The sequence below is a fragment of the Pagrus pagrus genome (genome assembly GCF_965226575.1).
Source record: "Pagrus pagrus genome assembly, chromosome: 18".
Classification (NCBI taxonomy): domain Eukaryota; kingdom Metazoa; phylum Chordata; class Actinopteri; order Spariformes; family Sparidae; genus Pagrus; species Pagrus pagrus.
The window spans coordinates 11993081-12063328 of record NC_140202.1 but is presented as its reverse complement, the minus strand read 5'-3'; the positions used below and the strand labels follow the sequence as shown (position 1 = coordinate 12063328).

The following is a 70248-nucleotide window of genomic DNA, read 5'->3' as shown; positions in this document are numbered from 1 at the left end:
AGGGATCCTCGAATAGGGAGATGTGGGGCTTTGGCCTCTTTAATATCCAACAAAACATTGCTGTAGAAGCAAAAATGATGTCTTTCACATCCTGGCCTTCTGGGAAAAGCCCTCTGATTGCAACAGATTTCCCATTAAAACAAAAAAGGGGCCACAGGACTGGTAAGAATGCAGTCTGAACCTTGGAGATGTCAGAAAGAGCTGAGGCGTTATGAGGGGAGAACACAATGAAAATCAAATCAAGGCTCTGTGCATGTACAGTACATACTGTACATGTTCCCATATCAACACGGTTCCTTATCTCTTTAATGTGCAGAACAAACACACTGTTTACCTCATATCTCCAGTCTTCAAAGTTATCTAAATATCCCAACCATGATCCTATAATTACAAATGATTCAGCGCCAGGAGACACAGCAGTACATTCCTAGCCTACACTGACCGCCCACATTTACTGGAAAGAAATAGCATGCTATGAGTTATGCATATGGACTTTACATTTGAACTTAATTCACCTTCAACTAAATGGAGAGCTCAACGTGTTTTATAAGTCTATTGGCGCGAGAAAAAGATCAAAAATAAGTACAGGATTTCTCTCTATAATAACACAAAATTACCATTATATAAGATGTATATAATGTAGGGGGTAATTTTGCTTGTATTGGACAGGCTCTGGATGAGAGCAGAGGTTCAAATGCAGGATACTGCAGTTCCATGATATGTATTTTACGTCCGTAGCCCACTAGAATTCCTCTAAAAAAATCAGAATGTGTCTGATAGAAAAACAGATGATGCAGGTTTCTGTGTTAAGTCCTAAATTCAAAATGTTTAACATTATAGAATGGTGCTGGAAGGCAAAAAAACACTACGACACATTTCTCTACAAATTAACATGTACATAATTAAGCCGTTTTATATTCTTATAATATTTGGCATCAATAAACATGACCTCATCAGACATCTCTCTTATATCGCTCTATTCATTACCCAGCCTATTCATCTCCTTATTTGGTCAGACCTGACGTGATTTTATGTAGTTGATTAGAGGCTACTGTAAGCTTTGTCATGTGTTAATGAGTCTGCGCTCGGTATAGATAACGTAACACCTGGAGTGTGGCTGGTGTCAGATCTCTGTCATGTGGCAGTCATGCAACTGTCCTCACTTCCTCTGAGCAACCAGCCTGCCAAGTTTCTGTTGGATCGCTTTCAAAACGCTCATCACTGAGTCATAACTTTGGAGACAAACAGTGACGACAATGGTTAGGATGATGACAAATTCTAATTTGGATGCACTCACCACAAAGGGCACTAGAAAGCTGCTAGAAACTTTCTCAGTGACAGATACAGATAGAGTAGTCCGGCCCAATTTTAAGCAAGGAATTCACTGTCTAGGCCTGTGCTTTTCATACTCTGGTTATCCAGTGGAGTACAATGTGTCCTATGTCTCTCATAATCGAAAAATGTTTTTCATATGAAAGAATCAGACAGTTCTTGCTGTAAATCTATTCTAAATGCTGGCTGTCTAAGGGCCTTGATACAGCGGAAGCTGGAGAACACACAACAAAGGGCCAGAAGAATATCCAACAAAGCCTCAGTTTGGGCTTCTAGCGCCAGTCAAAGCAATATCTGGAAACACTTTTTATCCTGCAACAACAAAAACACGCAGCATCCCAGATTTCAGGCCCAGCATAGCAGCATCAAACCACACTGCCCGCTATGGTCAGGCCTTAGAAGAGAGGCTTAGACAGAAATCCAGCTAGGGCTAAACGCATCAGCCCAGAGGCTACATAGCATGACAGCACAACTAACAGAGTGAGCCGAACCTTGGTCAGACGGCAGGTCTTGTGAGGTCATTCCCAAATACCACAGATAACACAAGCTCTTCTCCCTGATTGTCTCGTTGCATGAAAGCAGTTTTGTGGTTGTAGGTGGAAGGAGGAGGGGCTTTCTCAGAAGAGAAATGTTCAGAAATGTTCTGTTTCAGTCTTGAGTAAATGTTATGATAATTTCATTTGCGTGAGTAATTGTGTCTGGTCTTCCAGACGGTCTCTGGCACTGGAGAGCTGAGCAGGAGAACAAGAGAGGATCAGGCGGCATGCCTGTTGTTTATTGGATCAATTTGAAAGGACTGGAGGAGCAGTGACAGATACCATTTGTCCACTTCCTTCACACCCTGCATTTTTAAGTTTAGTGAACCAGGAGAGGCATTGAGACTCTGGACAAAGGGATCCACAGCCGTGTCCTGTTTTCTGCTGGTCATTATCAGATTAGTCTTAATCTTGTGAATTCCTTTTAAAACACAGGAACACAGGTTGTAGAAGATTAAATAGTTCCATACCAAGAGACCCGGCCAGTTTTCACACAAACAAATTAAACAGAGTGGAAAAAAGTTTGCTCTCTGACACAATTTTCATTACTATATTGCAGTGGCATTCCAGAGGCAAAGACAACAAGCCGTAAGCGTGAGAAGTGGAAATGCAACAAGCTATTTCTCTTGTGCAACCCGGCGGGCCTGTACATACATGTCTGTGTGCGATAGTGTGCTTTGATTACATAGAGAAACTATAGGCCTCCAGTCAGGCAGAAGGGCCTGTGGAGTAGGCTGGACTCCGGGGCTTTAGACAAGCCAACAGTAAGCAGGAAATCAGGAAATCAGCAGAGCAGAGGGACAATGACATGGAGATTAGAGATCAGTTAACCCCCTCCTCTGGGTGACTGACCTGTTTGCTCACTGACTACGACTTCCTTTTAGACACAAGCACGCATTCTATGAAACACACACACACTCTTAAACACAACCTGCTGCACGCTCATCCACATTTCGGTCTTTCTCAATAACACAGGAATTAAATCAGCGGCTCCTGCTTTGCATCCACTGTCTCGCAGGTAATGGGTGCAGCCAACCAAACATCAGGACTTAGTTTAACACGTATGACTAAAAGGTCGACTCACACCACAACCAGGATGATATCATCTGATGGCTGGCAACCGTTTTAAGTGGGACGACTGCAAATAAAGGCTAGGAAAAGCTTTAAGGAAACAAGATTGGAGGCTCCACCTGGATGCCTTTATGTTCTTGTACTCTGACCTCACCTGGCTTATCTCAGAAGAAGACTTTCACCCTGGCAACACACCTGGAGAGCTCTACAATGCAAGAGGGAGTTTGAACTGGGAAGGATTAGCAAAGAACAAGGCTCAATTGTCCAACAAGCGTCTGACAGCACTCACCTAAGCAACAGCAAAGACAAAGGTAAGAAACTCTCACAGTTACATGCTACAATTTCATGTAAAAGGTGACTTGGTTGTGTTTCATTAGAAAACACCATTTTAACTGACTGTGTCTCTCCTTTAAGGCTGTACAACGAGGTCTCCTCTGTAACTGTTGAACAAGTCCAATCATGTCAAGGAAGAGTTTGGCAGGGTGTGCAGGTAGAGCTGCCTAGTTTCCTGACAGAGACGTGTGTGCATGTGTGGGACTCAAACATCCTGCGTTTGCTCAGCAAAACAGGTAAGAATGAACTAATCAACCTTGATCTTTTCTATCGTTATTTATCCTACTAAACAAACAACTGCATGAGAAGAATAATCTGAAGATCAGTTACTTTTAACTTGTGGTTAAAGTTCATCAGACCGACTCCTAGTCTGTCTCAAAGCTGGTTCATTTCTGGCAGCACTGACGAAGATAATTTAAAGAAAGCTTCTTGGCCAATCTGTTTTAATGGGCTTCTTTAATTTTTACTTGGCCATGAGGACTTTCCTAAGCATGATGCTCATGGCTGAGATCCTACGACTCCTCCTTGGCCAAACTGACATATTTGGAAAGGAATGCTGTTGTGTCCACGCTCTCCAATCTCCCGCTGCTACTAAAGTGCCGGTAAAACCTTTACAGGGCAACAAAACCTGTTTGCTGTAGTGGCTTACAAATTTACAGAGTGAGTGTTTCAAGTCACGAACACAGATCTAATGTGGGCAAAGCTGTTTGGGAGACCGTTAAATCACAGACACTGAGGTGATTATCTAATCGACGTGCCAGTGTTGATGAACCGAGCTCTGTTTTACTCAATAAAATGATTGCAGGTCACGGAACACAAATTGGTTTTCTTTTTTTGACAAAGTCCGACGTTCATTTTAAGTGTTACAGTATGGTTTTCATTTTGACTAAGATGTTCCCTTTTAAGTTTTGTTGGTGGAAGGGAAATTTTAATAATATAAAATCCCCAAAAACATTACAAAACAAAACAAATATTTTGAAATATAATGCCAACAGTGTGGTGTTTTATGGAACAAAAATATTTAATTTTATGAACTTCAACATCCAGAGATGCTGCATAAATCCACTACAGCAGAATAAACTGACTGCTTTCAGCTATTTGTATTTTGCACAAAATCCTAAACATGTGTTCCAAAGTGAACTTCATCATCATCTTGATTTCTGACAGAAGTTACGGTAAAAACCATTTGGGACTCTGCATTTTGTTGCTTTTGTTACTGGAAGTCTTAGGTAGGCTAATAGACTTCCTTTGAGAGGATAGGCGGCAGACCGCACCTGCGTTTATGGGAGTAACTGGGATTTGGAAAGTAAATATTTAGAAATGAGAGCTTCAAAGCGTTGTTGGAACAAGCTGCCAAATAATGCTGAATTTCATTAAATCAAAACTGAGGGGAGCAGGTGCAATCTCTAAACAACGGCTGCCGAGTCACATCCAGCCGACTGATACAGTCCAATACTTACATCTGGAGCTGAATTTCATGACAAGCACAAGCACGGACTTGCATTATACTCTAGCGAGAAGAGAGGGAATGATAACAGACTGATTTATAATGTAGTGCTGATGAAAGATTACCTTCACAGGACGATTGGTAGCATTTGTTAAATTAGATTTCTCTTTTCTTGTGTTCTGTTGCAGATGACATTATGCCTTTAAGCTTCACCGTTTCCTAAGGATTCATCATCAAAGGAAAGGATACAAAGACACTTGAGGATATATAGAAACATTGAATTATATTTTAGATCTGCCAAGATGCCACTGAGAACATCACTGTACAGAAAGCCCTCCTCTGGTCGTTGGCCCAGCAGGAAGCGCAGGGAGGTGCTGTCTGTCAACATGATCAGCCTACCGCTGGCTGATTTCCGCCACATCTCACATATTGGCAACGATGCCCATTCAGACAGCTTTGGAGACCTTTCCTTCTTAAAAATGGGCCACGGTCTGCTTCTACAAAGCTCCCAGAGCGAGCAGAATCTCTTCCTAGCCTGCTCGCCACCACCTAAGCCGCCACGTCTGAACCTGGATGAGGCGGAGGGTTCGGAGAGCCCCGATTGGAACGCGAGCCACCTGCACAACGCGTCACAGAAGAGAAAAAAATGCAGCTCTTTGCCACTTCTGGACAGCGATGGAGGAGATGAAGAGATGGAAAAGGAGGATGGGTACCAAAGAGTGAATAATGTTGCTTCCAGTCAGACTCACAGAACCGGATGGGGCAGTCTGAGTTCAGACAAGGATAGAGACGCCTGTGACACAACTGTTGGACAGCAAAAAGAAGAGGACAGTGGCTTTTCCTTTAGCCTCGACCTGGGCCCTTCAATCCTGGATGATGTTCTCCAGGTGATGGACAAACTCCACAACTAGACAAGATAGTGTCTAGATAGAGTCTAACACAAACTGTTCTGTGTGACTTATCTCTTCTTTACAGACAAACTAATGTCCTCTAGTGTACAAAGAAACTGAAGATATCTGATTTTATGACCCCTGGGTACCAGGTATAGGCATTCAACCTCTGGACAGAACCTTTAATGGAGGTAAACTACTACATTGAAAAGACTGAAACACAGGATGGAAATTTCTGTCTTTTTTCAGTATTTCAATAAAAAACATGGTCATTTTTATAACCAGACATTTCCAGGATAAGAAGCTTATTTTTTTAAAGAGCACCAGATATTTTGCAGTCCACGACATTTGTTAAAAAGTAAATATAATCTTGTTTAAAAGGAAAAAAGACAAGTACACAAAGTTAATGTTCACCTTAGATTCACCCCTTGCAGAGGTGGATATGATGTTCAAGTAAATAATTGATTTCTGCCTGATGTCAAACTCAAAGGTGGACATTTTCACCTTTTTGTACTTCGCTCCTTTGCTATTGTAATCCCCCAAACCACACGGCACAGCACTGTAGACGGCTGTTAAGACTTAAGAGTGTTGTGTTTAAGAAAAGAAAAGCTGCGGCTGGAATCCAAGGTCCTCGAGCTGCGATGTCTTGGCTCTTGGCGTGCTTGCCAATCTATTGTGTGCAGAGGGCAATTTTTCCTCCGCACGCATCTCAGAGGCCCCACTCAAAGGTAGACCAAGGTACCCCCCATCTCTCATTCTCAACAATGCAGTGAAAACAAACACTTAGCTCTGCTTCCAATAAAAGCCAGCCAGTAGTGGCAGCTTGGGCTGCAGACCAAGCCAGGCCACAGGTCCAAGACCTCAGGAGAAAAAAAAAAAAAAGCCAGAGCGGGCTGTTTTCTTAGCTGCAAATCAGAGTCCGATGCTCTGGTGAGTGGCACACGAGAAGGGAAAGTGGTAAAGGGTAACGTGATACTTCCACATATGCAGGGGGTGTCGAGGGAGGAGGAACAGAGACAGCCATTACTGCAGCAGAAGTCCTGATGAGGGTTTAAACACTACCTTCTGACCAAACAGACCCCCCAGACACGTGAAAAATCCGTGCTTGCATCTCATATATACTGGCACACAAGTACAGGGAGACACGCACGCATGTACGTGTAAGCACGCATAGTCAATCTGAGAAGCGTGCAGACAATTGAGGTGCACTTTCCTCAGGTCTGGAGAGGAGAGAGTCAGAACAGAGCCTCAGACTGTACCTTTGTTGGGGGGTTGCCAGGAAGAGCTGTCGGGCAAAACGAGAAACAGTCGAATTCCTAAGTTCCCCCGCGGGTCACGCTGCAAAATATAAGAACCACAAGTGTCTCGCTTCTAGCAATAGATTTTGAATTCTATGTTATGTCCAAACAAAAACAGCAATGTTTGTGGGTATGTCTGCACTGTGCATCTATTTCAGCATATCTAATTTTAAACTGGATATCACTGCCACTCCTTCTTGTGTATGTTTTGACAACAACTTATTGTGAAAGATTTTTTTGCATTGAAAAATGTACTGTTTTGTATTTTTGTGAAGCAAAGTAAAATAACTTTCAAAAAGTTCCACGCTTGGTGGTTTTGTGGATACAACTGCTCATGTTAACATTTTAGGAGAGCTCAAATTAGATTTTTTTTTTCACACACCATGATGGACAGACGTTTGGCTTTCAAACCGTCAGCCGCCACTGAGGAGGCAATAAGCCTTGTCAGTCATGTATATCTGACAGTTTCTTGAGAAATTGTAGCCTTGGATTATCCAACCCAACAAGCAGCACAATATCATTTCAAGGTGGAGAGGATTTCATGTAAAGACACAAATACTGTGTTACAGTGAACTGGACTTTGAGTTGTTAGGCACGACCTGTTCTGAGGCACACCTGTGTCACAAAGAGGTGACATTCAATGACTAACAGGGGTGTGTCTGCAAATTGTCAGACTTTTCTATAGAGGCTACTTTTTCCAGATAAGCAGGAGGAAGAGCCTTTCAGTTACAAAGACTTTACATTGGGCTGCGTTCGCCTTTCTGCTACAACATTCAAAGCCTAATTAATTCACAGGAGCAAAGAAGAATTTCGCAATGTCGAGAGATACTGAGGAAACAAATTATTTAGCTACTGAGGGTGAAAAACTTTAACATATAAAAACAATATTAGAAAAGCAAACGCCAACCAATCTGGGTATTTTTATGAAAACTCATCCTTATTCATTATTATAACCATACTTTTTTTTTTTTTTTCTGGAAAAAAGCCTTCTTGCAAACAAGAGTCCTTGGCCGCTCTGATCTCTCAGTGTAAAGAATCACATTAAGTTAAACTCAACAAGTGTTCAGCTGCATGACTGATGTGAGAAGAAAGAGCCTGTAATTGAGGACAAATTATCTTGTCTCCACTGCGCAAACTGGCCAAGCTGTGAAGTATCCCAATCACATCTGGTACCACTTCTCTCCCTCAAAAAATCTAAACTTGCTGTCATAAAGAATACCAAGAAACCCTGTCATCTCACTAAAGAGTAGCTCTTATGACTTATTTATTTTGTCAGGTACCAACTAAAAAACTAATATTGTTTTGGCAAATAAGAGATGTGTCCTTCTACTCTAACTGCATCCCCCAGTACAACCTGATGCTGCTGAAAATTTGCTGCATGGTTTGCCGACATCGGTTCTCACACAAAAGGGGATTGTTTGAAACCGATATTGTTTAGACTGTCTGTATCATGTCAGAATGTATTACCAACGTATAGACAGTTAGGGTCAAGCCACTCCACACAGCTAAGCTTTCTCATGATACGCATAATTTGGGCACAAAACACAATCATGTTGAAATTCTGACCACACCTTAATCACACCGGGCAATTCATGAAAAAACTGCAAAAAACAAGGGTATATGTTTCAACCTATCTTAAACCAGTATGTTCTGTGGTCTTTTGTTCTTTAACGGTCCATTTAGAGGTAGACAATACATCAGCAACAGCACCAACTTCATATATTATGAGACATACTGGCAGTCTCTAGTATATTCATAATTTGAATATCAGGTGAAAAACAATAATAACAATAACAATACTAATAATTCCTCTTTTTGGGTCTGATTATAACAATATAAAGAAGCCTGATGGTCTCCCTCCCAGAGGACCGGCCCGCTATCTCCATTCAGAGAGCGGGGTCAGGCCAGGGTTGATTATGCCAACTGCATGGCCACATACAGTACATCTCTTCCAGACTCGTGGGCTATTTTAGGTGAGAGTGCACCTTTTCGAGCACTGGCAAACCTGCAAGCTGGAAAAACAATCCCAGAATAGCTGATCTGCAGCATCTGGTTTGTGTCGTGACAAGCCTGTGATAACCTCTCTAGATGGAAGAAGCAGGCGTAGAAAGCTCAAATTTAAATCCTTTACAATGGATTCACTTTAAATAATATGAGAAGCTAAGCTACGCAATAAACCATGAATCACGACACAGTGATTAACGATGCTGTTACAACAACGAAGACTCCAACATTATGTCCGGCAGATGGTTAGATAGTGATTCCATGTCCGGGACAGTCTGGGAGGTGAGATATGAATCATAAATCAGACTGAGGAATCCATAAAGCCAGCCACACATGAAATCATATTTCAATACAGCGACTATTTACAGCTCCCATTAAACACTGCATTTACATGTACAGTGTCTGAGCTGAGCACTGTTTCTGTTACCACACAGGCCACAATTAATAAAAAACACCTGTTTATTATCTTTACTTTGGTTCATTTGTGCGCCATGACTCATTATAGATTCATTGAGATTTGCAACTGCAGCAAAGTTTCCCAATCTTTCACTCTGACAGTTTATTATGTCAAAGGGTAAAGTATCAACAAAGAAACAGTCTGCAGATGAAACTAGATCCTTTCCCAAAGGAGGGCTCTGAATTAAGTCAGGGGCATGGGGAGCAATTCCACACAGTGTGGAAGATGCAGCCCTTTGCTATTTTGAAATTTTAATATCCATGGTGAGAAAAACTGGGTGAATGCAGACAGTGGGGTTTTAAATCATGTCATATCAGCTTTCTGGACATTAAGAACAAAAACAGAGCCAACAGCTCAACAGGTCTTCTCAGTGTCTGTCTGTGAGAGCAGTGAAAATCTAACACACCGTGGCATAGTTAGTAATGTTTAAGGTCTCTGGACACTAAGGGGGGGTCTCCAAGGGAATCTGTCCATTAGGCCCTTCGCAAAGGATCGGCACATTGTACTGACAGCTTGCAGAAAATGTAATTTCTTATCCAGTCTGAGAGCAGATTGATCACTCACAACCACCTGAGTGATGAATGTGTTTGTGTCTAATATATATAATGCTCTGCTTTGTAATGGTTATCTGACAATGCCTGGCTGAAATCTGTTATCTCAACATGTGCATTTGTTAAATTTGCTGGCAGCTGTCAGTGCGGTGTACAAATACTTTGTCTGCTTTTTGTCATCAGTTTGTGTTTTGAGCCCTTAACATTGGCCCCAGATTAATTTATTAGCACGGCAGGGCTGAAACTTAAATCTGAAGTCATCTGTGTGTCTTTGAGCTCCCTGTAGTGAGACCCTGACCCCCTGAGCAGAATGTTTGGATTGATAAAGAAGCCAGTGCTCACCCAAACGGCTCCTATTTAATTGCAGCTGGCCAGTGTGGGGAAGGAATTGTGCTCCGACGACAGGAGAGGGATAAGATTTTTAGATGTCGGATAAGAATCTGATGACAAGGACCTCCAAGACTCCAGCTTCTTATTACCTCTATCTCTCTTTCTCCAATGCCCCCCATGTCCACTGACCCCAGGCCAGATGTGGAACAACATTACCAATATCTACACTGGTTGAACCATTATGTCATGTGGGGCCTCCTCAGAGAATAGTATTCTCACTGAGAACTTATGTGAAAATCACCCAGGCATAGTATTGTTTTCATTCTCGGGGGCAGGACATAAAAAAAGATGGAGCAATCAGCTTTGTAAGGCAAACTGGGTTACCATAATAACATTTAAAGAGATTAGTATGACAAGTCCCAGCATGCAGGCTGAGTCTCACATAGCCTTGACGAGGGGGTCTGAGACACCGCACTGGGCTGAAGGGGTGAAACCCAGTTCAGCAGCAGCTCTGGAGACACATAAGTGGACAGAAACAGTGGACTGATCTGCAATCTCTCATAGGTAAAGATCCCCATGTAGGAGAAGAAAAATGGACACTGTGGGGGGAAAAAAGCATTACTTCATACTAATCGAATCATAAAGAAAAACTCTGTAGATTCTCAGTGGATATAGGCTGAAATGAGATTATCCTTGGACAGGAAAGGAGTTAATGGGCCTTTGGTGTCTGCATGTGTGCTGGCGAAATACGAAATATTAGGCGTGCAGAATCAATTAAAAAAAGAGACTGCAATACAACTACTGTGATTTCAAAAATCACAAGAGGTAACACCTCTGGGAAAATGTTTCAAGATAATTTTTCACAATAAAGCCGTCTTTCAGCTGCAGCAAACTTGCAGACAGTACATTTTCTAAATTCAAAAAGAGAAACTAAATACCCCCAAAAAACTACCAGAGATATTAAACTCACAATAATCAAAATGAAAAGGTTTTAGTCAGTCTCACGTGCCAGGCTACCATTATTGCACACAGCTTCTTCTGGGTTGCTATGTGAAACTCAGCATTCCTGGGGTCTCCCAGGTCAGGCCTGTTAATGAGCGTCCCGACCAGAGGCTGTGGGCCAGTGCCGGTCCAGCGCCTCACCACTCCAAAGCAAATAAACCAAGGTCCATTTAACCAAACACATTGTTCTGGGCCAGATGAGGGGAGTGCAAGCACTGGAGGTTTGCACCATTGATACCAAAATAAAACCTCACGAGGTTTACATACCTCTCTCTCTGGGACGGTGTTTAGGCAATGGTATTTGTGTTGGAAGCTGTGTACTTGGGAAGATTTTGTAACATAGGGCGGACATGCTTAATGAGAGAGGGAGAAAATTACGACAATGCATTCTCGGGTTATACCTGTGAAGACATGAACAGGCCTGGTTGAGTTGCGGGAGCAATAACCTCGGGCTGTCCTTCAATCCACGAAATCTTCAAGGGGTTTTCACTCAGGCCACTTTCATTCTTGACTGCCAGCTCCTAAAAACACAAAATAAAATGTGAGGGCAGGGATCTTCTGATGCCAGTATTTTATGAGAACAAAAAAACTTTCTCCTTGACCTGAATTATTTAAATTTGTTGTTGTATGCATCTTAAGCCTGGTTATTTGTGCAGGTGACAGTTGGTATAAAACACAGAGTTGGGACAGATCGAATATCGGACTGACTGACGTCACTGATGCACATACCGATCCAGATTTCATTGTCCTTGTAACTGATTGACCATTTCAAATTGCACTCTTTAAAATTCTGTTATTACATTTGAACTTGGATACAGAAACCTACTTACTAACAGTTCATGATAACGGATTGTTATGCACTTGATTTGTTCAAGTTTTAAAAAAATGTAAAGGGGTTGGAGTAGCAATTTGCTCTCCTATACCTGTTATATGTGAAGAAGGCTTAAACTTACAACAGGGAACTTTTAACTGGCTATGAAACAGTCTCAATTTAATGTTGATGCCTCTATATGATCTATATAAGCAAATGAGACAATCAGCACGAGGACTGGGTATTTCTGTATAGTTATTATCTGTATCCTTAATGCCTGTCACCTGGTCAGATTCATATCTGGGTTGCAAATCATAAAATTAGAATTTTGGGGGGGGGGGGGACTGCTGAGGATGTTCGGCATATATTTGAGTGAATGTATTTTTGTGTTGTATTTTTTGGGGGGGTGCTTTTTTTAAAGCAATATTTAGTAACTTTTTCACCTACAATAACAGCTTCAAAACCATTTTGATGGTACAGTGTCTTGTAATAGGGTGAATGGTGTCTCTGTCCCAGCCACCCTTTCAGTTTTTTCTGCACTAATGTAACTGAGCACCTACACAATCTCTGATAAATTGTTACAGACATGGGATTTGTATTTACCACAGAGATGTTGCATTCAGCAACTGTGGGGGTGCCAAATTGCACAATTTCTACATAATGTTGCTTGAAACTGGAGTGCTGTGTGGTTTAAAATGTAACCTTACAAATAATACCAGCATTAACAACAATAATAATAATAATAATAATGAAAAATAAATTATTCAAGAAGAGCTCCGGTATCATCAGCAGATATCCACGTTCAGGAATGGGAACCAGTTTGGAACTGAAATAAAAAGTGGATTGGTGCCTCTCTAATAATAAACATATGAAAACCACATGTAGACAAGGACAAAGGTGGATTGTAACTGGGCCAACTCCCAGAGCAAGACTGGGACCTGGAGATGGGCACGCACAAACCACAGAACTTGTGCCCAGATCCCTGTCGACCGGCAGACATGTTCTCTGGGAGGAAACCACACGTCATGGTGAGGAAGCTACAACAAAAAAGTACACCATCGCGACGAAGGGCCTGAGGATCCAGACAGTGTGGAACAATGAGTGGGCTTGAGTTCTTCCGTTCAATGGTAACCATCAGCAAACAGCTCTCCACACGACAGATGACTCAAACATCAGTTTGGGTTGTAGGAACTGTCCTGAGGCTGGGAAGTCTATGACAGGTGTCATTCTAAGTAATAGTCAAACTCAGCAGGTGACCTGAGACTTCCAGGCAAATGAGTGGTAAACAAATGTGGTCCTATGTAAATGTCTGCTTCAGAAAAGATACTCATTATTGAACAAACAGAATGAGGACACTGACTCGAGAAGAGTTAGGTACTTACAGCTGCTCTCACAGTTGCAAATTCAACCACAGCGCTTCCTTTCTTCTTGCTCGATACAATCACATTCAAAACATCCCCATACTAGAGGTAAGAAATGGGAGAATAAAACAAAAGTCAAATGGAGGAAGAGGAGAAATGCAGAACATTCAAATTAGTATTTCCTTTCACACACAACCCATAACTATGAAAACACAAAGCATATGCAGACTGAAAAACTCAAAACATGAGTGAATATAACAGACTCCTGGAATAAAAGTTAGGATACAATATGTGTTTGGTTATTAAACCTAATCTGTAATGATCGGGTTCGTATGTTTGGCACCGAGCCAGTAATACTGCAAAGAACATTCAAGTAACATCATGTACAAAAGTGAGACCTCTCTTAGTTCTCAAGAGTTAAGAGGCAATGCTGGATGTCCGATTTTTAGCTACTCCTTGTGCAGTGACAACATCTGATCAACAATATTCTTGGCATGGAAACTGAAATTAGATGTGGCTTTTATCCAACTGCCACAAATCACAATCGGGAGGAAAGGTTGGCCTAACAGGGAAGCAGGGAGAAGAGTGTCTCAGTCATTCCCTGATCTCTGTCCAAGAGAGAGACTGAGAGGGGCTAGAAACATGTCTTAGCAGCTCTTAGCAGAGCAATGGGTTTTCTGAATTCTTCAGGGTTTGTAGCACCTATAACTGAGGCCTTCTCCATTAACCCCTCCCCACCTAAAGCAGGGGCTTGGAAGCAAAGAGCAGGAGGGACGTGGCCTTTGACAATCTCATTCTGTGAAAATGTAGCTTTCTGGGAACGGGAAAGTCCAGGAATGCTAGTACTTACTAAGGACACTCTGGAGCATGCCAACAGTGACAAAGGAGACTCTCAAAAGGCCTCCGTTTCATAAAATATAAATATCTTAATTTTTTTTTTCCCCTTAAAAGAAGACGTATTATTTTGAGCAGCCAAAGTAGACAAGTCCGCACACGTACGCATCAGAAGCACACTTGCTTTCCCACACAGCGGTGGCTATTTCTACTTGCCCAAACTATAAACGGTCAGTCATTGGCGCTTGCCATCTCAAATGTTTTCCTATAATGTACTCCCTTTGGTTAAGAATCAAAAAACACTTTTTTTTCCCACAGTCGTCATTTGGACGCAGCCCTCCAACCTCTCCTTACACAGTGATCGAGTTCGTGCAGAGGAGAAATTCAACTGCCCTTTTTCCACCCAGCTTGACGTCAGCGACACTTGCCCTATCCTTGTTTCAGGCTAACGTATGCCCCACCAAAAAGCCCTAGTGACGGATCATAGCATAAGGTGGTACTGGGTTGCATGAGAAGAGCACATTTCCTAATGCCTCCCTTGGTACTGCTTAATCACCTGGTAAGAGGGGCACAAACAATGGCGTGCATGGCTTTAAAAGGGCACTACAACATTGCCCTCAGCACTTTCACTGCAACAAAACTTAATGGGCCTTGTTTAAGGGGAAGAATAAAACAATCTACAGTGCTGATGTCATGCAGACCTCAAATATGGCCGGACTCTGCAGGCAGAGTGGAGCTCTGCTTTGGGGCAGCAAGGATCAAATTCATCAGTATATAAACTAATTATGAAACAATATATACAATTTCATGTTGCATAGCAATATGTATATCCTGATATAATACGTTTCCTGAAAATGTAATTCAGAACAATTCATTGATTAAATACCCAGGAGGGAATGTCTGTTTTTGGTTTATCCAGTCAATTAAAGACTGTATATCATCACATTGATGCAAAATTCCTGTAAAAATTGCAGCTGATTTCCAGCATGTGTACCTTTTGTAGAAGTCTGAGAAGAACGTCCTGAGAGTAGCCTCCATTCATCTCGTCATCTTTTTTACATTTCCACTTTAACTGCAATGAGAAAAGAGACAGAGAGGAGACGCCTGTGTCAGTTGTGAGGGCTGTCAACAATTAAAAAAGTGCATGATAACGTCTAATCGGCAGAGCACAAGTGATTAAACTCAGCTGACCAGGAGGCAAAGCATGCCGGGCAGACTTGGCAATGATGACACGATGATTACCATAACCACGAAGACAAACTGGAGGAATTCGATTGTTAAGCTTTTGGAAGATCACCCAGGCACCACCTGTGAAATCTGCAGTCAATTTCCATTCTTGCAGAGGGTGCCGGACAGCTAAAAAGGGTGAAAGCTACAGAATAAAACCCCAGACACAATAATGACAAAGTAATCCAAAGCAGGTCCATGCCCAAGGTACTCCGTGGGCAGAATGAGAGGAAGTCGTCCTCTGGATGAGTTGTATCTTTGTTGGAGCTGTGGTTAACTTACTCGCTTGTGTAACAATGTTTCTGTGTCTTTACTTAAGTCTTGATTTTTGCCATATTTCTCTGTGTAAATGCGGTTTTAGAAACTGCCATACAACTGTTCTCTGCATAAGAGCTGAACAGCTTTCACAAAAGACAACAAGACAATTTATCAATTTTTGACTAAACGCTGATGTGAGTTCCCGTACTCCTAAAAAGAGATATTGTGCAACTTCTCATATCCAAGTACAAAGTACAAGTAGTCTAGCCAATATCACACTGACTCCTTAAAGTAGGATTATAAATGGCAAGCACTAAGTGTTGATCCAGTTCCAGCATTCTGTTCACTGTCAGAGAAGCAAGATTTCTGGGAATTTCTGTGTCTACATAGCCTCTTTTACCAACAATTACGGTTGAAAAGGTACATTCCCCTTCCAAGAGCAGTGTCACGTCTAACGATAACCTTCCTAGCCATTAATCTTCTAATAATATGTTTTCTGCATGATGTGTTGTCTATAGTTTTAGCTCACAACACACTGCATTCTTCTCCTGTCCCCAGTTTCATTAAATGTAAAGACAGGAAAGATGATAGTGGGGTCAAACTAAATGGCTTTTTCTGCTTTTGATGTCCTCAAAAACGAGAGAGTCGAGAGCTGTCATAATTTCAGAGATTTATCTGATTTCGCCAAATATCACTTGTTTGTTGAATCTACAAATCGAGTTTTATCTTAAATACAAGGATCATTTTTTAACAGATTAAAAATATAATATTACTTTGACTAGACAGAAACATCTAACAAAAACGCTGTTGCCGATCTGAGACAACACAAAAAAAAACAGATAAAAATGAATTCTCATAGTAGACACAGCCTTTGGAATAGATCTATGCAGTAATGTTCCCATGTCCTTGAACATGACCCATGATACTGTCAGTCTTATGGCTGCTGTTTGTTTTTCTAACTGAATACATAAATGTTGGGTAATACAATGCTGCACTAGATGGCTATCAAATTTTAAAACCAGATTTAATGTCTAAACACATTAGCTAACATCCCTAGTGTCTGCACGGGCTAGGCCGTTTCCAGGAGGAAATATAATAAGCCCTCTCTTGGCATGGTTACAGGTCTCCTGACGACATCGGGCCCACTCTGGAGGAATGGGCGTTAGAACAGTCTGTGCACTCGGTGGTCAGACAGCGTATGTGGTCTCCAAATAATGAATTACAAATGTCTAAAGTTTTATCAAAATCCTCTGAGGATCTGCCTGCACTTTCACTCAAATTGAGCAGTTCCTTCTGAATATGCTGGGGACCCTCCTCCTCCTCCTCGCCCTCCTATTTTCCATCTTCCAGTGTTATCTGCCAAAAATAATCATCCCAACGTCTCTTCCCAGTCCCATCCGCTGTCTAAAAAACCCCATAGCTGAAACCCTTACCTTCAATTTGGGGGTCACATTGCTCTTGGAACATCTGTCTCCTCCTGAGTCTGAGAAAAAACATGAGGGGAGATATGAGACAAAGATGAGCTCAGTAAAACGACAAAGAAACAATCGTCTTGTTGATGCAAGAAATATGTCACTCAAAGATAGCAGACCAGGGACTCGTGCAGATGGACAGCAATTTTAAATTGGCTGTCACATGGTTAATGTATGGCTCTTGCTACAGTCTGATGATCCACTGCCTTTCGAGACGGAAGAGAGAGTACTGATCCAGGGGAGGGCTGGGGAGGCCCGACTGCGTGCAAATGGAAGAGACTCAAAAGACGTGCTGACTATGCATGAGTAATTGTCCAGCCACAAAAAGGGGTCTAGTCTAGCGCCAGGAATCAGTAGTTCCCTTTAATACCCACACTTCCATCGTCTTATTTCACAAGGCTCTTAATTTCTTCATGTCTCCAGAACGGAGAGCCTGAGGCTTTAATACAGAAATATTTTCAAGAGGTTAAAAGTTTGATGGACAATGTGTGTGCGAGGCAATCCAACGTTACTGCCAAGAAACTAAAATAGTCCTCTTCAAAGTGTTTTAACGCAAAACATAAATGGAAATATACATTCAGTTATTGTTGTCTTTTATGTGAATAATATTTGGTAAACCACAGGGGGCCTGGTGACTGCTGTGGTTGGACTGACAGGATGACGGTTGGGAGGCATAGGAGTTCATTCAGCTGAGGCTTTCGGGGTGGTAAAAGGACTTCACTTGGCAGAACAGCAATGAACTGGTTTGCTTAACCTTGGCTGGAGCAGACTGGACAGGGTTAAATCTTGGAAGTGGACATACATGTGTGAGCGAAGCCTCCTGCTTGCTGCTCTTGTGCTTCTCTTTCTCTCTGGATCTGCTCTTTGATGAGCCTCTGTTCCTCCTCAAGCTGCCTGGATCCCTCCTCTCTCAAACGGGCGATCTGGTGGAAACAGACACGTACAATACAGTGATGTGCACAGAGAGACATAGTGGTTTTGAATAACTGCAAATTATGCATCATTACTCTTCATTAGGCACATATGTAGTTCATCACCTGTATGGCTTTCACATTCTAAAACACCCTTTCTGCTTTTCTGTTTTTCCAGGAGAGTATGCAGGCCGCCTTATTTCTTTAGTTAAGGCAGTGACACCTCAGGATGAGACAGAAAATGAAACAGTGCCACCTACTGGTCACCACCTTTTACAAGCCTTGGTATTTGCATGCATTAAGCCCATTAAGCACATGCCATGACTCACAGAGTAGGCACGCACATCATTTTTATTTATCATTGACTTTCTGAACAAAGTGCATCAAGTCATGCAATATCACCTAATGGGCTTACTGATAATTAGGATATGGCAGGGGAAAAAAGCCTTTTTTCCTGACCAAAGTTTCTGGGAGATTTCAACTCCATCCGAAATGTGAAGAAAAAAAGAATAAATGCACCTGGGCATGCTTCAAAGTTTCCCTGATTCACAGGAACACCTTTCATCTCTTATATGGTTTCTTTAAATTCTCTTACCTCTTCTTCAAGCGTCCTTGTGATCTGCACCTCCTCCTGGCTCTGAGCTTCTGCATGTCGCTCTCTGGCCTCCAAGTCTGTCATAGCAGCACAACACACACACATACACATGAGTCTGTATTTCCCTCATATACTCATATTGAATCTATTTTCCACAATGTAACCAAAACCACACACTAAATGAATTTAAAATTAATTCATTACTTTCTAACAGCTGCTCTTATTTTATTTCATGCTGTACAATACATGCAACTTTAAAAAAATCATCTCAGTCCTTGTGGTAATACTGGAACATGGATGTAAAAAAAAAACAGATTTAAATAAATATATTCACATTCTAATACCAACCATTTTAATAAAGAGTAAATCAAGAGCCTCATAAAGCTTTGAGAACTGCAAAGTGACTCACCAAGCTTAATTTTCTTCCTCTTGTCATCTAGTTTCCTGTTTCTTTCTTCTGCTTGTTTCTTGGCAGCACAAATCTTATCGTAGGCAGCCTGAAAACAGTATTTGACACCAGGAGGACTTGTTTCAGTGTGTGTGTATGTGTGTATATCAGCACTTTCATGACAGGTTTGGCAGCATTAATGGATTTACCTTGGCAGCAGCATCAGTTAACACCTCAAGAGCCTGGGACAACTGGTGGAAGAGCTCCGCTAGAAGAAGAGAGGGACGAGGAAGGTGAGAAAACAGACAATTCTGTTACTGAATGCAAACAGAGAGGCTGTTCCACTTTAGGTTTTTTTTTAATATTTTTGCTTCAGGAAACAATGTCTTGCATGTCGAATACAAGCATTAAAATATGAAATCTGTAAGAATTGGCCACGAATAGGGGGCAGCATATCACCAGCGTAACTACTAAGTGCTGCAAACTGTGGTTGCCCATAGCTAAGATAGGATTGCAGCTAGTGGTCCCGATTTGAGCTCGCCGCACCGGGGGAATGTTGGTATAGTTTACAACATTAGCACAAGAGCTTTGAAACACTGGGAGGAGGTTTTCACACCCTGGATGAAGGGGAATGCTGAAAGGGAGCAGCATTAGAATGGGTACCAGAATCGAAGCCAGGCGAGTGGGCAATGGAACCGGGATCTGTTGCCTCACAATGACCCTTAGCTGTACCTGGACATATATACATATGTACTGTATATATACAATACATCCTCCGCGACCAACAGGGTGGTACAGAATGATGAAAACATAGCAGGTAAGGGCAGAAACAGCGGAGGTGTGAAGCAGGAGAAGGGCGAGAGGCATCAGTCTGTAACAAACTGCAGTTGCCTGAGTTACAATTGGACTATCGCGTTCGAGGTACAAAGCAGTATTAAGAGACTGGACAGGCCGGGGCCAGCTGGTTAGCATGCTAATTTCACTAGATATCTCTGCAATATAATACATAGATGTCTTTGACATACCATCAATAGTGTTATTTATTTACGTTCTGTTGATAGTTCATGTTTGAATGTTTAAACTAAAACTAAAACTCTACATATTGTGCCTTTATAAACAAAAATATGGCTATGATTTCACAAAGATATGACACAGAGAACTTTGTCAGTTTGACACCTGGATTTTAAGAGATAGAAAAGAGAGTAATTTTGATGTGAAGAGAGTAAAGTGAACATGACAGCTACAGGGGGCTAATGCCAAAAGAGTTATTATGAGCTCAGCATGATATCTTCAGACTGAAGCTGGGACACAGGGCTGAGACAAACTTAGACATTTATGCTCTGAAAGCCGTTAGTCTCACGAAACCCGTTTCCTCCAATGACACAGCCGTGCATTCCCTCACAAAACCCTTGGCCTCTCCATCTATCTTCCATTAGAGCACCTCGAGGGGCCGCTGCCGCAATCACCACTACCACGCAAGACTCCACCTCCCCAGTTGTCATCTAACACACGCACACACAAATGTACACAGGGAGACCACAACCCCACTCCCCATCACACAACCACCACAGTACTGCACTATACTAGCCAGGCTTAATCATTCACTTATGGGAGGCCTAACGATCCGATACTGTTACTCCCTGTGGGGACTGGCAGTGCACACTAACAGGAGGCTCTGGAGATCATGCTGCCAGCAGAGGCGGTCAGGTTACCTGCACGCATATAATGTGCTGGAATGAAATCCAACTGGGGGAGACCTGCCATGCCCACTGGGCAGCTCAGAGTGTCACAACATGGGGGGTTGAGGAAAGTGAGGGAATATTGGGGGGGGTGTCTTCAGTCAGTTAGAAATCATGACCCCCAAATCACCTCTTACTTGCACACAACCGTCCCCTGAGGGCCAGCAAGTCCCAAGACTTGCTCCGCTCTCGTGCGATAGAAACCGAGTCTGTCCATGTGAGGGTTCAAGTGTTGAGGCCCTCCAAACCACTTCTTTTCCATTTCTGGGAAACCGACCCCCTGCTTTTGTATTATCCCTCTCAACTCCCCCAACCCCACCAATTTCCCAGTTTTTTTTCCCCTGACATAATCAAGAATTGTCTGAACTATCCAGCAACCACATAAACCTCACTCGAAAACATGCTTCATGACCAGCCTTTTGTCCAAGGTACCTTTTTTTTCTCCCCTATCCTGACAAAAAGCTATACTGAGATTTCCTGGTCTAATTATTGGCATGCTGCTTGGCGACAGGCCGCAGAAGGACTCATAAAACCAAGGAGGGATGGAGTGTGGAAACACTTTTGGTGATGGTGGTGCTGGTGGAGGTTGGCTGGTCCTGTCTGGCTCTGTCTGGCTAGAAAGTTGACAGGAGAGACTTCCTACAAAGGGCTGTGGCTAGGCTGTCTGGCTCGGTATAACTTTCTAAAACGCTACTCTGGAATATTCATTTTTTGGTCATGAAGCTTGAAAGCCACTCGGTCAGGCAATTAACCCTAATTGTTCAAAAAACAATAAAGAAATTGCAGAAACAAATAATAAATCTTGTTCCAGTTATTCTGTGTGACTGACAGAGGTCTGTGGCTCAGAATGGAAAGGAGTTGAAGAGACACACACATTAGCAAGTTCACTCACCTGCTTTTGGGTTGTCTGGGTTCTTGTCTGGATGGCATGTCAAGGCTTTCTGTCGATAAGCTTTCTTGATCTAGGAGAAAAACAGAAGAACCCCTTGAGTTATGCAGAGTGGAAAATGTTGATTATGACACAGAGAGAAGGAATCATCCTCTTAAGCACAGATTACGGCCATGTGAAAGTTAAATTCTCACTCTCCTATTATCTTTATCCTGTCATCCTTGGCCCGGAAAACCAAAGTGAAATAATGGCACAAATGGTAACTGTCTGACATGAAAGCACAGGGGGTGAAATGTGGTCTGCATTTAAAAAAAGGGACTGTATTGTTTGTATCAAATCAACACCTGAGCTGATCCTCTGCCTCATGTCCTTTTGACATGTTGTTAATGTAATCTAACCACTGCAGCACATACTGCACTGTGAATTACCCGCACAAGAATTCCTAACTATCAACTATTCCCATTGCCAGTTTGCAAGATAAATGTGGCCTCGGTTGCAGCCTAGTATTAGTCCAGCTTTATTCAAACTTTAAAAAATGTTAGAATAACATACACAAACAGAGTGCCATTGTCTATAACAAATCTGAGAAGGCCGCCATTAATATCTTAGGCTGCTAGCCAAAACTTTTGGGGGGTTAAGAGAACCAAAGTGGAAAAACTAAACAATACTTTGGAGTATTGTAATGTCATATGAGGTTTTAGTTATAGCTGATTTTTTAACTCTGGGTCAATGCTTGGAATGTTAACCATTCATTGGTCCTTCTAGGGACCAGTTAATGACAAGGTGGTTTTCATTAGATCTCTGCTCCTCTGGAGAGAGAAGGGAAGCAGGAAAACGTTCCTTGGAGACCAGAGGGGGCTGTAGAGTGCAGTGTCGAAGCTTTCTGCACACACGCTTATATATGCATCGCATGCTATGAATTTGGCACATACATCCCTGAGACGCAAACACACTTTCTCACCGGTCTTAATCAGCCATGCCAACATTCTGCGTGTTTTCACATACCCCCCTTCACGTATCCTGCCAGTATGCTACGGGCCACAGAACTTGGGAGCTCCTTTTTTCATGTCTGGGAAACGTTTGCATTGGACGCCTTTGCCTTCTGGCATATGCAGTTTTTCCTTGTGTGTTGTTTTGCACAATTTTATCTCACGAATGCACGCCAAAAGACACAGAGCTGACTTTATTGGGGGGAAACAAATATCTACTCTGAGGGGAACTGAGCAGAGCGGTGTAATCCATCAGTGTCTGAGCCATTTAAACAGCAACTTCAATGAGTCTCCATGACAGTCAACTTAGACACATTAGGCTGGATGCCCTTTGTCCAAGGTACAAGAGCTGAGCCTCTATATAATTATATAAAGCAACAAACCACCAGTGAGATTAGAGAGCCCCAAATGTCACATCTCCTTTCTTCTATCTCTTGTTCAACATCAGATTTTTTCTCGTTATAGTTCCAATAGCAAATGAGCACTTGGTTCATTGAGAGGCCTTTGAGAGACTAGAGTTCATTAAGAGATATATAGTCTGGCTGCCTGGCACACAGAGCCTTCCTACTGATAAAGACTGACACACAGCTGTGGACGGGCTCCAAACACATATGCTTAATGTTGGCCTGAGTCTAGTCCTCTTTTTTAGCCTTCTACTGACTGTTTCGCCAAATTCTCTATGAAGAAGATGAAAACTCAAGCTCAACTTAAAGTGACAACAATTGGGGAACTCCCTGCCTTGCACAGCCCCATCAGTGCTTTGGCACAACACAAATAAAGAGAGTCTGCTTTAAAAAGACTACAAATGTGTTCTTCAAATACAATGTTGTGTATATTTTTGCAGACCATTTCCAAATGCAGGCTGTGTTTTAGATCTTTTTCCTATTGTTCCGAGCAGCTATTTGTTTCCATTGGTCAGTACAGTCCAGTCAATACAGAGCTGGAGCTAGATGGGTGCTATTTCACCCCAAGGACACTGCTGAGGTGTCCTTGAGCAAGGCGCTGAATGCCAAACTGCTCAGGGTGCCTGACTACAGGGCAGCCCCCTCGCTCGACATCTTTCTTTTCATTAATGATGATTATGATAATAGGTCCTGTTTGTGTGTGTGTGTGTATTTCCTGCATGTGTGTGTGTGTGTGTGTGTGTGTGCTCCCTAAAAACATATCAATAAAGTTTGTCTTCTGTCTTCTTAATTTCCATATGACATAAAAATAAATTATAAATATAGCCGCAAGTGGCAATTAGTATGTTCAAGCCAGTTTGCACTCAACAGAAGGAAGAAGCTCAGCATCAGCCAACATTAAAGCTGTGAGCAGGAATAAACGGGTTTCAGGCTTCACAAGGGTGAACAAAGTAAATTCAGCTAGTTTAATTCTATTTAAAGAAGGAATCAGACCAATCACAAACTTTTTTCATAATCACAAAGCCTGCCCTGCAGCGTTTCAATAACTGCACTCTCAAACTTCCACCATTTGTCACCCCTTCATCGGATTTAAAGATATCGCGAAATGTCACCAGTGACTTTAATCAAGATTTCTCATAGGCATCTTGAGTCATGAGCAAATATGTAATAGGCCAAAAACAAACAGAATTCATAAAACTGCTACCGTTACATAATCTTTGTGTGGTGATGCAGACTGAAGGTGATGTGTGATTTGAAATAAAGGGCGCTAAAACCACTGCGATGGTCCTGTAAGAGCTCAGGTCTTGTCCTCGGTTCACACTCAATGTACTTCTCATGTTCTTCATCACCTGCAGCCAGCTGACAAGATAAACAAGTCTCCACATCTGTTGTAAATAAGGCAGACGTTTGACATTGGCAGGACAAAAGTCTGGCCAACTGATCTGCTTCACAAGTACAACCTGTCATCACTGATGCTGTTCTGGTGAACAGCAACCATGTTGCACGTCATCACACATGTCTCGTTGAGTTCAGTCAAAGCCCTAGTTAACACACATACTTCTCCACATTTCAGCTAATTACCTTAGCACTCCCTCTCTGATATTTTTCTCTCCGCCTCCTCCTCCCATCTTCCCCTTTTCACTCTCTTTTGCATCCTTCACGATATCTTGTCTCTACTGCACCTCCAGTGCCGTTTTGTTAAATAATACATGATTACTCCCATCAATGCCCTAACACGCAAGCCTTAATTGATGCTGGAAGATTGTGAAGCCCCTACAAACTAGAAGTCAAACCAGGCCAACTTCTGAAGAGGTTAGCACATGTGTGGATAAGAGCTCTCAGAGAGAGAGTAGCATCTTCTTACAGGACTAATCCAGTCAATTACTGTAGCAATTATCGTTGTGCAGCTCACCGTGACCTTTTAGGATTGGCTCTTCAATCAATTATGAGTAAGACCATGCGAAGAGAAAGCCATAAGAACTCCTGGAGTAAAACTAACTGCTGTCCCTTGTGCTTACACATGAGCAAACGTGTTGGTATTCAATTCTGCTGTGTCTTCTATCTCTTCCAGTTCAAATTATTCTAGATTAACACATGCACATTTTTCTTCTCTCATATGCGAGACAAAGTGAACTGCAGAAACCTCAACTATTTCCCACGATTCAGTTTCATCAACGAAAGACCCTGATCATGCAGCAGCAGGCCAACAGTAGCCTAATGGTTAGTGCCTGGCCAAAACAGCCTATGTGTGCCTCCCCGATCCCCGTCTGCCACAGTCTTAACTACATGCCCACATCTTGTCCTCATTACACCAGACTTTGGTGCCAATTATAGTTGACAAACTGGTGCTGGTGCAGCCGCAGCCGCAACACTGCCCGGGTAGGGCCCCTAGCCTGTGTTGCTGATTAGATGCCTGATCTGCCATGGGCCCATCCTCCTTAATTACAACACTCTCCTATTTAGGGGACATTATCAGCTGGTGGAAAATAATAACAGGCAGAACAGGGAGAAGAAAGGAGGAGCAAAAAGGACATGAACACACAGAGAATAGATGAGATAATAGTACGAAGAAAAGTGGATACCATGAAAAGAAGAGCAAGACATTATCTTATATTAACTTTTAATGTAATGGTGTCAAGATGAAATGGTTTTGATTGATTTGGATCGTCAACTAAACTAATGGTTCCATGCTAACTAATAGGGGTGGGAAGGACAGAGTAACTCACAATACGATGAATTCACGATATGTTCTCCATGAAAACGATAGTATCATGATACAGTGGTTCTGGGATAATCGATTCAATGCACCAATAATCACCGAAAGATACATCACAATGTCTGTCTAACTGAAAAATACAAAATACCAATAAAAAGGCAGGAATTATGTACAAGGTAAAGAGTGCATGAGAGCCTCTTTATCACACACACTGACTGCAACTTATCCATGTCCATGTGTGCCATTTTTCCAATGTAAAAAAGCCATAAACTGGTTGAACTGTCAGAAAGCAGAAAAGTTCTGGAGTTAAAATGTTTAAAGGAAAGATGCAACTGTGGGTAACTAGTAGTTTACACCACACAAAGTTATTAAGTATTGCCTCTGATAAGCCAAACTGTCAGCTTTAATAAAAAATATTGATATTTGGCGCCAGCATATCAAATTGATTGCCTTAAATAGATATTATCCCACCCCTACTAACTAACAACTGTATCATTCAGGTTTTTATTTACATCATATATGAAGAGGTCTGTCTGTTCTAATAGAAAGCTGTAAAACTGTGGAACACAGACCAATCCATTACACATCTGGGTGTTGTTGTCTAATGTTTGCGGATTTAAAACACCCGATGACCACAGGTTGCATCACTCCTTATCCGCCCCGAGCGTATGATGCAATAACAATCTTAATCTACTGGCCCCGATCAAGAAGACACTCAAAATTCATCATTGGGGGCACTGAGCTTTCAATGCAAATTACTCTCCTTGGATGCTCTGTGTGAAAGTACATCACCCAAGCTTGTAGTTGGCACATACATTACAGCACATCAGGTACACTACAATTTAAGTAGCTGAATTAACCACAAGAACTGTTGTGTGGTCTTGGCTGTTGACATAGTTTCACCAAGCAATCTGTGGTAGGTAAAACACACACTGAGTCAATTATTACCTAAGCCCTGCTCATATGCATGAGCATAACTCTTTAAAGCGTGGCTAGCCCTCAGCAACAGCCCCCTTGAGCACTAAAGGGATAAAGCAAACCCAACTCATCCATAGTCATACAGAGCCTGACATGCCAGTTTCTCTAGCATTTATCAGACAGCCAATCTCAGAAGAAGGTCATCAGCACTGATAACAGAAAGAGATGCTAAATAGAACCAGGAGGAGATGCAGGATGCAAATCCTCTACGTCAAGGCAATGTTTTACAAGCTGTGGCTAAGCCCACATAAACAGGCTTTGGGATGAGCTTCTTCCTCTCTGTCTGTGATAAACAACATGCCTGATGGTGGTGGTCGAGCAGCGGAGCGAACAACTGGGAAAAGCACACCATTTGATGACATCTGTCTTCACACACTTGATTGATTTTCGAGTCCCTCCAGACTCAATGCACTACACACACACGCACACACGCACACACACAACCCATCACTATCTCCCTCGACCATCAACAGACCTCATAGACCAGCCTGCTGCATTGTGGGGTCTCAATTCAACCCAAGCCACAACCGCTAATTTCCTCCGGGATAATCCTCTGGGGAGGACAGGACTTTGAAATCCAATTAAGAAATTAACTTCCTCCCTCGTTTTGGCAGAGATCTTAATTTCCCTTCGGGCCTGTGGATTAGAGATGCTGGAAACAGTGAAGAGAGGTGGTGGCAGGGAAAAGGCTGGATTCAGGATATCATGGTGAACCACTCTGGACTGGCAAAAGAAGAAGAGAGCCGAGGGACCATCCCAGAGCCGATTCGAAATCCATGTAGGCACAAAATATCATTCAGGCAAAACTTTGGGTTATTAGGATAGGATATTAAACAGGAGCGCCAGCATTTTCTGCCAAAAAATGATTAACTTTCCAGGCCTCATCACATACTACTACGTGATAATAATATGCATTGAGTTTGCACAATCAAAGATATAGAGTTTTTCTTTTTGTTGTTTTTTTTTAGCTTCTCCATTATGATTATTTACTGCTTTTTCTCTTTTTTACATTATTGTTAGCTGACTGTCCTTGAAAAGCAGGAAATTTGATGACATCTCATTGAGATCTGCAAAATTGTGACAGGCATTTTTCACATATTGACGTTTTTTAAACCAAATGATTAATCACTTATTCGAAGTAATACCAGGCAGACACACTGACAGGTTAACTGACGGTTAAAATAAAAGTTACCTTGAGTTGTGACTCTAGACTTTTATACTCACACATACCAGTACTTAATTGATGCAGCGTCGCCACTCAGTGGTCTTTTGGGTGTATCACACCTTTGTGATTCAGGCATTAGCAGGTTTTTTCTGTCTGTTATACTTATTACACACTGACTCAAATACACGAGTCCTCGCTTTACTTACCTGCCATTTGTCGCTTTCATACACGCACAGTAGGCACAAATACACACACCTCTTCAAGCTTCATGCTGTGGTAGCAAGCTAACATATCCTGCAAGCAATATTGCCCACACACATTTACAGTCTCTCCATATACAAATACAACTGCTCTTTAATACATATATAAGCTAAAAGTAGGATAGACTTTCTGCTAAAGCAACATTATCAAGCCTGGCATGTGCGTAAGAACAAGACCGGCTAACTAAAAGCTATTAGCTTAACAGCTAGCCCATTTACACACCTCTTTCGATGTAGCAGTGCTTTCAATACCGAGTAAACCATACAGGTCCATCTGTAGGAGATCCTTGGCCTTTCCAGACATGTCTGCCGACAACAAGCTACAGTACCAACACAAAAAAATACAACAAGTGAACGCAAAGTTAACGTTTAGCTTATTCAATGGTTTGTTGTTGTTCAGGCAGCATGAGTTTGACGTCTTCGACCTTTCAACTTGCGCACTGCAACCTGGGAAATGTAGTTTTTGTTCCGCTGTTCTCTCAGGGGTCGTTAAGCAGAATGAGTTTGAGCATTTCTACCAAAGCATTTACAGGAATAAAAATAGCTTTTCTAAAAAAAAAAAAAAATTCTGAACCGTTTTGGCTCGTTTAACAACTTTGTAGTGTCTGTGTGGCCTTCCAACAAGTGATAAATCAGGTCATTTTTCACACTACAGGTAGGCTAATTTGATTTTCAAGTTTATTCCACTTGTGAAAAGGTCTTACAGCATGTTTTCTCCCTAGCGTTAAAGGTCAATTCAGCATTTTTTCTTTTTTTTTTACCAAATTCATTTGAGCTAAATCATGCCCATAGTTAAAAAGATATAGAGAATCTACATTTTAATTTACAAACATGTTTTCCTATTCACTTATTGTTTAATGCCAGCAAACAACTTCACACTATTATGATAATGTGAAATTTTGAGGATGTTATCAAATAATCATAATTTAGGTTTAGATTTTTGCCTAAATTATTAATTAACATAAACACATGCACATTAACAGACCTATTTATCAAGGTACCCTCAAATATGTATGTGAAAGAACTGAGATATTTTATATTTGGAAAATAAATGTATTTGCTCAGTTGCAATGCATTTTGCTGAGCTGTTGTAAGTATAGAGTGCTCTCTGGTGGACAAATGAAGCAGTGACTCTAAAATTGCCTCAAGCTCTTTTCCGCATTTACGTATTATAAGTAGGCAATTATGCCAGCACACATACTCCTATATCTGGGATAAGTCAATATTAGCTTTTTATACTAGACACATAACAGTTTACACTGTGTGTTTTTATTTTGGGCAGCCGGGGCTCCACCTTTGTTTACATTTGGATCCTGGTGTAGAGCTTAAAGGTGGGGTGAGCAAGTCTTGATGGTTGAGTCTCTTCCCCGGGATGTCGGTAAGCTATTTGACAGTCTGGGAAATGATACTCCAAAGTCAGCTTTCTTTCTCCAGAATCACTCATTCCACCTTTAAGTCTTTGGTTTTACTTGATCAAACATGAAGATACCTTGTATCATGTAAAGTGTAAAATGCAAACAGAAAAAAACAATGCTACTGTTTGTGCGTTTCACCCGGGGCCATTTCTGTTGTGTTTTTAGTTGAAGATATGTTCTTTTAAAAAGGTATGATTGTGGCTTTTGGCTCGTTTCAGGTTGTAAACCTTGTGGCGCCCAAAACTGGGATCCATGGATTCATGAGGGGTAATTGATAGATGCCTGGGGTTCTCTATTTAGATGAAGAATGTTTTAGATGAATACTAATAAATATCTTTGGTTTGAAGAAAGGATCATAAACAAAATATTAGTGAAACTGCTGTTCTGATAAGCGTTATCACTATACAGCTGTGGTGAACAAACAGCTGGCCAGTCTGGCCCAAAAGCATCTCAACATCTGGTGTCTCACGTAACAGTAGTTGGGACAAAATTTATAGTATTTGTGTAGAATTATTTTTTACGTAATAACCCACTGAAAGCGAGAGGAACTGGTGTTTTTTTCTTTTCCGGATATCGGTCCATGTGTGGCTTAGTGATAACATGGCTTTTTGAGGGTTTTTGTTAACAAAGACAATCCATTGTTGAAGCATTTCAGGAACGTGTCCTGACATGTCTGAGAGCAACTCTCCCGTTACAAAAATCGAGATGGTAAAATAAATGTTACGAAAGAGCTTTGTGGTATTTGCAAACTGTTTGGAAATACCCTGTACGCTCAGGCTGTTCAAAAAGATTAGCTTCTCTCAGGATGTTCATCCTGAGGAGCTGCCTCCTAGAGATCTGAGCATGTTCAGCACATCATGTCACATGTGGTGACCTTTGTTTCCTTCCAGGATGCCGATGACAAACACAAGATACATCATCACAGAAGCCCAAAAGGTAGAAGGCTCTACAGCAGGGCTAGCAGGTTAAAAGTCAGTTTGTTCCTGAAGGGAATAATAGAGGGAAATAGCTTGTTGTGTATACATGTATACAGAACAATAGATGAAAAATGTGACAATGCCACTTTTAAGTATTAGGAGCTCGTTTCGAACTGATGGGTTTCATGATCCTGCTCAACTAGCTCAGCAAGAGAATCATTGGCTACCAGTACTCATTATGAGCACGTAATATTTGCTCAATAGCTTTTGTTGCTCAGTTTAAACAAAGCAGTGTGTCGTGTAACCATTATTTGCATCGGGGCAGGCTATGTTATTTGCTTGTTGAAACTTGAGAACACTTGCTGCTGACTTCTCAGTGGTGTTCCTGATAGAAGCCTCAGTTACCTTTAGACATCTTATGGTGATGACACTCTGCCTAAGGGAACCTAAAGCAGCATGACAATACAATAGCTGTGTAGCTGCCATTCTCTAGCAAACTAAAGGGTGTCTTCAGATTATGTCTGGATCCTGGATTCTGATCTAAATTATTTGAAGTTGTGCCATTGCACTGAGAGAAAGGAGGAGTAGCAAAAGTGTAATGTTGTGTCCAAAAATGTTGGAGCAATGCCCCACAAGATTGCAGGGCATAAACTGGACATTGTGTCTTAGTTATTATATAAAACCACATTAACTCAAGAGTGTATTAAAGTCCACTGCTGTGACAGGCAACCTGTAGATTTGCTTTCAAAAGTCTCTGACTGACTTGAAAGGAAGTTCACTTTCCTCCAGTAGAGACTGTCCGCCTGCCCTGAGGTCGGATCCAGCAGATGGGATGGGGAGTGTGTGAGTGGGAGGAGGGCCCCAACCACTGGCTGCATTCAGCATCACAAACAGCTTCAAGCCAGACAAAGACAGGCACATTCACAGACGGAAATCAGGCCATTCTGCCTTCAAAATAAAACCAAAGAAACCCCCTATTGAGTGTGAACATGAAATGGAAAATATCTGGATAAAATCTGCAATGGTTTAAGTTGTCCCTTCAGCAGTATATTTCCATTTAATGCTCTGTTGGTTGTAGTACATCCATAAGATACATGGCAGTTGTAGCTAGTTTACTGACCTTGACATAATTAACCTTTGTAAGCAAGATATGGACAGGAATCCTTAAGTATTAGTCTATCTACATAGAGTGGTTGGAACATTTTCTGTAAGTACTCTATTTATAATAGCTATTTTGTGTATGTTTACGTAATTTAAGGTGTTAAACTAGTTTTTATTTGGTCAGTTTAGTGCTAAATTAGCCATTAGCTGCTTAACTGCTAATTTCATTTCAATTTCAATTTTGTGTTTGCTTGATTAATTAAAGGGCCACTATGTGGTTTTGGAGGAGAAATTAAAACTCAGAATTGTAAGATTAACTAATGAGGTAATAATATAAACTCAGAGATATGTATTTTTTCCATAAATGAATAAACAAGCAGTTCTCAGAGGGAGATAACATCCTCGGAGCACTTTTGAAGATAGTAAGGTGGCAGGGTCCGCCAAATATAAACAAGAAATTGTGTTGTCCTTTAAAGTCAGTTTGTTTATTTAGTTTACCCAGTCATGAAAATGAAGCAAGGTTGTTTATTTAGTTTGTTTAGGCATAAAAAAAATTCTTTCCCAAAACGACATAGTGCTCCTTTAACATTAGTGTTGTTTTTGTTATATTGGGGGTGTTGTTCTGTCATGAGTGATACCTTGTTTTCCTTTTTTTTCATAATAGAGACACAATGTCGCATAATATAAGTTGTACTTAACTGTATTTATTTAATCTTCACCAGTGTCTGCAGCTCTTTCTTTTCTCGGCTGAATCTTGTTGCCACATGAGAACTGCGCTCCTCCACGCACACGTTTTATTCTGAAAGCACTGACCGGATGTCTTCGCTCTGTAACCTGCCGCATTGACACCGTCAGTCTCACAAGTAAGTGGACGCTGAGGGGCCGTGGCGATTTGAAAGCGGTGCCATCCGCATACCACACGGCGTTTTCCCTGCCGCACAGTGCCGAAATTTCCAGGGGAGCATGTTTGTTTTTTTTGTCCGAGTGAAGGCTGCCTGACTCTGGATGACTGCAGAGCGCTGCCCCCCCGTCTGAGCCACACCGGAGGACGCGATTCTTCAAGTGCACATCTATGGAATAAAACCAGGTGAGGCATCACACTCAGCCCGTGGGTGATCCACAACGATGCAACAGTGCATAGAGCTATGACATGACACGTGATGTAGCCAAAGTAATGTGCGTTATGGTTGTGTTATTCTGGTGTGTTTCACTCGCAACAATGCAGACGACTGGTCCCGTTATGTGCCCTGGTATGTGTGTGGGGGGGTGGTAAACGCAAAGCGCAAAGTACTGATGTTGCACCGTTAAATGCCGCTGTTTGGGTGCGTTTTTATCATAATGTGGCATCTTGCATAATGCAGATTGACAAACTGGCCGTTTTTCTCTTGTGGCACAGTCTTGTCGAGCCATCCTGGTATGTGGTAAGCGGCTGTTCCCTCTAAACCTTCTTGCCTTGGACAGAATGAGGAGGAAGAAGGCTGTGGTGGGGAAAAAAAAAACACAGTGTTGCCAAAAATCCACTTGAACTGAGGATTTCAGTTTCAAGGCTGCGTGTTGGAGCATATGGTTGTTGTTGTTTTTTTAATCAATGTGACAGCTTCTGGTGAATCAGTGAATGAAACTAAACTCCAACTAAAAGATGCTTTTCAACTTCCAGAATGTGCTTGTCGGTCACTCCCTTAAATAGCAGACATGGGTGGAGGAGGGCAGGTTAGGATAACAAGTAGCTAAATGTGATCCAGATGTTTCCAGTGGTAATAATCATCCTGCAAATGCTGTGAAACAGTTCAGATGACGCTTGTATAATCATGCCATCTCCATGCAACATATGTTCCCATGTGTTAACGTGTGTTTCTAATGTGCACCATGAATCCCACCATGCATTTCAGTGCTCGAGAGGTCCAATCTAATTTAAAAGAAGGTAATTATAATACTCATATGGAACTTCAGAGAAAACTGTATTCACTAGTCCAGGAGATTTGATTAAATCCCCCTAAATCAATTACTTTGGTCCACTCATTTGTAATTGCTGACGTGCACAGAGCAGTTGTAGCAACAAAAAAAAAAATTCTCCTGCATAAGCTTTGCATATGTCCAAGAGGAAATAAAGCGGAGGAAATGTTTCTGCGTGCTCACAAGTGTTGATGCTGTACAGTAGCAGTGGGCTGCTGCGTGGGCTGCTTAACCAGAGGACAGATGAGTAGGCTCGTCCTGTGCGCAGTGAATCAGCCTGCTATTAGCGGTACATGTGGGAGCTCTGGCAGACAAGGTCGGCGATTTAAAGTTGGCGATATTTGAGGGGCGCACAAAAGGATATGCAAATGGCTTGTTTTTTCCTCTTTTATTCTGTCGCAGGAGATCTTTTAAGTCGCTCGACGTGTAACCCAGATGTTTGAGCGCGTGAGCAGAATATCTGTCAACTCAGGAGTGGGTCAGCATCCTTTGGAATGGAACTGAAATTTCATAAAGAGGAACATGAGCTGTCACACAAGTTTATCTCGAGCCAAGTTGCTTGTCCCGGGAAACTCCTTTCCTTCCTCTCTGCAAAGTTCCTGAGCAGTGGAGTCAGCACACATGACACACACACACACACACACACACACCCCGTTTCCTTTGAGGTGTCATAGTCATAACCATGGCAATTGCGGGAAGTGAATCAATTTCACAGAAATTCTCAGCGCATTTCAATGAACCCCTAGCAGCGTGTCCCTGCCTGTGAAAAATCACCAGATCACAAGCACCCACTTGCAACTTTGGTTCCCGAAACTCACGCCGAACAAGAAAGCACAATGTACTCCTGAATCAGAACGTGTTTCAGTGTCTGCCTGGCTGACACAACTCTTATTAGCCTGAAAAAACGGGGGCAGGGAGCGTTCCCCCCCGTTTTGTGGCTAATGAACGCAGCCCTTTGAAGGGAATTGAGAAGGCCTATTGTAAAAACACCATTGTCTGCCTGCTTGCTGCCACGGTAACACTCTCACACTGGCAGCAGGACTGAAATGCTGCAGTCAGAGCTGACGAATGTCTTGCCAGAATATGTGAGAAAAGAAAAGCCTCGTTTTACCTTGACTCCGCAGAGCGAATAGAAGTCCGATTTGTCAGATTTTTTCACAAGTCACTACTTCTGTTCTCTTCAGTTTACAGAGCTCTGGGCATGTAGAGCAAGGCAGCAACGAAAAGCAAAATCATGGGAAAACAGAGAGCGATAAGTCCTCCCAGCCTGCCTCCCTGAGTGACCTTTTTTGCAGTGCATTGTGTTTGTTCACGCTCATCACTCGGTGTCTCATCTGTATATATTATCTTTGCCAAGCGTGAAACCAACAGGACAGAACTGGAGACAGAAGAACCAGTCATGCCGTTTGTTTATGCTGGTCCACCTAATATCAGCAGCTCAAAAACAAAGTATTTTTAGACTTTAGTAAAGTTTTAGCCTTTTATGGCCCGAACCATTATCCTGTTGATTTTATTAGAGTGTGGGAACATGTTTATACGGGTTACATGCATTGCGGTAGTTTTTTAGAAGCCCGGGTGAGACAGGTTAGTACAAGAGCAGACTGTGTTCTGGGGTTTGGCCAGAGAAGGGCACTTGCTGGATCAATGTGTGCATTCATGTCAGTGTTTCATGTGTGGGCACTGTGCATATTTCCCAATGTTTATATATCAGTAATTAGCTTGGAAACACATTTATTGATATAGTAATTTGTGTTGTGCACTGTCCAAAGAACACTGAGCCTGGCTGTGCAGAGAGTTTTGACGAGCCAACGTGCGTCTCTTTCTTTCAAGCAGGATTAAGTAGGAATGTTTGGCAGAGCTGGTGATGACTGGACTGCTGACATATCTTTTAGCCATCCATAGAAGTGCAGTGTTGTCATTTCCTATTCTGTTTTCCTTTCTGATAAGGCCTTGTTTTGGCCTGCATCCTCTCGTCTGGATAGCACTGACGACGCTGTGTACTGGACGAAATCATTGGATAGCATACAGACGTCAGTGGTCAAAAAACAGCAGATTTCAGCAGGTCTCTGAAAAATAATAGCTGAAAATTGCCTCCCTTTAACACGGACAAAAATGTGTTTACCTTCTCTCCTCCACAGCCATTATGTCAGGGAAGCCAGATGGAAAAAAGAAGTGGGCGGCAGTTAGGGGTCGGCTGGGCTCCTCGCAGGACTCAGACACCCAGCAGGAGGCGAACCTGGAGAGCGCTGATCCAGAGCTGTGCATCAGGCTGCTGCAAGTCCCCACCGTGGTTAACTACTCGGGGCTGAAGCGCCGCCTGGAGGGCAGCGATCAGACATGGATGGTCCAGTTCCTGGAGCTGAGTGGGCTGGATCTCCTCCTGGAGGCCCTGGACCGGCTCTCGGGGCGGGGATGCTCCCGCATCGCTGACGCCCTTCTGCAGCTCACCTGCGTCAGCTGCGTGCGGGCCGTCATGAACTCCTCAGCAGGGATCCACTTCATTATAGAGAATGAGGGATACATTCGGAAGCTCTCCCAAGGTTAACCACATCCTACATAAAGATAATATTTTAAGTATAGTGAACAGTTGAGCCAGAATATTTACATCCACCTGTTTATTCATTTGTGAAACTTTGTGAAATTGGTTGTAAAGGGAACTTGTTAAAAGCCTTCCTCACCACTTCTGTAAATGATTCTGAATCATGTGGTCTACCATATCCACTTTCTACATGCACTTCTTCTAATAACTACCCTTGATTAGCTGTCAAATGATGCGGCATAGGGGAAAAATTGTTGCACCACATCCTGCTTGGGTTGAAGCTGAAGTTTCATACTGCACTGAGAGGATAAGTCCACCCAAAAATGAAAATTCAGTCATTATCTATTCACCCCCATGCTGATGAGTCAGCATGGGGGGTCAAGTCAGGTGAGGTGTCGTAGTCCACAAAACATTTCTGGAGCTTCACAGCAAAACATCAAAATGGCTCCATACATGTAGTCCTGTGTAATTCAAGTCTCCAGAAGCCCCCAAATTGATTCAAAAGACGTCATTTACACGCAACATGGATTACGTTGAACAAGCTGTACTGAGCCATTTTATGTTTTGTTTTGTTTTTTCCGTTTTTTCTTTTTTTTTTCTCCGTTTGAAACAAGTCCCCATCTACTTTAGTTCTTAAGGAGAATGCTACAACACTGTTTTGTGGTGAGGCTCCAAAAATGTTTTGTGGACAGCGAAACTTCACCAGGCTTTCCATCGGCATGGGGGTGAGTAGATAATGACTGAATTTTTATATTTGGGTGAACATATCCTCTAAGACTCAAGGAACAGACTCAAATTGCCCTATAGCAGGAGAGACTAGTGTAGCATAAATCTTAACAGGGAAAAACACTCATCAGTCAGAAATATTATATACAATAAAATACATTTACACTTAGCACATCTTACATTTACATGGCCTAATTCTAATGTATATATTAAATATTATCAATGGCATAACAGCATTTACTTGTAAATTAAGTACAAAAAACTATTAACATGGCCCTTTACGCTGGTCACAACTAAGCTGATTAGATGGTTCTCTGTGACTCACCTTGCTGTGCTGAATTTCCCAGTCATGGACTCAGCTTTATACACATATGAGTCATCTAGAGCTACTTCGGGAGATCCCTAAAAATTACATGTCGCAGTCTGCTGTGAATATTGGATTTCCCCGCCTTCGCACACACACAAACAACATGTTTATCTTCTGTACAATGCCACATCTTTCACAGGGCAAAGTTCAAGATGAGTTGCCGAAAAGGAAACGAAACAAAGCATTGTGCTCAAGACACAGAGGGGGAATGAGTAGAGACGGGGGGTTTGCTTTAAGAGAAACAGCTCTCGGCCTGTATTGATGTGTGCGATCATAATGCTCCACAGCTTTGGACACTTCCAACACCATGGTGAAGAAGCAAGTGTTTGAGCTGCTCGCCGCCCTCAGCATGTTCTCCACAGACGGCCATCGCCTGGCACTGGATGCCTTGGACCACTACAAGGTAAGTAGATGTGAGATTGTGTCAATTGTCTAACGTCTTGTTTTTGAGCTATTGTGGGATTTACCTCAGATGATCCCCCATCATCACTCTGAGTGATATATACCGTAACAGTGTCCTCTAGTGGTTAGTTACAAGTATAAGCATTATTTAAAAATGCTGTAGAATCGCAGTCTTTCTCAATGTTCACTTGCACTAACTTTGATTTCTCCTTCAGGGCGTGAAGACACGGCAGTATCGCTTCAGTGTGATCATGAACGAGCTGCAGGCCACAGATAATGTCCCGTACATGGTTACACTCCTCAGTGTCATCAACGCCATCATCTTTGGGACAGACGACCTCCGGAAGAGAGATAAGACCAGGAAGGAGTTTATCGGTAGGTTCTGTCATCGGCTGCTGCTGAAAAATTAATAAGGAGTCTGGAGCCTCATCATGAGTAAGGTCAAACTGTGGTAAACAGAGCGCTGGAAGTGTGCAGGGAGGAAAGCAGGCCATCAGCAGGAGCTCTATTACAAACATCTCTGTCACTGGGTCCGTCTAAGAATAGGTCTAACGGCCTCATTCTCACTTTGACAAAATGCCCGAGAACTGAGCGAGCCTCAAGTGGATAAAGCATTGTGTATTCATGCATTTCACACAATAACAAGTGACTTTTACTTTTGGTTTTAGTTTCAGTTTGACGAAAAATGCCGTCACTCTAGCACTGATTGATTCATACTGACCTAATGTGCTTTTGATGATGTGTTTGTGAGGAAGTGAGTGAATGAAACTATCCATGCGTCTGTTTTCTATAGTGCATTGTTCTTTCTTATGGGTTGTGGACATGATTAACCTTGGACTGAGGACCTTCTTGTGCAAATCGCAGAAGCTGCAGTTTTTCTGATAAAGTCAAAACGTGTCACAAAACAGCCTTATGGTAAAGTAGTGCAGTGCTGCAGAGATAGCATCGATAGCAGACGAATAAAATAAGTTTGTTTGGGACAGAAGAGGGACAACAAATGTCACATCATCATGATTTTAATAGTTTTTTCAGTTAAATAAAAAATTGAAATGCAAAAATGGTCATTTGCACTGATTGTGAGTCGTATTGCAAACGTACTATCTGTCAAAATAATCGTAATATGATATTTGTTGTAACAATATCGAACTGTTGCAGCTCTGGTATCCTCTTCAATTCATCATAGTGCCACCCACCACCAATCAGCCATTTGTTTGGCCACTCCTCTTCTGCCTGATTGCTCACCTGTGTCTTCCGGCCATTTCCCCCAAAAAAACTAACATATGGCACAATGGAGAGATGTGTGACACCTATTTAAGATAAACTTTTCTTTAAAAAACTGATAATTGAGTGCTGTGATACTCAGAGCTGTGTTTTATTGTTGTCTTGCAGGGCTTCAGTTACTTGATATTCTGCCAAAGTTAAGGTGAGCCTCCCTTCTGTTTGTTCATGTTTGATTTTGGCAGTCGCTTCAACTCTTAAAGCAGATTTTATGCGACAACTTAAGTTTTAAAGGTTATTTTTAAAGTTCACATTCATTGCAATCTCAGTAATCAAGTAACCTGTGCTTTTAGGAAAAGATGTGCGCAATTTGCATTCATTAATGACAGTAATTTGTGTAAAAGGCCCTTACCGTTGCTTTTTACAAAATTGAGTGTGGCATTTAAATGCGATGAAGTGTCCCCCATCAGTGATGTGTATGTGGGTGGTGTGCAGGGAGCAGGAGGATGAAGACTTGATAATTCAGTGTGAAGCTTTCGAAGAGGCAATGGCTGAAGATGATGAGGAGCTGCTGCGGGTCTACGGGGGCATTGACATGAGTAATCACCTGGAGGTTTTCACTACACTCTTTAACAAGGTGTGATTGGCTTTATCATCTCCTACTAAGAACTAAGATCATCTGTTAGATAGGAGACTGAATGAATCAATGTTACAGATGCCTCTGATTAACACAGTTTAATTCATTTAGTTTTTGTGACCATGACAAGCTCTCCATGCATGTGTTGTGTGCAGGTGAGCAGCTCTCCAGCCTCTCTCCAGCTGCTGTCCATCCTGCAGACGTTGCTGGTGCTCGGGCCAGGCCGCTCTGATATCTGGCTGGCTCTGGAGGCCATCACTAACAGAGCCATAATGCTGGCCCAGGACTGTGAGTCAGCACTGAGGCAACAATATATTCTCGTTAGGCCAACACTCTGAAGAGGCTAATGGCCTGATAATAGCCACCTATGTAATTTGTGCATGAAGGGGTGTGATTATCCAGGAAAACAGATCATAGCGATGAAATGGAGGCAGCTGTTGACAGGACGGCTGAGAGCTTTTGTTTTAGCGAGAGACGTCGTTACAAATGAGGTTCATCTGTGTGTATGTGTGTGTGTGTGCAGCTCAGATGGAGTCGTCTGAGAAGATCATGCAGCGGCTGATGTTCTCCAAAGGCTATGAGGGTCATCATGAAGTGGACGGGCTGCTGGCCAAAAAGGACAAGGCGGTGCAGACTGACCCGGACCATCAGGACAAAGATAAGTCGGACGTCACATCCTCTCCGAAGCCGCTGTGTGCCGCTCCTCCACCCCCACCTCCTCCTCCTCCTCTACCACCTAGTATGTCTAACCAGTGCCCACCTCCACCACCTCCTCCGCCTCCTCCACCGCTACCTGGAGGGTTCGGCGGACCCCCACCGCCCCCTCCCTTGCCTGGAATGCCGCCGCCACCGCCACCACTGCCCTGTGGTCCAGGCATGGTTCCGCCACCGCCACCCTTGCCAGGGATGGGTGGAGGACCTCCGCCACCACCACCACTGCCCTGCGGTCCAGGCATGCCACCTCCACCTCCCCCTCCCCCAGGCATGATAGTGGCTATGAGTAGTCAGACCCTGGGGTGCGGTGCACCCATGAAAGCAAACCGTTGCCCCACCCTGAGGATGAAGAAGCTCAACTGGCAGAAACTCCGCTCTGTTACTGGTGAGTGGATAAAACCTTCCTGTGAAGTAGCAAATTATTTTAATGACGGTCTGTCTTTTATCTTTATGAAGCAAGTCCTGACTGAATCTCATTTTAAGAGCCCACTTTGATGTATACTACAACTTAAAAATTAAAATGTTAGAACGTTTCCATCTGTCAAGATATTACTGACCCCTCAGGCCATTTCATATGTTGAAATGGAACAGGATTATTGGAAATGTGAGTGAAGACATTGGCAGAAGGCACCTGTGAAGATAGTTGATGGAGTTATAACACACATAAACTAAATGGACCATTATTCCAGATTTGGTTATTATTTAAAGATCCCCACTGCCCATGTTTTAGGATGTGTATAAAACACTACTTGCAATAATAATTTGGGTTTGATATTCCCACAGAAAAGTTCTATTGGCTTCATTAAAATTGTTAAAATGACTTCAAAATTCCAAGATTTATGAATACGTAATTATTTTTAGTTCCCAAAGTTTAACAGCTGGATACAAGATGTCTCCTACCTCACTGTAAAGTCTATTCTCAGTGTGTGTGTGTGTGTGTGCGCTGGAGGCTTCAGGTTTCCACAGGTCACTCGTGTATGCTGAATATTGGACCAGGATTGGATTTGTGATGTCACAATAATGCTTGTAGGCCTGCCTCTTAAAATCAGATTTTCAGTCGGCACGGACAAAATGTACACTTAAAGCAACCAATGTGAAAACAGCCTTCACAGTACAGTGAATCTCAAACAATCGACTGCAGGAACGAGATGAAACTGGAGAGGTGTTGCAGAGGATTCCCCTGTGTTTAACTTCAAATGAGTTTCAGCCATGGTGTGATGTTGATACAAAATGGTGCCACATGAGCTCGTGACAGTCTCCTCTCTTCCTCACGCAGATGGTCACTCCATGTGGGCCTCGGTACAGAAAGAGCCTCCTCCTCGGGAGCCGGACTACAGCAGTATCGAGCAGCTGTTCTGTCTCCCGGTGACTGAGCACAAAGACAAGGGGGCAGCTGCTCCTGTCAAGAAGGAGCCTAAAGAGGTGCGCTTGGTCAACACTCGACACAGCTCCTCAGAACAAACACACCTGATTATCATAGCTGAATGATCAATGTACCTCTCTCACTTTCCCCCTTTTTTTTTTCAATATAGATTACTTTCATTGATCCAAAGAAAAACTTGAATTTGAACATATTCCTTAAGCAGTTCAAATGGTAAGATATGACACATTATTTTGATGGTTTTATTTAAATATAGTTTGGTTGAGTTTTCAGCTCAATCTTTCTTTTCTCTGCCCAGCAAAAATGAGGACTTTGTAGCCATGATTCAGAATGGGGACCGCTCGAGGTTTGATGTAGAGGTGCTAAAGCAGCTTTTAAAGCTCCTACCAGAGAAGCATGAGGTTTGTACTATGCTCCAGACTCTTTGCGCACATATCTATCATTAAGGGCCCACTTTAAAATGGCAAGTATGACTCACTGTCGTGGTTTTTTTTTTTTATTCAGATTGAAAATCTGAAGTCTTTCCAAGGAGAAAAGGAAAAGCTGGCTAATGTTGACCGCTTCTACAACTCCCTCCTCACCGTGCCATGGTAACTTCTTTTACTCCAGTACTGGTTGAACTGGTAATCATGAGCGTGCTACATGTGTACGTCATACTTGGATCCTTATTTACTTTGATTTCTGGCTTTTCTCCCCAGCTATCAGCTGAGGATTGAGTGCATGTTGTTGTGTGAGGAGACTTCATCAGTGCTGGATATGCTCAAACCTAAAGTCAAACTGGTGGAGGAGGCCTGTCAGTGTAAGTAAACTCTACGCCTTTAGCTCACCCTTCCCCAGCTATCCAGCTAGACATATGTATTATATCATCAAACTAACCCGTTGCAACCAATTTCCCAGCCCTCAAAATGAGCACGCTCATGCCCAGTTTCTGCAGGCTCATCCTGGATGTCGGCAATTTTCTCAACTATGTAAGGACCTCTTCGTTCTCATGTATTTTTCACCTCCGCTGACATTTAGACAGAGCTTGCATTTTTAATTATCGGTCTACTTCCAGGGGAGTCACACAGGGAACGCCGAGGGGTTCAAGATCAGCTCTCTGCTCAAGCTTACAGAGACCAAGGCCAACAAGAGCCGCATTACGCTGCTTCATCACATCCTGGAGGTACACAAACTGGCTCACAGCTGCCATAACTTCATTTTTTTCCTCTTCATTATGACCTCTTTAATTACGCTCTGTGTGGCTTGTTTTGTAAAGGAAGCGGAGGCGAACCACCCGGAGCTGTTGGAGCTGCCAGATGATATAGAGATCTGTGAAAAAGCAGCAGGGTATAGAAAGCTTTCACATCTAGTTTAGCTTTTTTTATTGGTCCTCGGAGCATCTGTAACAGACATATAACCAGAGGTCTTACCTTTGTCCTCAGAGTTAATCTGGACTCTGTTCAGTCAGAAGCCAGTGCCTTACTGAAACGACTGAATGAGACCGCCAAGAAGGTCTCCAACTCTGAGGATGAGGTGAAGGAGCAATATGCCAAGATTCTTGAGGTAAGATGATCGTCTCTGCTTTGCCAACAAATTTAAGAAGTAATTACTGTTTTTTGGTAAAAGCTAATTTTTTTTCTGCTGCAGGAAAGTCTGGAGGCATGTCGAGCTTTGAATGAAAGGTTCACTGCAATGGAGAAGAAGAAGAGCGAGCTGGCCGTTTACTTGTGCGAAGACGCCAATAAGCTGTCACTTGAGGAACTCTTTGGAACCATCAAGACTTTCCGAGGACTATTCATCAAGGCACTAAAGGTCAGGGAGGATACTTTGTCACGGTTAAGTAGTCCTCGTTGGTACGGGGGTAGCGTTTTCTTCAGAACATGGTATCATTGTGTAAAAACTGAAAGATGTTGTTATGTCTCTGCTCAGACGATACAAAGACAAATTGCTATGTACACTGTATGCTTGGCAGTGAGTGACATCCTGACTTTGATGCTAACAGGAAAACAAAACCAGAAGAGAGCAGGCGGCCAAGGCTGAGAAGAGAAAGAAGCAGCTGGCAGAGGAAGAGTCTAAGAGACAGAAGGGAGAGAATGGAAAAATAAGTAAGCTGTAAAGAGCCCACTTTTCTTCCACTGTAATGGCAATTGCCTAACCACAATGTAATTTGACCATCATGTATTTTAAGCCCTCTTTTCTGACCTCTCCTTTGCCAGTCAAGAAAGGCTTCGTGCCACAGGACGACGGCTGCATCATCGACCACCTCCTGGCGGATATCAGGAAAGGTTTCAGCCTAAGAAAGACCAGGCCAAGGTGCGATTCGGAAAGCCCCCCTTCTAGTGAAAAGCATAGGGATACCTGCCCGTCTGGTAAGGACAAGAGACTACGGCCCCCATCCGCAGTTCCTAGCTCCGCTCCTGAGCCTCAACACAGCTTCGCTGCTTTATCTAGGCTCTTTGATTTACGCTTTAACACCCACTTGCCATCTAGCTATGCTAGCTCCATTGCTTGGTTGCTTTGCCGATCTTTATACGCTTTTACTTGCTGTGAAATATCGCCCCATTTTAAGATAACTATCTTCAAAATGTATATACCTTCACCATCAACATTACCAACTTCTCCCCCTCAGGGTCAAGTGTGAAGCCTGCAGACGAAGAAATCGAAGGCATGGCCACCACTACCGCTCCCACCAAACCTCGGACCACCGAGGGTCACCTGCCCATCGCAGGAGAAGTGAACGGTTTCATCAGCCCATCCGAGGAGACTCCACCAGCTCTGCAGAGTGTGGTGCAAGACGGGCCAGCTGCACCTCCCAACACACTCCCGGGAGAAACAGCCATAACGACACAGGCACCCCCGGGAAGACCTGTGTCGCTGCAGGAGGGGCAACGCCCAAAGGAACCTGCAGTGTCTTTGCCAGATCCGACGCAACCTCAGCCTCAGGGTGAAGCCGAACACCAACGATGTCTCCCCACAAATGGCTTTTCATTGGATTCAACTGAGAGCAGCGCCCTCAGCCCATCTTCCCTCTCTGATTTGGACCTGCTAGAGGCCGTGTTAGAGGGCACCCCCAGCCTGGTACCTGAGAAGCTGATGCCTGAGGAGCCAGCGGATATTAGTGTGAATGTTCAGATCACAGAAAGTCCTTTACCTGATACACACAAAGTGCCACAGAGCAGTGAAAGCAATATAAAGGGAAGTGGGAAAGGTGAAACTAGTGATAAAATACGCAGAGATTTAACAGAGAGTGTAGGACGAGAGAAGGGTCAAGAGGAGCGGGAACACATTATCGTAAAAACACCCGACCAAGATGAGGTCGTGAGTTTCAAACATTCGGACGCTAAAAGCAGTGTGACAACACTCAGTGAGGGCATCGAGGGGTGCGACGTCCCCGATGGACTGCGGTCAGAAGATCTGCCATCAGCGTCTGAAGCAGTGCCTCCGTCTCTTGAGCCCAAACCAAAGAAACAGCAGAGCCTCTTTAAACGAAACAGAAAGAAGAGTAATCAAGGTAATCCATCCACTAACTTCAATAAAGATCATGTTTGGAATGCTAGACTCTTCATATGTTTTAAAAGGAAATCCTTATTTGTTTTATTTTTAATGCATTTAACTTTTTATATTTTCTGTATGGGCTATTTTAGTGTGTATTCATAAGTATTTTTGCATGGTCCCATGCATTTTATTAAAGAGTATCTGTGTTTGCAGTGTGCTGCGCCTGATTTGCAGATTGATTATTGAATGGATTTAAACATGGCCAGTTTGTTTAAATGCTCTGTTCTCCGTTCTGAAACACAAGGTAACAGTGGGAAAGGACACACTAAACATAAAAAAGGCTGTGTGTTGCAGTGAGGTAGGTCCAGTCGGTGGGATGGCAAAACTGTAAGCAGGAATATCATCCTAATGAATTCAATCACCGTCGACGCTTTTGTCCCGAATAACACGTCATCTGTTGGTCTAACTGGAATCTGGAGTCCATTTGTCTATGTTGTCCGGCTTTTAACACTCGCTCTCGCTTTAACATTGATCAGGCCCCAAATCTTAACAGCATTGATCAAATGTGTCTTGAGGTGATTCTAATGTCCATCAAACCAGAGGAAAACTAATCCTGAAAGTATGATTATGTGCCGCAAATTAATCCTCTCAGTAAATTCTCTGATCTCAAACAGCCTCGCAGTCTGTGGAGTCTTTGTGAAGTCATCGTGGACCGAGTTACTTTCATGAAAGCTGTCACTTTTTTTATGTCTCTCCTTCCATATTTTCTTGTCCATCGCCCCCCCCAAAATCTGTAACTGGGACTGTTTAACCTACTAACACAGTCTCGTGTGCTTCCTGTAAACTGTGCTTTGTTAATCTTGACTTTGATGAAAGACCCAGTGTGTGATGTAAACGCATTAAAGATGTTTTTACCACTAAAAAAAAAAGAGTTTTTAAAAGATATTAAAGTAATTTATTTAGACACATTTCGATTCTGAGTATTCATTTTTGTCTTTGTTTCCCGTAGGTGACTCCAGAAAAAGGAAATCGAGAGGAAAAAGAAAATGTTAAAGCAGTTCTGACCTGGAAGGACTGAAGTTTAATTTATTTTGTGAGACTACATGAATAATGACTCCTTGGAGAGGATGCAGAGGTCTTCCTTTTGCGATGATTTGTTTTTCAAGATGAACAAGAGTTGGGGAAAAAAAAAACACCCAGGGCTGGGATCCCCACAGCACGGGTGTCAACAACATGTCACTTTATGTAAATGAGTTGTCAGCTTTTGTGTATATGAGTGGTTCTGATTCAGAAAAAGAAGAGTTGAATATGCTTTCTATGTTTTGTATACTTGTTGTAATATGCAGTGAATGTGTTTTTTGCCATATGCTCTATTTACTGTTCAGCACCTAGAGAAAGAAAGATGCAGTGTTTGGTGCAAGATATTTAATTCTACTCATCGAAACAAAACAGCTTGAAAATCGTGTCTTAAATTCTTTCTATATTATCCAAATGATCTCTAACAGGAAATATAAGGACATCATATAATGGATTGTAACTTTTATTGTTAAATATATTTTAATAAAAGTGAATTTACTGTTAAGCTGTGTGTTGTTTTATCAATCCTGTCACATAGATGGCGGTAATGAGGCGAACAGAATTAATTAGAAAAAGCTCCTCAAACGATAAATGTTGTAACGGGCTTTAAATGCTTCAGTCTGCAGTCATACATCGCCGCGGCTGTTGTGGAAAGACTGGTTCCTCGCCCTGGAGACTAATCGTCTGAGCGCGGCGACGCACTTCTCCTGCGCGTCTGGCTCTGACATCATCGGCTATGAAGTTACAGATATGGCAATGCCACTCTAGCAGACAGTTTAGTCTCCTTGAGACGGACAGACTATAGCTACCGCCACCATGTCGCTCACCTGGTCGGCGAAAGACCACAAAAACCTGAATCAACCCCCCGCGGCCGGACTGAAGCGATCGCGCAACGACACGGGGAACAAGGCGACGGTGGTGCTCGGTGCGCAGTGGGGAGACGAGGGCAAAGGAAAAGTGGTCGATTTGTTGGCGACTGAAGCCGACGTTGTCTGCAGATGTCAGGTATATTTTTGGATTCGTGATTACTTGTCCTTTCAGTGCCATTTTCCCTATGGATTCATGTTATCTGTCATTTAGCGGCTGTCTGGTGGCGCGCAACAGGTGCCAGGGTGGAAACACTTGTACCTCTGTGATTTGGGAACAGAATAATGTGGGACTGTCACAGTGAATCATATTGTATTGCACTGATTTAAATTATGTAATAGGGGAATGGTGGACATTAAACTCAAATTATTTAACATTTTTAACAGTACACAATTTATAAGCCTGATTTCTCTGTTAATTCTTCTCCAAACTATAACCTAAAGTTGCCCTGACTGGCTCATTCAACTGAGAGGTTATAGAAGGAAAGATTGGATTTAAAATGCCCTAATTTCACAATAATAAAAACAACTCCACACAGGTCAGTTTCAGAAATCAGAGGTCACTGCAGCAGCAGGACACACTGCCAACAGTTGCTGTGTTGTACATATACTTTCTCCACTGACAGGACTAGCACCCTGTGTTCTGGAAGCTTGAGAGCCCCACCCACCGGGCGAGAGCGAGGTCACATTCTCAGGGTGGCTTGATATGTGAGAAGGCCAGGTCTTAGCCAGGGATCCATGCACCAGCACCAAGCCAAGTCTGTTAAAATAGGCGCTGGAAAAGCCGGGTGAATTGGGAAGAGGGCGGCTTATCGCTGTCTCGCAAATATAAGATAGGACATGCACGCCTGGCTCAATCTTCTGTGGTGGTCTCTGGTGTCAACATCAGACTGTATTCATCAAAACAATATGGTGATAATATGTACCCTGCTTTGATTCATAGGGGGGCAACAATGCAGGACACACAGTGGTCGTGGATGGCAAGGAGTATGACTTCCACCTTCTCCCCAGTGGAATCATCAACACCAAAAGCACATCACTCATTGGTAACTTTCAGCGCTACAGAGGCAGCATCGTGAAAAAATATTAGCGCAGTCTACATATTCCTCTTCTTCTGCTCCTGTAGGTAATGGAGTGGTCATACATCTACCTGGCTTGTTTGAGGAGGGCGATAAAAATGACAAGAAAGGTAAATACACGTCACACAAAATGCACTTTTGTAAATTAAGATGACTGTGCTCACATAGATGTCTTTTCCATTCTCTGACCAGGTCTGAAAGGCTGGGAGAAGAGACTAATCGTCTCAGACAGAGCTCACCTTGGTGTGTACTGTATGCATAAATCCAGTGTTTTTAAGTGTGTGAAGTTTCATTGAAGTTTTACTGATCTGTTTGCCCGTCCCTCCGCAGTGTTCGATTTCCACCAGGTTGTCGATGGCTTACAGGAAACTGAAAGACAAGCACAAGAAGGAAAGACGTAAGGGTTAGGGAAGGGCAGACAGAAGGCTACCGCTGCGTCAAAAGATAATGTGCCACATTACACATTGACTTTCTTTTGCTTGTGTTTCGTGACAACAGCATCGGAACAACCAAGAAGGGCATCGGACCTGCATACTCCAGCAAAGCATCTCGCACTGGCCTCCGTGTGTGTGACCTCCTGGCTGACTTTAAGGATTTCTCCACAAGGTAGGGATCATGGGAATATGGCCAATGAGGCCACTTTCCAAGAGTATAATTTTAATTGATTCAGGATTTCCTTTATTTTAGATTCAAGAACCTTGTCCACCAGTACCAATCCATGTATCCATCCTTGACAGTTGATGTTGAGGACCAACTGAAAAAGCTCAAGGTAGAAGCTGACGATGAGATAAAAAGTGATGAATGTCATTCTACAAAAAAAACATATTCCTGTCTCATTGTTTCATGCAGGAATACGCTGAGAGATTGCGGCCGATGGTCAGAGATGGGGTCTACTACATGTACGAAGCTCTTCATGGACCTCCAAAGAAAATTCTGGTTGAAGGGGCCAACGCTGCTCTCCTTGACATTGACTTTGGTAGCGATAAAACCTTGACGCATGTGTGATTATCTCGGAAAGAGTGGGTTCTATAGTAACATAAACGTATCCTCTTCAGGCACATATCCTTTTGTGACATCATCAAACTGCACTGTGGGCGGGGCGTGCACCGGTCTGGGCATCCCTCCTCTGAACATTGGCGATGTGTTTGGTGTTTCAAAGGCCTACACCACCAGAGTGGGAATCGGAGCCTTCCCAACAGAACAACTCAATGTAAGAGCTTGGTGTTACTCCGTGTTGTGGCGATGACCCAAAAGTCACACTTGAGTTAAAGATATCGTGTTAAAGGTGCTATATGTAAAAGTTAGCCACCTGCCAAATTCGTACTCCAAACACAGCTGCTAACTCTGTGGCCATAAAGTGGCTAGGTGCTAGCTGGTTAGCATGCTAACTTCAGTATATATCTCTTCAACCCAATGCATCGATGTCTTTGACATAATGGCAAAACTGTTATTTCTTTACTTTCTTCTTCTTCTTTAAAATGCAAATTATTACATATTGCACCTTTTAAAAAATGACCTAGGTAAAGTGAAAGTCACCCGTGCGGATAGTGCTTCAGTATCTTAATCTAAATGTTGTCACATGTCTTCATTGCCCTCTCGACCTTTGCATCATACAAAGTAGAGTAGAGACGCATGACCTGTTATGTAACTTGCTGATATCGACATACAGACATACAGTTTGTTTGCTATCATGTGTCAGACACAGCCAGTAGAGTAGGTTGGAGGAGAGGGGAGAGGAGGGGGGTGAGTTTGTTCTCAGGCCGAGTGCAGCTGTCAAATTTTGTGTGAGACGGGCTCAAACACTCTTTACCTCTTATGCAGATCACATGTTCACAGGGTTAAATTTAGGGCCAGAGTGGGGTACAGGATAAATTTACTGTGTGAGCTGGGGTTATGTTACTTGTCACGGGAACTGACCATAGGGGCATAGGTCAGGAGATTAAACCTTTAACCCCCCCAACTTACATGATGTTTTATTGTACTCAGCTGTGTATAAAACTACTGTACTGGTTGCATATTTTCTGGTTTCTGCAGGATTATTAAATGCCTGATATAATTAATTTTCATGAATAATTTAGTAACAGGTAGGGGTGCTTTTTCCCCTGTTCACTGCAGGCGGTGGGAGAGCTGCTGCAGACGAGGGGTCATGAGGTGGGCGTAACCACAGGAAGGAAGAGACGTTGTGGCTGGTTGGATCTCGTCATTGTCAGATACGCTCACATGATTAATGGCTTCACCGCGTGAGTGGCTTGAGCAGTTTAAACAAATGATCAGGTGTTGTGTGGTCACTACATCACAAGCACACAGTCTTTTCTGCACCAAATTTACATTTGAATATTAATGATCATCGCATGTTGAACAGTTCTCCTTCTGACATGTCACCTGTCCAACAGCATTGCTTTGACAAAACTTGACATTCTGGATGTGCTGGATGAAATTAAAGTTGGAGTTGCCTACAAACTCAATGGAAAAAGAATTCCCCATTTCCCAGGTGATTTAACAGAAGGAACTATATGTGGAATAAGACCTGCAATCTGCTTTGTGTGATGAAAGATAGCATTGATTTAAAGATTGGTTACCAACAATTTCTTTCAATCATAGCCAACATGGACGTTTTGCAAAAAGTGGAGGTTGAGTATGAGACCTTCCCTGGTTGGAAGACAGACACGTCCGCAGCCAGGAAGTGGAACGACCTCCCAGCCAAGGCACAGAACTACATCCGCTTCATCGAGAACCACATTGGAGTTCCCAGTATGTTTGACACAAATCACAAACTTCCATATGTTCTTACTTTTACACTGAATAAATATTGCAAAAAGCGATTGTTAACACTGCCCCTGAAGGCCTCCAAATCAAAATCATAGTAATGCATGATATTCGTTGGGTGGCACTGTTTCACTACACCAGAAATATCCATTTCCATTATGATTATGACTTCTACAGTTTTGTCAACTTTTCTAATCTTACTCTCTGTTTCTGTCTCTCATTTTAGTCAAGTGGGTCGGTGTTGGAAAGTCCAGAGAGTGCATGATCCAGATGTTTTAGAGGCGTACCTCTGTCTCCCCTTGATGGAAGCACAGACAGTGTGGCATGATGTGGCATCGTTTCATCACCTAACATTATCTTCTTCATTAGTTAATAAACATAACAGCTATGTAACCTTTGAGCAGTGTTGGCTATACTTGTTTTGTTGCAGTCAAATGTGTTTTCTCTTTATTAATGCAGTTATTAGATTGAATCACAAGAGGAGTATCAATCTATGGCCGCATCAGCAACTAAGCCAGAAAACACATTTTCAGATTGAAGCTGAGGGTGGCACTCTATCTATGGCACACTATCATACTACCCAGCTTGACTGTGTGTAAAGTAAACATATTGGGACTGTGTTGATCATTACTTTATTTAATTTAATCAAAAGAAAAAAATATCATCCAAAGTAAAGTATGAAGTATTATAAAGTAGGCATTATTCCACACTTTTGATATCTGAAAATAGTTATTCTTCCGTTCCTGGTGTGTTCACCTTTACTACAATCGTCCAATGTTCAGCAATTCATTTCCGATATCAAAAAACAGAAAATACAAAATTCGCGACAGCACCTGAAGGCAGCACGGTATGTGGACCAAATTATAAAACCAAACGTCACGTGACAGCAGAGCAGTCGTCGGATTGGCTCTGAGTTTCCATGTGACAATAAAGACTGCGTGTGATTGGCTCCCTGTTGCCTCCATTGCATTTTTCCCGCAACAAACAAGTGTGGAGGTAGGAGAACGGCGGGGACTTTTTTGTACAGCCAAAATGCCGAAACGAGCTTGTCCTTTCCCTCAAACCTTTTCCTCCCAGTACAAAATGCATATCGGGCAACAGGAGCTGAACAACTACGGCGTTTTTGGGAACAAATACAGGCTAGAAATCTATGGTAAGTACATGCTAAAGTTGATGTTAGCTTCGTCGTCGCGCACATTTTCTAGTTGCCTTTGCTTGCGTTGGATTCAAACATTTAACAGTCGCACTTGGTCAGTTTTGGTGTATTTGTTCGTGTTCCTAAGACGAGTAGTCGTGTACACCTCATGAAATCACATTAATATGGCCACTGTTATGTCAGACATTACTACCAGCTGACCTATGAACAAACACAGCGTAGTTAAAGTGCAGTCAGTCTTGCTTAAATGTGCCATTGGTCCCCTGTTTACCCCGTGGCGGTCAGATGAGTTGGTCACACGTAATTTCAGTCATGAGTGTGTCTGTTTTTGTTATCCAGAGAAGACAAAGAGCTTGCTCTTCAACGGTGCCAAGGCTGTGACGGGTAAAATATGGACGGGAGAGGAGAGGTGCTCCGAGCCACAGCCCACTGGACAAGCTGACACTCCTGCATGCAGTCAGGCACTGCTGAGAGGACAGACACTAATTGGACATGACGGGAGACTGACAAGAGCAAGCAGTGCACAAGGTGAGCCTGGACTGATGGCTGCTGTCCAGACATATTTAAGTAAAAGACACAGGATGACAACTACATTTTCAAGTGTCAAACAAAGAGGCTGCACCATATTTTACAGCACCAGTTGCAATGAGTGACCTCTCCAACAGCTGACCACAGACCATACCTAGCCAACCATTTATACATCTATTTTTTTAGCTACTTGCAATCTGTGAGGCGTCACAGTGCAGGAGCCTTACCCTTACCCCTTTAACCACATTTGGGCGATGTCCACCTTGTTTGAAATGTGAAACCTCAGCGGGATCCACACTGAGAGTAAACAAAGTCCAAATGTGTGAGAACAGTGACATCTACTGATACGAGCAGAGTAGTGAAGTGGCAGGTGACATCAGCCGGGTCATCCAAAACATGTTGACACAAAGTGGAGACCTTGGGCTATCTGAAGCACTCGCGTAACCTGCCAATCCTCAAATGCAGCCTCACAAAGTCCAGAATCGACCTTGTGAATATAGTCAACCATGTAAAGTTAAGGTTGTATTTGCTCTTAAACATCTTACAAAGTGTAAATCCCAGAGTCAAACATGGACAGATGTCATTAATCCAGAGTTTAGTGTATAAGCTGTCCTGTAATACATCATGGAAAACATGATACCAGATAATCATAAATCTACTCAAATAACTCCCATGTGATATATTTAACATGTGATTTACAGTTTTACAAATCTATCTTAATACGATATTAACATGCCCATATGTACATTGGAAGAGTTATTGATCGGTGTCATCCTGTTTGTTCTGGCCCTGAGATCACTTCCTAAAGCAAGCGAGGAGGGACAAAATTCGCTCTCCTTATTTCTGTGTAAAGAGTCTTACTAAAGATCAGCCGCAGCTAGTAAGAGTAGAAATTTCCCGCTTTGTGTTACCATCCCTCCACTGTAGCTCAGCACAGAAACATCGTCTGGGGAAGCACAAAGAGGGAATTTCATACTAAAACAGTTGTAATTTTGGAAGAAACCAACTTGATTCGGATCTACTGTATGTGTGGCCAGTATGAACAGGAGTAAAGATTACATTATAAGCTGTTACTATGTACATGTGAGCGTGGTTTTAATATAGTCCTATCCTTTAATGGCCACTCAGATACATGCTGGATGTTATGTGGTCACATGACACTTCCTGAGTTAACTCAGGATGGGAGGTGTTTGTTAAAATGAGACAAGCCAGAGTACAAGCATTCACTGCACTCAGAGATGGTTAGTTCAGTTCATGCTTTTCACCAGCAGATGTCAGCCTCGGCACAGATTTAGATTCTCATTTTGTCTACTTCATAACTATGCTAAATGCTCACGCAGTGTACTGTATGGATGTGTGCGTTGTGTGTAGGTCCGGCAGTGGCTCCGACAGGCTGCTGTGTGTGTCAGAAGAGCCAGGGGTCCAGGACACCATGCTCCCAGTGTGACCGTCTAGCCTGCTCCTCCTGTACCCGACAGTGCTCCAGCTGCTCCAGCCTCTGCTGCTCCGTCTGCACCATCACAGAGTAAGTCCAGATTTGATTTCCTTTTCACCCCTTTTTTCCACCAAATCATTGTGATAGTGGCATTTTTTTGTCACTAATTGATACAGCTGTCAACTTTGCTGTGCAATTTATATTAAAAAACTAGGAATATCTGCAAATATTCACCTCTTATGCACCTGCATTTGTCCTTATCAGCTTAAAGTGGGCTGGAAAATATTGGCCCTCCAAACATTTCACTGCATCCCCAGCTGGACTCTAGCTGCAGTGTTTTTTTGTTGTTTTTTTTTTTCTAGTCATCCTGGCTTCAAAGTATTACTAGAGCCCTTTAAACTCGGAGGCCGTGTATGCTAAGGTTAATTAGGTGTCACACGGAAAATCACTCGCCATTGTATGAAAGACATGTTTATATGAGATGTGCGATGCAAGCTGTTTCTCATCTCTTCTGTGAAAGGCATTCCTCTTGTGCCTTTCTCTCTTTCTCTCTTTCTTTCTGAACTGTAGACTGTAGAACTGTAGGGTTGTGTGCATCACTGGACCAAAACGACCAGTAGATTTATTGTATTTTGCATAAAGAAAATTACACACTTGTATAACTCAACCCTGAACCTTGCTGGGTTTTAATCAGTTTTGGCTGGAGTGCCGGTAAGGTATGAACAGAGCTGTAGGTATGAATTTGCTGGATGTTAAGACTTCAAATAGCAATGAAAGCAGGAAGCAAAATGGTTGCTTTTCATCTTTTGAGCATGAAGAAGCAAAGTTCTTACCCGCTGTCAAAAAACCTTTGTTGGTGGCCTTGGTACAACAGTTAGCAAACTGAGGCTGAGCAGAATTAATTATTTTCATTATTATTTCTTTAAAAGTAAGTTTAAATATGTTTTATAAGCCTTGTTCACTAAAGGGAGAAGAAGTTAACTATTTCATGGGCATTTCACATGTTTCTTTTTAACTCTAAGTGAACTTGAACAAAAAAAATAGCCAACAAGAAATGAGAAATAAATTACCACCACCAGTGTTTTTGAGTCACTCAAAAGAAACCAACCCAAGGTTGCTTATAATAAGCAGACTTGAAAACCCTAGTATCCTGTGAAGTTGGAGGAGCAGGTCAGCCATTCTTGGGGTTGATGGTTCAATGTCCAATATGCAGAAATGCAAACTGCCCACATTGAGTGTGTAATATTGACCTAAGTGTTTGCTAAACAATTATAATGTACCATTTTCTTTGATCCCCAGTTACAGCGGGCAATATGATGAAGTACTATGCTGCAGCTGCTCGACGTAAAAGGAAGTCCAAGGAGAGATCGGGAGGTTGTGTGAACATATGTAGTTGCCTCACATGAGATATTTCTAAGACTGCATTTTACACCTGAGATTTTTTTAATATGATCTAAATGTTTTCTTGTCTGTATATATGTATGTATTGCATTCCAAAATTAACTGAAATAAACTTGAACACTTTTGTATACAGTTAAGTGTTATGATCTCTCTGGTGTACCTCATGGATACAGTCACAATGTGTATTTTGATTTGTAGAAATGGAAAATACTTGTCTATGTTTGGCGTTTAAACAGCTGAAATTTGTCTTCGCTTGCATTTGTAGAAAAAGGTACATTAAAAAGACAACATTTCACATCCAAACAGGACACATTTGCATAGACACGCAACAGAAATTGCATTTAAAGGAGCACCATGTTTAGATGTATCGAACCGAATCAGGAAAACAGTGAGTGCTGAGGTAGCAGGCTCAAATCAAAAAGGAGCAAAGTATGGTAATTCTCGAATAATAAAGGAATAAAAATGGGACGTGTAGACAAAAATCTGCCACTTAGCTAAAAGGTGACCCAACTATCATCCTGTGTTGTAGATGCATCAGCAGATGGCAGCACACTTCAAGGACTCATTTGAGGGATGAGTTCCTTCTAGGCTGGACCATACTCAGGGTAATAAACCGCTGCTGCCTCACTAGATGAACACATTTATATCGCCATGCTAAAGAAGCGTTTCTGGAACCTTTTAGTTGAAGCATGAAAGTTTTGTCTTGGCAAAGAAAATAAAATTCCTATCCTTCCTGTAGGGACTGACCTTGAGAATCTGCTATGGCGTGTATTTATTAAAACAAGAAGACCCAGAGGTTGAACAGGACCAGCAGACAATTTGGCTACAATTATCCCTGCTGGACACGACCTTGAGGTGCAGTCATCACGTTCTCTTGGCTGCGGCTCGTCACTGATGATGACTGGTTTCAGGGTCAGGTGTTGTACACTCTGAGTAATTGTTCTTGGTGGCAGAAGTCCTCAGCACTGCTTTATAGAAATCAATCACATGACATGGTCTTATAGATATTAGCTTGGATGAGTGCACTTCCTGGAGCTCATTGCAAATGCGACTATGAGCCGTGTGAGTCACATCCCCTGCTCAGCGGGGCCAGTTGTGGCTCCAGTCTTTGGGGAGCTCTGCAGTTGGTGTCCGCGAGCGCCGCTTGATTTCTGGCTGAGTGAGCAGACAGCTGCTGGCAAGCAAGGCGTCAAGTTGTCTGCACATTTCTTGATAAGACTTTAAGGAAATGAAAGGTGGATGTAAAAACACTTAACAGGAAGACATTAACTTTTTAAGCTGCAAACTTTTTTTTGTTGCTTATATTCAAATAAAACGGTCACTGGCTCATAAAGGCCAAGAGATTTCCACAACTCTTGAGCAGCTTGTGTATGTGTTTTGAGTCAAATAATAGTTATACTTTTATTAATTATTGAGCTGAAATGATTAGTCAGTCAAAAGATACATTATTTGGCAACTATTTTGATCATAAATGTATTGGTTATGGTTATTTATCAAGAGAAGTGGCTAAATATTTGCTATTTCCTGCTTCTTAAATTTAAAAATTGACTGATTTTTCACTTTTTTTTTACATCACTGTAAAGTGAATATCTTTTGAGTTTGGACTGTTGGTCAAACAAAACATCTGGTGATGTCACCTTTGTCTAACTTTTCATTATTTTGTCATTTTTTTAGACTAATTCATTAATTGTGAAAAAAAAAAAAGCGATTATGAAAATATTTGTTATTGTCATAATACAATTATTGTCATAAGTTGAACTTCTTGGCGAACGATTGAAATATCTAATAATCCATCTTTGTATGTTTGATTAAATCCTTGCTACACAATTAATAATGACTTTTTTGATGAGGTTAGGCTAAGACATGCAGTTTCTACAAAATAACATCACCTTTAAAGCCACCTGTAAATGTATTATTTTGCTGATGAACCTTGCAAGGCTGTCAAATGCTTTGTACATGCCCACACATACAGTTACAGGCACAGAAGAGAAACAAACTTGATCCTACTCGCCTCTCCTCTCCAGTGTCCTCTAGACCTTTATGAGTTTGCCTTTATCAGCTGAGTAACACTGTTTGGAATTATGAGTCAGAGTGACCCAAAAAATATTTGAAGTCCAGTTTCGAACATCACAAAGTCTCACCTGATTATCCAGTTGTTTCGGCCGATTTCCTGTGATCCACGATCGCAACAGACATCTCTTTTGTACACTTGTATTCAGAAGTACAGGACTGATATGATGCATGGCCTCAATTTAATATCAGCTCATGCCTAAATATTAAAGATATACTATGCAGGATTTATTGTTTGCTGTTTGTAATGACACAATTTTACACATAAAAGTGTTTTTACAGGTCTTGGGGAGTACTGCTGCATATGTGAGACAATAGTTTGAAGTCTTTTGTGGCTCCAGAGGAAGCTGCATGTAACTTGATTAAGTGCCTCCTGTGGTGTCACTCAGTGGTTTGTTGCATTGTGGGTAATATAAGTTTTGAAAAGGAAGAGGAATGTGTGGAATCAAAAAAAATGCTATCTCTGGTTCTGCTGTATTGATTTTGATCATTGTTTTATTCCATCAAGTATGAGTCCCAACAGTTTTATAGGACAAGCGTGCCTGGTGCCTGTATTTCCCACAATTCAACTAAGTCAATTAGTGACATCACTGGTGGAAATTCATTAGAATACATGCAGCTTCCTCGGGAGACACAAAAAGCGTTATACTGCTTTTTTTCACATTTACACGGTAGTCTAATGTGTTAAATTGGAGGAGTTACCCTTTACAGGTGAAAGAAAAAGTTAAAGAAGCTGAGAAAAAACACACAAACAGACACCATCACACGCTTCTGGTGTGACGTGATGATTGAGAAGGAGAGGAAGGATCACTTTTGTGTGAGTCTCTTCGCTGTTTTTAGGAAACCTTTAAAGCAAATGGTGTTGGTGACATACTGCAGGTCTTCCATCTCTTATTCCTCTCCCAGGTCTAGTAAAAAACAAACAAAAAAAAGACAATCGCTTGGACTTCTTTTACACAAACATTTACTACATTCTTTGTTGACTTATTAGAAGGAAGGATGTTTCCCCCTTCCCTCCTGCTCTGCTGACTTCATAATGATGTGCTGTGTTTATGTACCTTCAAAACAAGGGAGGGCAGCTGTCGAGGTTTTCTGCACATCCCCATCCACGACACCCAAAAGGGGGGGAAAAAAAGGTCACGGTGTGCCCCCCCCCCACCACCCAAGAATGGTCCTCATCTCCTCCATGGTACATGTATGGCTGGGTGTCTGCACAGGAGAAGGGGGCCACATAATCACCCACAGCGCTCCAGACAGGACCAACTGCAGTCGGCCAGCGGGAGCACGTGGCTTTGTCTTTCACCCATTCTTTCGGGGACCAGCTGTGGTCTGAGTGTAGCCCAATGATGCTGCTGCTATAAATATGTGTCAACGAGTGTGAGTAAGTGACAGCTGTACAGTGGACCAAGGACACACTGTCTTGGCACTGTCAGGGCGAGCCACTCCAAAAAAGGCAAACCCAGTGTGGGAGCACTAGTTGATATGTATTTATGCACTTGTAGCAGTTGATATGTGGCGTATACGGCTCAGATTGCAGCTTTAGGTTGTGGTTAAGAACTTTAAATGTTGAAGTGTTCGTTTACACCAGACATATATGTAATAAATGAGGATTTTTCTATCTCGGGCGGAGTGTAATTTGGTTTTCCTGAAAGTCAAAAGAATTGCTCCTCCAAAATTAAGTGGATGATAACCATATGCATGTGTAGAGGGGAAAAGAAATCTACCCATGCATGTGTGTGTGTGTGTGTGCGCGCGTGTTGTCTGTACACAAGCGCATGTGCGATTGTGTTTGTGTGCCCTTTTCAAGTGTGACCACCTGTCTTTTGTTAAGAAATAAATAAATAAACACAGGCCACACCAGCTGTCCCTGGCAGTCCGTCCCCTCAGAGGTCAAGGGCTCCCACCGCTGGCCTTGTTGAGGTGGTGGACACTTACAACTTTCCTCTCAACTTCTCTCAAGTACCTCTAAACACACACACACACAAACACACACACACACAAAACCACTCACAGCCAGGCTTTGAGCCTCGGAGAGGAATGTTTTATTACACCATCGAGTTACACTGCACATATCCCAGCTCGTCACCCTGCAGCTAAGCCCTATCACATGGCTCCTACTTTCCATGTGAAGGTTTTGGTCCATAAGAGTCGCTCTCACACACACCAGGCAGTCTAAGCCCTGGATCCCGGTTAGGCAGATGTGAGATGTTGGTGCCAGCGAGCGCTCTGAGGCCTGCTGCCGTGGATGTTTACAGTGTGAGGTGGCCGCAGCATTGCAGAGGGCCCTTATTTACTGTTGGGCTGGCTGGGTCTGTTCAGGGTGTTTATGAATGATCTTGGGAGGACATTGTTTTCTTTATGTCGGAGCTGCCTGGCTAGCGCCGCTGTGTCGTCTGTTTGTGCATAAAGTACGTGCTGGGGAGCTGGGCCAGACAATAGCCTGGCTGAGCTACGACCCACGCACACAATAGAGTGGTGGGATGAGGCCGAGGTTTGGGGCCGTGGTTTTGGGGGCTGTGGGGGTGGAGGAAGGATAGATGGGGGGCAGGGGCAGTTGGATGCGGCCCTTGTCTATATGGTGTTTCCCAGAATGGGTGAGCTGGGATTGGGGGGAGGGTGGTGGGAACCCGAGCACATCCCCATTGGGATCACGTAGCGGAGCAGCTGGATTTCTTTCATGGTGCAGCGGGGAAATAATTAAAAGTTCTCGCCATTGAAATCGTCCAGTGAATTGGCATGAAGTTCCTCAAGTAGACACATTAGTGGTATGTGTTTGTTTACTTACAAATAGATGTGTGTGTGTGTGTGTGTGGTTTGCTGTAGATATAATCAAGTGTAATAACAACAAAGTCAACTAGCTTTGTTATCCCAGGTTTATCGCTTATCTGGAGAGTATTGGCAACAGGTCAGGAACAATGGGAGCCCATCTTGAAACTGCTCCGTCCTTGAGCTCAGTTTATGGTTTCAGAGGGATCGGGCTTGTAAGACCAGCAGTATTATCACATTCTGTTGTCTCTGTACACATAGCAGTGCTTCCCACACACACCGTCTGGCTGATTGTTGCTGCTGCGTGTCAGACGAGGGCTTCTTGTGTTATGTTCTTAGGTTGCAGTCTATTTTTACCTTTTCTTATTAAATTCAGAGCTCGCTGCATGCTGCTAACTACCAGTGTTTTGTCTGGAATAGCGTGAAAACTAGTGTGACAGTGCAAATGAGTGAAATCCACACAAAGAGAGAAAGTTGTTCCATTTAATTCTATGCATAATCTTAAGAAAGGCCTAAATCAAGATTGTCACATTTCCACAGCACACACACACAAGCACACTCCAAAAGCGCAAAACAAGGAAAATGCACGTACAGTTATAGATCAACGTAAATTGCCTCAATATCTAACCAATGTCAATTCTGCATAAAGATTGTCCTCTAATCTCTACACCACTAACACTGAAGCAATTGATTACTATAAAATATACCTTTCTTATTAAAAAATTATATTAAATTCTAATGGCACTTCTACAAATTCTATTAAAAAGATTTTCGTTTGACATTTAGAAGCTTTTTTTCCATTTTTTTTTTTTACCAAATTAAAACTGAGACAGTCAAATGTTGCACAAGAAGCAAATGCAATAATAAATATTTCTCATGATTATACACAATTTCACAGTTGTAACCTGCAGAGGACAAAAATTCCAGTATCAGTAAAGTCTTTTTTTCAGACTTAAAGATCATACAGCATGAGTTAGGCAAACATAGCCCTCAATCAAGAGTAGCACTGTTTCCATACAAGTCAACAATCAACATCTCAGTGTTTCACATTCAACAGTGACATTAACTAAGGACTGGACTGTTAGTTCCCAGTAGAGTCGGCTAAAAGCCCAATCACAGAAATGCTTGTCTTCAGTTGAACATGTCCACAACAGATTTATTCACAGAAACAAAAAGAAATGGTCAAATAAATCTCAAAACGTAATCTCTCGCAAAGCAGCAAAAATAAATGGACTAGAAACTTTTAGCTTGTCTTGATTTAACATTTTGATATGATAGAAAAAAAAAAAAACAGGAACAAAAAGTTGTGAATCACTTCAGCGGGCCGCTGTCGCCGTGATGTGAACGTCCAGGGCAAAAATGTACAATATAGAAAAAGGGCTTCTCCAGATGCAACACCTGTTCGTGTGTCTACAAGGCACATTTGGTGATCATCCTGGAGGTATAAATAAAGACTGCAAACAATAAAAAAGAAACAATTCTTCACATATCGTTAGTTTGTCTACCTCTGTACGCATGTACGTTGGGGGATCGAGCAATTTAGTTTGCACCACGTACAAAATGTTTAAAAAACTGAAACTGTGACCAAATCTACATTCCTGTGTGTTCTGATTGAAATATACATTATTAACACTATGCAACATGTGAAACATAACTATTGTTCTGACAACAACACGGAGTGTTTGTGCAAGTAAACAGGGAGCCAAATCACATTTCTCGGAAAATTACACACGAGCCTCGGGAGAATGAAAACAGAGAGCAGTAATTCGGAGAGAAACGGTTTGATTTCTTCTCGACTTGGCCTCCCCCCGTTTACAAAATTCTGACAAACAATTGCAAATGCTGAGAAATCACACGTGAATTCATTTCTGTGTCCTGAAAAAAGTCTTGGCGATGAACTTAAAGGACCAAAAATAAAACAAAAAAACACCACCACCGTATGCTGAAATGGACAGGTGGTCAGCACCAACATTGTTACCAGACATATTATTACTGTCAATCTCAACAACCTTTCTAAATCAAGCACTTGGAAAACAATAGTCGGATTAATCTGATATTTTCTTGATAGATGTGCAATCAAATCACCGTGGCATCTCCTCCATGTAGAGGAACAATGAGGCGTTTATCTACTGCATGCTGGGATTTGGGGGGGGGCTGTTCTTTGATGCCTCCAAACAATACACCTGTTTACAGTGTCCTTGGTCTCCCTTTGCTAAATACATTTCTCACATTCCAATGGCTCCATTCAATACAGAAAAGTGCAAAGAGAGACTTGCGCTGCCTTTTCTCCCCACAGCTCGGAGGGAGATACACAATGATCCCTTGAGAACTACCTGGGATTTGGTGGTGGTGGATGTGTGTGTGTGAGGATGGGGGTGGGGGGGGGGACAATGCCTGTATTGTCTCATTTCTATAGGTAGCCATCGCCGTATCAGTGTGGCTGTGCTTGTGAACAACTGTCTCCTGTGGCAGAACAGCACTCAGAGAGGTATTAACCGCTCTGATTTGTAGTGAGTCCCAATCGAGGCTTGAATATGGAAAAAGGAGCCAAACTCCCCTTGGGAAGACGTGACACTTTAAGAGACTGCAGCCTTAATAAGACACCCGACTCTCTTCTCTCCACCTCACATGTGTTGTAACACGGAAAAACAAACAGTTTGATAAATAGAATATATATTTACATTAAATATACATACAGTAAGAAATAGCAGCCTAGACAAATAGTGTTGAAACTCTATGCATGCTAAAAACAAGTGCTTCTCTATGTTCCATGTGACAAATCTTGAATACTCTGTAGAGGTTTTTCTACGCGGTATATTAAAATACAATTACAGTAACGCAACTTGCACAGAGAAAAAAATGATCAAACAGCCCCCAATACCAGTTAATGAGTACCAAGATCGCTAGGCCAAGACGCAACGTCTTTCAAGCTTATAAGAAATAAGGACTACACCTACAGTAAACCCTGAACCAAGTCAAACTAATAAATAAATTCTGATCAAGTCTTCTCAGGACAGATTAGACAAAATATCATGAACTTTTAGTGCCAACGCCACCGTGAACAGATTGTTTCAGGGGGGGCGTCGTCACTAAAGGCTTCATCAGTAGTAACGTACACACATACAGTAAGATATGATAATGTGAGAGGGTTAATTCAAAGAAAGAAAAGTCAGTAGATTCGGCTGAATGGCACGTGGAGCACAGCTTTGATACCGACAATGTTCTGGTTATCCACCTGTCCCCTCCCTGCCTGCACACCGTGTCAGTGTCACCTTTACGCCATACCAGGAAATAACAAGGTAATTTACTGTTTTCTTCTAACGAGTCGATAAACATTTAATTGACAAGAGCTTGATTCACATACTTTTATTACATTCTTGTTAATGATTTAGTTAAGGACACTCATGGATCAATTAGCGTTCCAGAGTAGACAATTACTTTTGTTACCACCTGGTATGTGGAGTGTAATCTGTATTTTTGTTGTTTTTTTTAAAAAGGCCTGAAAACTTGAGAATTTGACAAGAAGGCATGGCGATATATATCCTATTCTTGCTTAAGTAAGTACACGAGGTGAAGTGTTAAGAATTTCAGTAGGCACCAGTGTTACAGGCTTTAAACTACCCCTCCTCTGATTACACAACTTCTTTTTAAGTAGCATTTAAAAGGCCATTCCATCAATATGTGCTCAAGGCAAATGAAAAAAAGAAAGAAATCTGGTGATACGATGGTCTGTTTGCCTCTTGTTATAAAAAACATAAACTGTAACCAACTTCATTTTAACCGAACAAAAATTCTACTTCCATAAAACAAAAACAAAAAAGTAATTACACTTCCAGTAGTCAGACTTCATTAGTTTTGCTGCCTTATGATAGTTTACTTGTTAAGGACTAAACAAATCCCCCCAAAAATAAATAATAATAATAATGTAGGAGTTAAAAAAAAAATCATATATTGCTACTCACGGACGGTTCTGATCTCCCATGTGCACAAATAAAAGTCTCACTCACTCTGACGATTGTATTAACATATGTTAGCATTAGCTACCAACCATTTTGCCCGTTATAGGGTGCTTTCAGCAAATATACTCCTCAAATAAACTCAACAGACTGACACAAACAAGACAGAGACAAACAAGTGCATCATCTGATTTGTTCACCTTCCGTCCACACTGATCCAGCTTGAGTTTCACAACACCCATGTTTCTCCTAACAGCCTCTAAACCACCATGTATGCCTATGACAGAAAACGGCTCCAGTTTTAAAGTTGCTACATCTTTAACTTGAGAAATGCCTCATGGGGTAGAATCCAAAAGATATGTCTCCGACAACCTGCCAACATGTGTATACTAATGGGAAAATCTGTTCAGTAGTAGTACTCAGTGTATGAAAAGACACTCTGTCTTGTGTCATGGCACTGCTGAGAGGTGTTTTATCCAATGGCAAGAGTCTTGACAAGGCCACAGTGAAACTTCCTGATGTGGCGGTAGAGGTCCCCTGACTGGGTGAAGCGCCGTTCGCACCACTTACAAGCGTGGGGCTTCTCACGTGTGTGGACCACAGCGTGCCGACTCAAGTTATGGGAGTACTGGAAGCTCTTGCCACACTGGCCACAGGTGTATGGCTTCTCGCCAGAGTGTGTGCGCTCGTGGCGCTTCAGGGTGTACATGCAGGAGAAGGTCTTGTTGCACTGCATGCAGGTGGGGACCGAGCCGTCGGGGGACAACTTGGAGCGGGCGCCGTCCTTCTCGCGGAAGTGTGAGCTGAGGTGCAGTTGCAGCACGTGGGGGCTGGGGAAGACTTTGCTGCAGAGGGGGCACACACACACCTGTTGCCCCGGGGGCAGGAGCACCCCGCTGGAGGTGGAGATGTCTGAAGAGGCCAAGTCGTCCTCCTCCTCCTCCTCGCTGTCCCCCAGCAGCCTCCCCCTCCTCTCCTCTACCTCCCGGCCTGGGGCGCCCTCCCTCCCTCTGCAGGCCTCCCCCTCCTCGTCCATCAGGTCCTCCTCCTGGGAGAGCAGGGCGGCTGTGGAGCCGTTGTTGCCTGGGAAGAGGGCAGCGAACCCTGTCACCACTGAGCTCCTGGCACTATTCCCAAAGCGCTGGCTCTCAGGGCTCATCGGCTCACTGTCCTCCTGCTCTGACAGCAAGTCGTGTTCGTCTTTAACAAGTGGCTCAGTGCCCTGCTGCTGGCTGTCGAGGGCCAGCTGTCCCGAGACGTAGGAGGGGTGTAAGGGATCTCTGCTAGACAGAGGCTTGAAAGACAAATCCAGTGCACAGTCCATGTCATCTGAAGCCCGGGACCTCTGGGACAGCGATACGGTGGAACTACTGACATCAGCTTTTGTTTTTCCAGCTGTTTGGACGCAGGGCTCGGCCTCTGCTGACACATAATTGACACCTACAAGGTCCGGGGACCTGCCAGAGTGACCGTTTGCCTTCTGCCTACTCTGTGTAGACCTATCACAATCTGTGACAGCCAGCCTGACTTCGCTGTTGTCCATGTCAAACTCCTCTGCCGGGGGGGCCCTGTGCAGCCCCTGAGACTGTGTCTGGGGCTGTCGCCGGATGAGCTGCTTACTGTGCAGCTCGCTGTCTGAGGAGTTTTCCCTGTCCAGACAGCTGAGTCCCAAACCCTCACTCATCTTTTCATCCAGAGAGGAGAGTTCCTTATCTTTAAGCTTGCCTTTACACACTTTCACTATATCATACATGTGTAGGTAACTGGCTGCTGCCAGGACATCCTCCACCGGGAGCGTGTTGAATTCCAACTTCCCCTCATACATAAATTCAAGGAGCAGACTGAAAGCCGGGGCTGTCACAATGTCACTGTTGAGATGCACAACGTCCCTTTTGTCCAGCTGGTCCCTGTAGAAGAGATGGAAGTACATGCTGCAGGAGGCCAGCACGGCTCTGTGCGCTTTGAATCGAGCCTCCCCGACAAGAACAGTGCAGTCACAGAGGAAACCTTGGTGACGCTGCTGACTCAGACACTGCAGCAACTGGCGGCTATGGTCTGGGAACTCCATTCTTCCTTCATAACCTGATGAAAAACAGGAAAAACAGGATACTGGATAAACGCAATGAAGCCATTTAGAGGGCACAGCGGAGCAGAGGCAAACACCAAGTCACCACAAGCAGAGAGAATGTGAGAGGATAACTTGAGCCAAATAGCGCAAATGATTTAAAAGTAGGAGCAAACATATAAACCTTAGCACACTTCGCACGATCATTCCTAATTTATAAACTTGATTCGGGAAGATTTAACGCGGCTCCAAAAGTCTACATCAACAACTTTATCCAACTTGGGAACATAAATCCTACATTCTTTCCAGTGGTGCAGGACACGCTACGCTGCGCTCACCCACCCATGTATCCCGGTGTAAACGGATCCACTCTCCAAATTATCCAAAGAAAGTAGTCCGCTTCTGGAGCACTCAGCCCTACTTCTCGAGCTCCCGAAAAAAAAAAATTTCTCGCGGAAAAGTGACGCACCGGGCGCGTTTCCAAACGCACGCCAAACAGCGGTGTTTACTGAACACGCAAGCGGGACTGGGAGCGATACCGCCGGTCCATCGGGGGAACGTGAAAAAATAAGAGCAGCGCAGAGTGAGTAAACTGGTGCTCTGTTTGCTAATTACACTGCAAGCTGTGGAGTCAGCTGCTCTGACATCACCGCAATGGAAACGCTACCTCCAGCTGTGCTCCCCTTTATGCCATATGTTAACTCTGGGCTGCGCAGTCTGAACGACACGCACAACTTGTGAAAGACAGTTAGATTTAGAAAGTGTCACGAGATTACGTTAACGTTTCTGACTCTTTCAACCCGCACATTTATCTCCAAAGAAAACTGCAGCCGAGAGCCGCGGATGAGAATAAAACGCTCCGTGGCCCTTTTACGCACTCATGAGGCACGCGCACAACTGTGAAATATTTGTTTAAAGGGGTTAATTCACAACGTTAAAGGGGAGATGGTCATTAAGAAAAAGAAAAAAAAAACTCAAGAGATTTGGGATTTAAAGTTGGATGCTGCCGAGAACAATGCGCATAAGTGTGATTTTGCGCGCATTGGTGGTATTATTTGGAAAGAAAAGTGTAAGAAGCGGATCGGAGAGCCGGAGGCGCAGTAAACCGAGCTCCACGTCCGTGTTGGGAAACGCATTGCTGGGAGCCTTTTAAACAGCAGAGGAACTCGCAGCAAAGCCAACTGCGCTGAAACGAAGCGGCGAGGGGGGACACTCTTTTAACTTTCGCTTTCCCCGCTCCCGAGCACAAAAACAGCGCACTTACATTGATTCCCGCCCGCTTCGTCGTGTTCTCTCCTAGAAGCCCCGGCGTCCTTTCATGATGTGCGGCCAGATGTTCGCTTCTCCTTGTCGTTTCTTGAGCTTCAGTCCCGACCCTGGCAAGGCAGGCTGCACTCAGCGCTGCTGTGTGTCAAGCAGGTTGATAATGGCACAAGTCTCGCGATATCGCGCGGCCACAATAAGTTCTGTACTACTCCGTGAATTCACACAGCGGCAGCAAGTAGCAGAGTACACTGGGAACATCAATTGGCTGTCTTATTAAAACACCTGTCCCGTGTGCGGGGGGGCTTTCAGAGCGGTAAATCCTGACGTGGAGGAATAGAAAAGTAGCGGATCACTGATTTCACATAGAGTTTAGACAAAAAAAGCAAACAATTTATATAAGATATGGCTTCAAGTAGACAATCTAATCATTAAAATTGCAAGTTTATTTATGTTATGTTATTTGATTTAAAAAAAATCCTGTTTAAAGGTGATGGGATTTGAAAAGTTCAAAACCAGGAAGTAAATCTGATTTGCAAGCTTTCTAAAAATGTTGCCTGTGGGTTTTGGATGAAAGAAAAACACTTTCAGCTCCAAAAGACTTTGCATGTGTGAAAGTACCCAAACGAATACAAAAAAAGTATAAATCACGCCCTGTGATTCAGAGGGTCAGTGGACTATTGGGAACTTTTAAGGCTGTTTCTCTCTAATCCTGCTTTGGGTTGTGGAATTCCCTGGCACCACACCACCCAGTGCCCTTTGTTGTCCCAGACCACACCAGCTCCTGGCTGTGATTTATTTGGCCTAAATTGTCTTAAGGCAGGAATTGTGCTGATTTATGTGGGTTGAGTCGGAGAAAAAAAAAAAAAAGTCACAAATTTGTTCAGGCAGCCTCCGGAGTCTGCTCTGTAATTGTTAAAAGCTAGAGATGGTGGCACAGTGGAGGAACAGGGGGCTCGAGGTTGCAGCTGCTCATCTCGTGCCCCCCTCCTCCTCCTCCACCTCCTCCTCCTCCTGTCCCTCCCTGTGCTCCCCCAACTGCTTCAGTCACCTTTGCCCTGTGTTCCAGCTGCCGTGTGTTTTGAAAGGGCCATTTGCAGCTCCTCGCAGCCTTCTGACACAGAGGGGAATGAGCAATGTGACGGGAGGCGGCAGCCACTGGTCGAAAGGGGCCACCGGCTAGATTCTTATCCACTTACTGCTTTATTCCATTTTTAGTCTGGCTGTTACTGTTACAGAGGAGGGGATATCTGCACTCTGGTCATGTCCAGATGATCATAAGCGGGACAGTGTCATGCCCCCTAAATAAAAACTCTCCTTATTTTGGTCTAATAGCTTAATTGGTATTGAGAAGTTCTTAAACTAAATGTTTATCCAGAAGCATCAGACGTGTGTGTGTGTGTGTGTGTGTGTGTGTACGTGCGTGTGTGTGCGTGCTACATGAGAAACAATTTACCATTCAGTGCTGACACACACACACACCATCCATGCAGGAGCAGCGATGTGGATAAGAATAGGAGCAGTGGCCCCGTGTTTCCCTGGCCCTGGCAAACGTAGGCGCCCAGTAGAGGAGGGGTGTGTGTTCACAGGGCAAGACAAAGCAGTGGTTGTGCCTGGGGACCGTGGCCTCAGAGAGAGAGGCTCGGCACGGTGAAGGTTCTCACACACAGAGAAAAGATAGAGAAAGAGAGACAGAGGGAGAGAGAGGGAGAGAGAATGGGAGTGGGAGAGTGGGGGAGCAGGGGGAGAGAGAGAACACTTCCTGGAGGTTCTTTCTTCCTCTCTGCAATCATCAATGGCATTCTCCCCCTGACCCACTCCTCTCTCAGACAAACAAAAGAGCCCGCATTCCAGTGTAGCCTGACCGGCCAACCAGCCAGCCAGCCAGCCATCCAGCCACAGTGGAAGCACATCGCTCTCCCCGCTGGACCAAAGTCTCACCATACGGGTGGGCCAGAGTTGTAGATGTCTGAGGATGCTTGTGTTTCATCCTTATATGTTGAAATCTCCTTTAAAACTCTTGACCCATCTAATTTTTATTTTCCATTAACTAGCTTTTATGATGGAAAAAGTCCTAACATTTCACTGATTCACTATTCCTGTCTGACTGCATTGTGTATCAGAAATATTGAAAGATCACACTTTTTTTTTTTTAGCTGAAATATTCTCTTTTTCTTGTTATTCTTTATTCTTTTATCCTCAAAATTCAGCTGGACATGTTTGGTATCTGTGAGTTTGAACAATATTTGTCTGTGCAGCATGAGGTTAGAGATAATGTATATTTGCCCTGTGTTTTTGCCCTGTGCAACAGGATTATGTAATCAGGATACAAACAAAGGTAACTGTAGTCTGTACAGTTACAGAAAAAAAGATGTAATTAGATTACAGGCACATTCAGTAAAAAAGATGATTACTAACATGATTGCAATTTTAAAATAAAGAATGTCACCCTAGTCTGAAACCATGCGTATGTGCACACAAGCCATCGTGTGGACATTTATTTTCTCTTGTCTTTATTTGTTTATGTTTGGTGTTGAAGTAATCCAAAAGTAATGGAAAGTAATCAAGTTACATTACTTTAATATTGTGATACTTGGATTACTTTACTGACTACATGTTTTAACAGGTAATTAGTACATTTTTAAAGTAACCCTCCCAAACCTGACCATAAAGTATTGTACTGCTCATACTACAGTCACACCCCAACTACTTTGCAAATGCACTTACT

The 70248-nt window shown here is 42.8% G+C and overlaps 6 protein-coding genes across 10 annotated transcripts in view; 4 read left to right on the top strand and 2 right to left on the bottom strand.

Annotated features, from left to right (window-relative positions):
* Positions 1–28680, bottom strand: part of dnajc17 (DnaJ (Hsp40) homolog, subfamily C, member 17) — a 33725-nt gene extending 5045 nt beyond the window's left edge. The window contains exons 1-10 of the mRNA XM_084381697.1: positions 28472–28680; positions 21740–21809; positions 19318–19376; positions 19130–19217; positions 18721–18797; positions 18017–18137; positions 17176–17225; positions 15252–15329; positions 13445–13525; positions 11653–11772 (exon numbers count right to left, since the gene is read on the bottom strand). Of these exons, the coding sequence (XP_084237823.1) occupies positions 11653–11772; positions 13445–13525; positions 15252–15329; positions 17176–17225; positions 18017–18137; positions 18721–18797; positions 19130–19217; positions 19318–19376; positions 21740–21809; positions 28472–28552 (825 nt within the window). The 5' untranslated portion in view covers positions 28553–28680. The remainder of the gene's footprint in view (positions 1–11652; positions 11773–13444; positions 13526–15251; positions 15330–17175; positions 17226–18016; positions 18138–18720; positions 18798–19129; positions 19218–19317; positions 19377–21739; positions 21810–28471) is intronic.
* On the top strand, positions 1620–7171 carry LOC311274214 (cdc42 effector protein 3). The gene is made up of 3 exons (XM_084381698.1): positions 1620–3250; positions 3354–3508; positions 4908–7171. Exon 3 carries the CDS (start codon positions 5022–5024, stop codon positions 5628–5630), a length of 609 nt encoding a protein of 202 aa, XP_084237824.1. The 5' UTR covers positions 1620–3250; positions 3354–3508; positions 4908–5021; the 3' UTR covers positions 5631–7171.
* Positions 28681–32546: 3866 nt separating the features above from the next.
* LOC311274284 (inverted formin-2) lies at positions 32547–46674 on the top strand. Of its 4 annotated transcripts, XM_084381833.1 has the most exons (23): positions 32547–32768; positions 35773–36174; positions 37554–37669; positions 37884–38043; positions 39058–39091; positions 39382–39523; positions 39679–39811; positions 40047–40622; positions 41514–41659; positions 41770–41831; positions 41917–42019; positions 42123–42208; positions 42317–42417; positions 42516–42586; positions 42673–42780; positions 42874–42944; positions 43040–43160; positions 43245–43409; positions 43600–43702; positions 43814–43966; positions 44227–45108; positions 45397–45450; positions 46102–46674. In XM_084381833.1, exons 2-22 carry the CDS (start codon positions 35778–35780, stop codon positions 45447–45449), a joined length of 3783 nt encoding a protein of 1260 aa, XP_084237959.1. In that variant the 5' UTR covers positions 32547–32768; positions 35773–35777; the 3' UTR covers position 45450; positions 46102–46674. The 4 variants fall into 4 exon arrangements, with proteins under 4 accessions (XP_084237959.1, XP_084237960.1, XP_084237958.1 ...); XM_084381834.1 differs by lacking the exon at positions 45397–45450; XM_084381832.1 differs by lacking the exons at positions 45397–45450; positions 46102–46674 and having other exon boundaries at positions 44227–45319.
* Positions 46675–46903: 229 nt separating this feature from the next.
* adss1 (adenylosuccinate synthase 1) lies at positions 46904–51278 on the top strand. Its single transcript, XM_084380950.1, has 13 exons — positions 46904–47174; positions 47979–48081; positions 48162–48224; positions 48307–48357; positions 48445–48511; positions 48613–48720; positions 48802–48883; positions 48964–49090; positions 49170–49324; positions 50230–50354; positions 50508–50605; positions 50716–50865; positions 51107–51278. The coding sequence occupies exons 1-13, from the start codon at positions 46986–46988 to the stop codon at positions 51157–51159; spliced, it is 1371 nt and encodes a 456-aa protein (XP_084237076.1). The 5' UTR covers positions 46904–46985; the 3' UTR covers positions 51160–51278.
* A 558-nt stretch (positions 51279–51836) lies between these two features.
* siva1 (SIVA1, apoptosis-inducing factor) lies at positions 51837–55532 on the top strand. The gene is made up of 4 exons (XM_084380951.1): positions 51837–52033; positions 52376–52564; positions 53936–54089; positions 55299–55532. Exons 1-4 carry the CDS (start codon positions 51913–51915, stop codon positions 55345–55347), a joined length of 513 nt encoding a protein of 170 aa, XP_084237077.1. The 5' UTR covers positions 51837–51912; the 3' UTR covers positions 55348–55532.
* Positions 55533–60705: 5173 nt separating this feature from the next.
* On the bottom strand, positions 60706–67720 carry zbtb42 (zinc finger and BTB domain containing 42). 2 transcript variants are annotated; one of them, XM_084380726.1, is made up of 2 exons: positions 67522–67720; positions 60706–66274 (listed from the first exon to the last, which is right to left on the bottom strand). In XM_084380726.1, the coding sequence occupies exon 2, from the start codon at positions 66258–66260 to the stop codon at positions 64665–64667; it is 1596 nt and encodes a 531-aa protein (XP_084236852.1). In that variant the 5' UTR covers positions 66261–66274; positions 67522–67720; the 3' UTR covers positions 60706–64664. The 2 variants fall into 2 exon arrangements, with proteins under 2 accessions (XP_084236852.1, XP_084236851.1); XM_084380725.1 differs by lacking the exon at positions 67522–67720 and adding an exon at positions 66600–67013.
* Between the last annotated feature and the right edge of the window lie 2528 nt (positions 67721–70248).

Bases quoted from the DNA above. Each gene is read 5' to 3' on its own strand.
- LOC311274214 (XM_084381698.1), top strand. From the start codon at position 5,022: ATGCCACTGAGAACATCACTGTACAGAAAGCCCTCCTCTGGTCGTTGG.
- LOC311274284 (XM_084381832.1), top strand. From the start codon at position 35,778: ATGTCAGGGAAGCCAGATGGAAAAAAGAAGTGGGCGGCAGTTAGGGGT. The intron at 36,175-37,553 runs GTTAACCACATC...AATGCTCCACAG, and splicing joins CATTCGGAAGCTCTCCCAAG to CTTTGGACACTTCCAACACC. The intron at 42,020-42,122 runs GTTTGTACTATG...TTTTTTATTCAG, and splicing joins TCCTACCAGAGAAGCATGAG to ATTGAAAATCTGAAGTCTTT.
- siva1 (XM_084380951.1), top strand. From the start codon at position 51,913: ATGCCGAAACGAGCTTGTCCTTTCCCTCAAACCTTTTCCTCCCAGTAC. The intron at 52,034-52,375 runs GTAAGTACATGC...TTTGTTATCCAG, and splicing joins ATACAGGCTAGAAATCTATG to AGAAGACAAAGAGCTTGCTC. The intron at 54,090-55,298 runs GTAAGTCCAGAT...TTTGATCCCCAG, and splicing joins TCCGTCTGCACCATCACAGA to TTACAGCGGGCAATATGATG.
- adss1 (XM_084380950.1), top strand. From the start codon at position 46,986: ATGTCGCTCACCTGGTCGGCGAAAGACCACAAAAACCTGAATCAACCC. The intron at 48,225-48,306 runs GTAAATACACGT...TTCTCTGACCAG, and splicing joins CGATAAAAATGACAAGAAAG to GTCTGAAAGGCTGGGAGAAG. The intron at 48,358-48,444 runs GTGTGTACTGTA...GTCCCTCCGCAG, and splicing joins CTCAGACAGAGCTCACCTTG to TGTTCGATTTCCACCAGGTT.